Source organism: Vicugna pacos, chromosome 5 (genome assembly GCF_048564905.1).
Source record: "Vicugna pacos chromosome 5, VicPac4, whole genome shotgun sequence".
Taxonomy (NCBI): Eukaryota; Metazoa; Chordata; class Mammalia; order Artiodactyla; family Camelidae; genus Vicugna; species Vicugna pacos.
In genome coordinates, this window is record NC_132991.1 from 35,773,432 (window position 1) to 35,845,520 (window position 72,089).

Below are 72,089 nucleotides of genomic sequence, written 5' to 3' on the forward strand. Positions count from 1 at the left end.
AATTAAGAGGTGTCTGCTAGATATCCCTATTATTAAGTTACTTTTCTTTCCTTTGTAATTAGTAAATATTTTGTGAGGAGACACTTTGAGAGCATGTAAATATTCCATTCCTTCTTCTTTTTTCTGCAGAAGTCTTTACTGTTTCCATTTGGTACAAGGCTTGGGAGAGGGCTCCAGGGTAGTCAAAAAGCTGTCTAGCGGCTGCAGAGAGAGGCTTCCGGCAGAAACCCTGACACCAGAAGGGGCTCCTCAAAGGCCGCTGCGTTCCAGAGGCTCCTAGTTGTGCCTGACGGTGAGCGTGGGGAAGAGAGCCTTCCGCCGCCCAGCCTGGGCGCCCGCCGGCCTGCGGAGTTTGGTCAGGTGGTCGCCGTCTTCTCGCGGAGTTTCACCTGCTCATCCGGGGAAGCGGCTATCCGGGGAGTCACAGAGCTCGGGGTCCGAGGGCACGCAACCCAGGGCATGCAGTTCCAGAAGGCCTGGTTCAGGTGCTTTTCCAGGAGCCCGGCGGCTTCCCTAGCGTCCTGGGTTTTACCCGACACACCTTGGGGCGGCTTCTGCACTTTCTGGAAAGTGGCGCGGCTGCATCGCTGGTTTTCCATTTTCGAGAGACGCTTGGCGCCCTCGTGCTTTTCCTCAGCCAATTTGTGGGAAAAGTGGCCCCTGCCCTCCAGAGCCACGTCGTCACCGTCGCTGTGGAAATAGAAGCCCAGAGCAAGGTAGGTGTCCGAGGCCCACAGAGGCGCGGTGACGAGGCGGTTGACGGCGGCCTCCACCTCAGTGGAATAATTCTGAGGAAACTGGGAGCGGGTTGCTTGGGTAATAAGGAGCTAAGCTCAGAAAATGGTGTTGGCCAGTTGGGCTGCCAAGGGTAGAGTGACAGGTTCCGAGGGTTGTGACTGGAAAAAAGCCTGAAGTGTGGTCAGAAGCTTGAGGAAGGGCTGTCCCTGGGTCCGTTCTGTCCAAACACTGCTGAAGCAAGAGACAAAACCCCGCGACCACCGAGCGCACCGCCCCAAATTCCATTTTTCTTTCTACTTTGACCTACTAGTTTTAGCACCCATTGATATTTCTTACCTGAATTATTGCTCTGAGGACTACCAAATGATTTTCTGATTTCATCATTTCTTCTACATTTATTATTATTATTATTATTATTTTACTTTCTAAGGTAAGAAAGCTCTTTCTCTTCTCCCTATTTATTAACTTATGTCAGTATGGATTCAAGGAGTCTTATTTTACTCAGCAGCTTGTAATCCATTACTATCTATTAATTTTGATGCTCAAATTGTCCCACATTTGCATGTAGAAAGCTCCTTCAAGCTGCCTTCTGTGTCTTTTTAACATGTCCCATTACTCTTGAACATTTTCTAACTTCCTGGCATAGGAGCGTGGTCTAGCCTTCCCTTGTACCTTTCCTTCCCTACCCTGAAGTTAGCCGTTCTCCAAATCCTGGTTCCAGTTAGTGAAAACTGTGATTTGGAAACCAGGATTTGGGTACAAAATGTGCCCAGACCTTCTCAGTGGTAGCAGCAGGAGGTATAGAGGTAAATCCTTATGCATATACACATCCTTGAGTTCACATAGCTCTGGTTTCGATTCACTAACAAAGGATTCAGTCTATTTTCATGTTTTCCATATTTGTATTCCCTCTGCCCATCTGGTGAGAGCCCTGTCTCTCATTATCCTAAGAATACTTATTTGTCCAGTCACCTGTATGTAACAGATTTCTTGATCCTGCCAGGCTGTCCAGGCTGCCTGATTAAACATTGCCCTTGAGTGGAACACAGGTACTGGCCGGCACTGAAATGTCCTTCTTCATATTCTGATACTGTTCTCATTATTACCAGCTGCCACTGGGCATCACCTGATGTCTCACACCAAACCTGTTCTTGTATAGACTGTCATTATCCCTCTTGTTTCTTATGGTAATGGAAAGAATTATAAAGATTCTTCATTATATATGATGCTAGATTTTAGTTATGTGTGTATATATATGTATATATGCAATACTTGTTTATATACACATACGTGAACACATACATAAATGTATGTGAATACATATGAGTTTTAAAATATACATGTGTGGAAGGATATATATGAAGAAAATCAAAGATATATATACATACACACATTTTTAACCAGGGAAGGATGTTCAGCTTTGCAAAATACCTTATCATTTACTGAGATGATTAAATAGGATTTCTCCTTTAACCGATTGACATATTAATGTGATAATAATAGCTTAACACATTTTCTAATTTTGTACTATCCCTTCACCCAAAGAATGAACTTATTTGATAATTGTGTATTAATCTATTAATTTGCTTATATTTTATAGAATTAGTGCACTGTTTATAAATTATATATTGGTCTGTAGTTTCCTTTCTTGTACTTTATTTGTCAAATTCAATGTCAATGTCATTCGTTCCCTCTCTTCCCATGCTCAGGGGCCACTTAGGATGAAATAATCTGTTCCTAGATGTTTTCAGTGAAGTCATTAGTGAGATTGATGGAGCCTGGTGCGTTTGTGAGGGGTTAATCCTTGATAAGCTTCTCAATTTCGTTGCTAGTATTTGGCCTGTTTGTTTTAAAAAATCTTTTCTTGGGTCAGTTTCAGTAGTTTCTGTATCTTAGAGACTGATTTATCTTATCTAGATTTTCAAGCATATTTGCATACTTTTGTGCAAAGTATTTTCTTATAATTATTTTAGTTTCCTTTTAACTCATTCTAACTACCAATTTTGTGTTTATGCTTTCCTTACCCATCCTTTAAAAAATAAGACAAGCTATCATTTTATCCATTTTGTTATTTTTCAAGTGACAAGTTCTTTTATCTGTTATTTCAATATTTTTGTTTCAAAATCATTAATATATGATTTTGTCTTTAATTTCTTCTTTCTGCTTTTCTCACATTTATTTTCTTATTCTTTTATCTTACCTCTTGCTTTAAAAATGAACTCATTTATTTTCTTTTTCCTTATTTGATAATTTGGTTAAGGCTCTGAATTGTTCCTCAAGGCATTGCTTTTAGTTGTAACACATGGATTCCAATGCATATTTTAATTAATATTGTTTTCTAAACACCCTTCAATTCAATTTGATTTTTTATTGCCTTTAAGTCAACTTTTAAAATAGTCTTAATTTTTAGACATTTGGGGATTTTATTTTCTATTAAAATTCAATTCTATAGTCTTTGCATTATAATTTGAGAATATGATCTGTACTATTTTTATTTGTTGTAATATATTGAGAGTATTTTGTGGTCCAACATAAACTGAGTTTTTGTGAATGTTCTTTGGGTATTTAAAGATGGAATATTTGTTTTCAAGGTGAAGAGTGATACAAATTACAGAGATTAAAATTTTAGGGAGACTTTATGAATTATAGAATTTGATCTTATATCTTTGCATTTTACTGTTTACTTGATCTGTCATGGATCAAGAGAATGAGGGAACTTTTCTTGTTACTTCGGTATTTCTATTTCTCCCTGTATCTTATGCGGTTTTTGCTTTAAAATTTTTAAAAATTTTGCTAGGATATTTGGTATTAATTGTTCACAACAGATCTTCATTTAGATTGGCTCTTTTGTCATTATAAAGTGAACTTATTTGCCTTATTTAACACTTTTTGCTGTGAATTCAACTTTGATATTAATAGTGTAATTACTGATATACATGCCCAGTATTTAATCTTGCTTTAAATATACCTCTTGCATGCAACAAATAGTTGAGTTTGGTTTTCTAAACCTACCTGAGAATTTTTTTCTTTCAATAGGTGGGTTTATCTTATTTACATATATTGTTATACAGATATGTTTGGTCTTAGTTCTCTTATCTTTTATAATTTCTGCTGTTGCTATTGTATGTTCTATTTTACTAAATTATCTATACTTTTAAAATTAAATACATATGTTTATTTTCCTTCTGATAGTTCAGAATATTTATAATGTGTTTTAAGCCTTTTAGTGCTGACTTTACAACTTTTAATAATATACTTAAGCTTACATTTTTTGATTTGTCAACTTTTGACACTACCTATTGCCTCCCTATTGTGAATAAGAAAACTAGTTTATGTCCACTTCCACACACCTCTTATCCAATTCCTAGTTTAAATTAATTATATGATTTTCTTTAATTTTTCTTTATACCTAGAATTTACATAGTTATATAAATCATTTTCTTTTTGAACATCAGATTTATTGACCTATAATTTATATACAGCAAAATTTACCCTTTTTAGGTGTATAGTTCTATGGGTTTCGACTAATGTGTACAGTAATGTATAACCACCACACCCATCAATACATAGAATATTTCTATCACACCATAAAGTTCTGCTGCAGCCCTTGTAATACACCCCCTACTCCATCCCCAGAGTCTGGCAACCACTAATCTGATTTTTATCCCTATGGTTTTGCTTTTCAGGAATGTCATATAAATTGAGCTATCCATTATGTAATCTTTAGTGTCTGTCTTCTTTCACTTAGCTCAAAGATGTTGAGATTCATTAATGTTGTTGCATGTGTTAGCAGTTTCTTCTTTCATGTTGCTAAGTATGCATATGTCACAATTTGTTTATCCATTCCCAGGTCAATAGATATTTGGGTTGTTTCTAGTTTTTAGGGATTATGAATAAAGCTGCCTTAAACATTTGCACACAGGCATTTGTGTGGACATATGTTTTCATTTTTCTTGGATAAATACCTAGTAGTGAATTGCTGAGTATATGTTTAACCTTGTAAGAAACTGTCAAACTGTTGTCCAGAGTGACCATACTGTTTTACATTTCCAAAAGAAACATATAAGGATCCAATTGCTTTGCTTGTTTGTCAGCACTTGGTATTGTTACCTTCTGAAATTTTATCTATTCTAATAGGTGTGTAATGATGTATTATCGAGGCTTTAATTTGAATTTTCCTAATGGCTAATAATGTTGAACATATATGTTCACATATTTTATTGCCATTTAAATCTTTCTTTGCAGTATCTGCTCAAATTTTCTCATAAAAATTGGATTGTTTTTCTTATTAATGCATTTTGAGAGTCTTTGTGTATTCTGGGTACTAGTCCATATTTTGTGTGTGTGTGTGTTTGTGACTTGACTTTTGGTGTCTTATTTAAGAAATCTTTGCTAGCTTGATGTCACAAAGATTTTTTTCCTTAAAGTTTTATAATTGACTACACATCTTTTTCATGAAAGCTGATTACATCTTTACCCATCAACTTGTAGATTGAGTAATATTGTCATTTCTATATTGCCTTGGCTCATAAAATTTGCATTTTATTTTGTAACTTCATTATTTAGTCTTAGATCTACATTTAAGTTAATTTAAAGAGTGCTGCCAGTGCTTTCGCAACATTTTCTCTACTTATCTCTTGGTTAGTGAAGTTCTTTTCAAAACTGTATTTAGGAAGATTCAGATGAATTATAGTCAAATTCTTTCATGTTTGAAAATAGCTGCTGTTCTTATATCTGAATGAAGGTTTGTCTATTTTTCTATGGTCTTTGTAGACATTCCTCCATTGTTTTCTTCAGTTGAGTGTTGCAGTAGGGAAATCCAAAGGGATCCTTTAAAATGTTTTTAACGCTTCTAGGTGATTTTATTATTATTATTATTACTGCCTGGACTGTCACAGGACTATCGTTTTAATCATTCAAGTATAAATAGTTCACTTAGTGCCTGGAATTTAATCACTTAGTAAATGTTAGCTCTCTGCTTTGACGTCTTGTTGCATAAACACCACTGTTTTCTTCTAAGTTCTTTCATTTAGTGGAGAACTCTTTTGCCTAGTCTATGATAAAAATCTGTGTGTGTTCTTCATCTGCTTTTTGTTAGCTCTTTTACTTGAATTATTTTTGTACAAATTCTAAGTCGATTCTGTTTTTGAAAATTACTCATTCCTAAATGAGGGGAATTCTTCCTGAATAAACTATTTTTTTTTTTGTAGGAGAAATGTGGGGAAAGAGCCAGGGCACTAAGCTGAGATGGCAGTAATTTGAGAAATCTTAGAATCTCTGGAAACCCTTTTCTCAGCACACTGACCTATGGGCATCAATTGTCTCTAGTGTAGTGTGATTTAGAGTTCCTTTTCCTCCATAGCCTTAATCCTATTGAGCACTGTTAAGTGTCCATATTTTTCTCTGCTTATTTTCTGTATTGAATGTATTTTCTTTCACCTGCTCACTTTACATGTCTTTCTGCAGTCTAATCAGTTATCTTTGTTTTGTTCCTTTTCCCCTCATTGGTTTCACAGTTCTGTTATTACTCATCTTCGAAGGAGGGTAGTCTGGTCATAACTAGCTATGGCCTCAGTAGTTTGGAAGAAAGGGACCCAGAGGGTGAGTGGAAGCAGCAGATGGTTTCAACCTGGGGGACTAAGCTGAGGAAACAGTACTTTGAGTAATGTTAGTTTGTGGAACCTCTGAGAGCCTCAGAGCACCTTCTAGCACTTTCTGCTAGGGGCACTGCCTAGGAACATGTCTCTTCTCAGTGTTTTCAGCATTCTCTGGACCCTCCTTGTGTGAGCAGGATGGCTTTCTTCTTAATAATGACAAAGATTTTTGTGTGTAATGACATTTCCTTCCTTCCTTCCTTCCTTCCTTCCTTCCTTCCTTCCTTCCTTCCTTCCTTCCTTCATATCTCTTTTCAAAAAGGCACCATAATGTAGTGGTTATGAACATGAACTCTGGTGGTATTCTGCTTATGTTTGAATTCAGTCTCTGCCACTTACAAGCTGTGGCTCTGGGCAAATCACTTAACCTCTTGGTGCCTCAGTGTCCTCACTTGTAACATGGGGACGGTGATAATAATAGTACCTACCTCAAAAGCCTCTCAGGATTATGTGGGTTAAAATTTGTAAGCTACCTTGAACAGTTCCTGTCAAAGCGTAAGAACTAAGTGTTTATAAAAAATAAATAAAACTATCTGTGATCACCAGCTGCAAAATCCAGTTGCTTATTATCATTATTCTCCATCCAATCACATAGGCAGACATCTTGTATAAAAGTCATGTCTGGGTGTTTATCACTCAGCTTCACATCCCCTACTGCTAGCATGTCAGGAATACTCCAGGGCAGACTGCAAGAATTTGCTGTTGTACCCAAAGGATCACTGATTGAGCCCCTCAGGGCCACATTCTGCTTTGGGGGAACTTGGTCTCCTGCACAAGATCTGTCAATTTGATGTCTTTCCTCCCAGCCCCTTTCAGTTTGGTCCAGAGTCTGCCATCATTTGGCAGCTGGTTTTCATAGTTTGTGGTCTGAGGTTGTGATTGTTTTGCAGCTTCATAGTAGATGAAGTTTTTGTCCCAGTTTTTACCATTCTTCTTGTTTAGGTTTCAAGGAGGGGAGCAGGGATAGAAATGTCTTTACTAGGTCATCTAAAACTAGCAGTTGAGTCAATTAGGCTTAAATTGATTTTATTAAATCAAATTTTAAATTGCTATTCAGGAACTACAAAATTGTATATTTATTCTCTATCAGTTAAGCACTTGTTTTTTACAACTCATAGAGACATGTTTCTTTTTAAGTTTCTACATTTTAGAGCAGCGATTAGAAGTCTATATAACCCCCAGTTATAAATCAAGTAAGACAGAAAAGCCTAAATAAAAATCCCTCTGCCTCTTCCCCAAGCTCCTTCAGTCCCATTTCCCAAGAGCAATCATTTTATATGTTTCTTTTTTGAGTTCTTCTGGCAGTTAGCTTGATATATTTAAATCATCCGGAATGTATTTATATATATGTATATTTTTTCTGGTTGTGTATTGCAATACATACAAAAACAAAATAACAAATTGGCATGTTAGGACATGTGTTCCAAAGACTGCTGTCCTGATTCCTCTGATAGAGTTTCACTGTCTGAATTTTAAATGCAACTTCATTAACTTAGTCTCAAATATAGACTCCTTACGGTTTGCTGTAAGAGTAGATTTTCCCTTTCACCATAGAACTGATTCATTGGCTCTCAGGTAAATGGGAACAATATCTTCCTGAAGACTACCAGAATAATCTGTTTGAAAGCTTTCTCTTCACTTCTCTTTTTAAGTTCAAGTCAAACATCACTTCCCTACCCAGATTTATTCTGAGTTTTCCTGAAAACACTTTAATTCAATGTTAGTTTTTTTTTTTAAATTGGTCCTTTGATTTGTCCTTTGGTGGTTTTACATAATACAAGTTTAGAATAGTTTATCCACAGTTCCAAGTTAAAAAGTTCTGAAAAGTGCAAGTTGTTGTTGTATTGTTGTTGTTTTGTAACTCATTTGGTTGAGAAATCTGACCTTAAATGATTTGAGGAATATTTATTCCTGCAAGTGTTTAATTATGAAGTATTCCACACCCCAATGGAGTTCTTACACAGTTTAAAATGTATACACTATTACCATTCTAAAATCTGAAATATTCTGAATTCTGAAACATTTCTAGCCCTGAAAACTTTGAATAAGGGCTTGTTGATCTGTATTATAAAAGTAGAATATTATTAGTATTGGAATTCTCAGCTTAATTAGGTAGGTGAACCCTGTTTGCTAAATACCATCTTAAGCCAACAGTGCTGTTCATATTTGTATCTTGTAGTGTTCAGTCAGGAAAAAGAAACCATACTAGTTGTTTTAACAGAGAGAATTTAATCTAGCACCTTGGTTAAATGGTTGCTGGAGACTCAAAAAGCAAAAGGAAGACACTGCATTGAGACAGAGGTGGTAATGGTAGGAAGAGCTACTACTTCTGGGCTAGAAGAAAAAGGGAAGAGTTTGGAATTATTAGAACCTAGAAAATTGGATAGAGACCCTGAGGGATTGGAATTTAAGCCTAAAGAGGTGGCACTGCTTGTCTGGAGCTGCTGTGTTTGAGGGGGTTTAACGAGATTGGTTCTGGAGGTGCCACAAAATGACAGATAGAACCAATTGCTGCTGACTGGAAGAAGGGCAGTTGTCGGGGTGAAACGGAGAGTAAGGGCAAGCAGACAGAAGGAAATAAGTCCTTTCCTTCTCCTCAAGCCTTTCTGTCTCCCTCTAGTGCCCTCTATCAGTAGAGCCTACCAAAGAGCTGGCTGGCAAAGGAGGACTACAGTTTGCAAATTTTTATCAGTAGGATTCTAGAGCAGAGTATAGAAGGGTGGGTTTGGAGCTGAGAAGCAATAGCTGAAAAATAGGCACAGTCTGAATTTGGGTCTATTCGGTATCCATATAAAACCTCCTAAACCTGTTTGGATTTCCATACAGCAACAGTAACAAATACATGCAGCTACCCCTTATACAAAAGAAGTTGTTGTCACTTTCTCCTCAAAAGGGGATATAAATTCACAATAGTCAAATGAATCAATATCCTAACGTATTTAAAATTTAACATGGAGAAAATCAAGGTGTCCATCTCTAGGTGATATTGATTACTCCTTAAATTTATTCCCAGTCCCATACCAATATTCTGTAATCTAATGACTAAGTTATAAAGCTAATCACTACCAGTAATCTTTTCAAAATAAAAAAGAGGAGAAAGGAAAAAAGAAATTTGTTGATATGTGTAAGTATATATATTAGAATACATTATATTATATATATAAGATAAAAGATAATAATAAAATAATACATTATAATGTATCATGTAATATATATTTATTTGTATTTATGTAACAAGCAAGGAAGAAAATACACATAGTTTTTGTAGTCCTAGTTTCACAAGGCTGTAGTGATATTATAACTTCCTTTTCCCACTAAACATTTCATGTTTTCTCTGCTCTCAGACAGTGCTTCAACTGTCCCAAATCCTTTACCTGGTAGGATGACCAAATCTTCATTATTAAAGTGTCTGAATCTCTAATGGTCATGCTTTTATTTAGTTGTTAGTTTTCCAAAAACTTTCGCTGTTGAAAATGAAATACTAGGAGGCACCTGGGTTCCATACATTGCCCTTGCTGCCTTGTTTTGTAGCAGCAACCCTTGGTAATGAGGATCAATCACTCCAGTCAGTGAGTGACCTTTTTTTCTTTTGCTGTTGATACAGTAGCATGTGGAACTCAAAACGGGCATGCATCATTCTCAAACTTCCAATTCAGTGGAATCATTGTTGTGCCCCTTGGTGGAGCAATTCTTTAAACTCTCCAGTCCTGCAGAATTCAAAATTGAGAGAACAGGGATCAAGTAGTATCCAAGTAGGTATATTAGTGAAAGAAGCCACTCCCACTTCTACTACCCCTTGATGATTCCGGGACCCATCTACTCTGGCTATGGGAGAAACAGCACCATATTGGTCACTGAAGCAAAGCTTATACTTTAGGCTATAAAGGAGAAATCAAACATTTCAGGAACTGTTATTGTAACTAAACCTTCAGTAGGTCATTCTGCTATTCTGTCAGGTCAGCCATTTCTGGGTGATGGGGTCATATCCCACTAGATCACCAGAAACCCAAAGTTATGTTTATTGGCTTGTTGCTGCAAGGGTGAATGCACACACAGGGGATCATGGAATGTGTCATAAATCAAGGAAGTTTTATCGGATCTAGGGAGCTGTAGTTAGCCATAGAATGGTCTTGTCAGGGATTGGTCAGAATTTGTACACCAGTCAAATTTCTGGGACAGTCAGTGGTCATATCTAGGAACACAGGGATCTAAATGAGGCGTATTAAAATAGTATGAGCTTAGATTGCTTGTCTTACATTTTATGGTTTAGGATAGTTTATCTGTTTTCGAGTCCTGGTACAGTTTTGCAAATTGTGGTGTTAGCTTCAATTTTTAGAAACTTTTTCACAGCTACCATCTGGGCTCTTATTTTTCCACTTCATCAGACACCCTTTCTGAAAGATGGACTCTTATCTTCTGGAGATGTGATTAGTCCAGATCTGCACTGTTCTTTGAGAGGTTATTATCATATATTGAGTTTTCAGTTGTAGCTATGTTCATTTCTTTAATCATCAGGCCTTCGTGTTCTCTTTGTTGGATGACCGCTTGTTGAATTACATGTCATGACAGCAACTGTACAGCAACAATTAAGAATCTGGAGATCATACATTTGGCTTCTGCAACATAGATCAATATTTTAAAAAGGAGTATTATTAAAGTTTGCATGCTGCTTCAAAAACAAAATAATAGTCTTCCAAATCTGAGCCATGAAATCATGTCTCCTAACTTGGTTGGATCTTCTTTAAAGAATGAAGTAGCGTTTGCCCTTAATTTGGATATGGGTCATGCAACTTTGCCAGTGTCTGAATAATCAGTCCTGTATCTGGTGACTGTCATGGGTAAGGATCTTAGGAGTACTGTGATTAAAGGCCAGAGATGCCTGTGAACTATTTAGAACTTTAAACCAACTAAGAAGGAATAAAATAACCAAAAATTAGAGCCAAAAATATGCAAACAAGTGAGAGACAACCAGAAGTTTTTGGCATTTAGAGAGTCTTGTTCTGTCGATGTTGGGTGAAATGAATCTTCTTCTATTAGTCTTTCCTTCTAAAGTACAGAGACAGAGAAGTTTGCATGGCTGACTGGACTTGCTGCAGAACCTTTACTTACCCTGAACCCTTTCACAATTTGTGGCCTTACAAGTTATTTGGTAAATGGGTCAGAGAAGCACCCACAAATGTGGTATACATTTCCCTCTGATTCCAGAGATCCCCAGGTTTGGAACTGAGAGACAAAAACCTAAAACCATCACAGTATTTAACCTTCTTGAACCTTACTACTTTTAGAGAGAGAAGAGAGCTGGACTTTAAATACACCAAAATGATTAAGGCTGTTGTCTTTCAGTTCCATCGTAATAAGCCTGTAAAAATAATTGCTCTCAGCACACACTAACTATGTGAAGTCATTTATATGCATCATGTCATTTAATGCTGACCAGACCATAAGGAAATAACATTGGAAAATTTTTCAGGTTTATCCTTAAGGATCCTTCACTGTCTTTGGAGACACAGATCCATAGTTTATAAACTTAAACTAACATCTTCGCTAAAATTCAATGAGAGCTTCATAACTTCCTCAAGGCTCCTCTGAAACTACTTACATCAAAATCACCTCAAGAACTTAGTGAAGACTTAGGCTTCTGGATTTCACGCCCAAACCCAACTGGTATTTTTGAGGATGGGACCCAGAATCTTCAATCCATCAAGCTTCCTTGGTGATTCTTAGGCATATTAAAATTTGAGGGCCAGTGTTTTACCTGCATTCTTTAATTTCAGATTTCCATTTGATATGTTAATTAAAAAAAGAAATTTTGTAAATAATCTAGTGCAATACTTAGGGAGTTCTGTAATACTAAGTTCTTAATAAAGTCTTTACCTTTTGTACTTGTTAATAATATCTTAAAAAAACAACTGTATGAATAAATATATAATATAACTATATGATAGTCTACCTGATCTGTGAGGCTTAGTTTCCTAAAAACACCATGGAAGGAAAATTCACAGGCAAGAAATTTTAGAACTGAAAGGAATAAAGGTTGGAGGATTAAAGTATTTTTTAATACATTTCTTTCTATGAATGCAAAGTTAAAAGAGTAAAGATACCTGATGAAGTAGAGAGACTATCACTGGGCATTTTACATGCTCATATTAGTGTTTTAGTTTGGATTCTGTCTGCTGTAAGTGGCAGAAGGCCAAATCAAACTGACTTAAAAATATGTTATGGATTGGCCTACATATTTGAAAAGTCAAGTTGGTAGGTTCTGTTGGCTCCAGGTGCACACATGAGACCTTCAGGAATCTGTGTCCCTTCCCATTTGTCTTCCTTGCTGTCCCCTGCATTGTCTTCACTTCAGAGAGGCCTTGCCCAGTCATGCAAAAAAGTGGCCTCCAAGTCTTCCATGTACAGGGCACATCAGTTTTGCAATTCCTGGTAAGAATCCTTCTCTTTCCCAGTAATAACAATGAAAATCGTGTGGCTGATAAACTCCCCATATACACTCATCAAGGGGATGGAGAATTTTTAATGACTGGGTCATGGGTCCATGCTGGGTGTGGAGTCAGTCCCACCAGAATTTGCCCTGAGAAGGGAGGAGGGTGATCTCTCAAAGGAACAGCAGAAGGTTCTTTACAGAAGAGAAGTGTGGATCATGGTCAGAGGAAAACGGTATCTCCAGGTGTAAACTGAGTAGTGTGCAATTGGTTTCCATTTACTGCCTTAAGATAGTTCAGGGAAACTTTACAATCTTTCTCCTTTAATGTTTCAATAAGATTCTTATTATGTCTGTTTGTCTTTGCTGTGAACAAACTTGATAGAGAGAATCTTCCTCTTCTTTTTTGTCTTTCCTGTTCTTCATCTGTCTTTCAAATAATCATTGCCTTTTTAATGTTTGACTCAGTTTTGGTTTTCTCCTCATTCTGGGCCCAGAGATGAAGAAAAACTAGAAATGTTGGGGTGCAAAAGACTTTACTTTTATTTAACCTTTCAGCATAGTCTACTAAGTATATTTCATACCCTGCCCCAGTACAGAGAATTATATAGATTTAGTCACCAGGACAGTGTCATACAATGTTTAAGCCCACAGTCCCTGAAGTCAAACTGCCTGGGTTCAGATCCAATCTTGACTGCAAGCTGTGACCTCAGCAAATTTTAAACCTTTCTATGACTCAGCATCTTCCTTATAGAATGAGGCTAGCAGTGCGTCTTCAGTAGCATTGCCAAGAAGATGGATTAAATGATCTGATCTGTGTGGTGCATAATGAGGCTCAGTGAGTGTTGACAAGAATTTCTATTCATGCCAAAGCTCATGAAGTCTTCTATTGCCTTTATTGGTATCTCATTCTTGCTTTTCTTTCAGACATGCATGTGCAGCCCCAAGCATGGGGTCTACTTTCTCTCAACACTCTTTTCCTCTTCTCTGCAAAAGATTTCGTTGCAAAACTCTCTGCTCCAGTTCTGCCACATACTTTACCTTCCTCTTCTGTTTCTAGCTCTAAGATTCCCCTTTTCTCATTACTGCCAAGAAGACTTACTCATCATTTTCCTACATGGAACTGAAATTCTGGAAGTGGTTGAAAAAGGTATATAAAAGTAAATCCACATGAAAATTCACATAAGTTGGTTAGGTCAACTCAAGACAGGGGAGAATTTGTTCTGTTAAATATTGATTCTTTCCTATATTTCACAAACAGATTTTGACTGACCTGTGACTATGTGAGACTCTGTAAGATGCAACTGGAAGTAAAAAGCTAAATGCTGCATAGACTCTGCCCTTAAGGAAAGGAAAATTTTACATCCTTTTCCCATTAGTATGCACTTGAGTTTAACACAAATTAATTCTATTTTTTACAAAATATCTAATTTTAAAAATCTTTTGAAAGTAATTCATTATTACCTTCTCTGTGTCTAATGAATCTGTTGAAGATGATGAAGATAATAATCACAATTTTAACTAAGAATTATTATATGCTTACTGTATGCCAGACCTAGTTCTAACTGATTTATGAATAAGAATTATTTATCTTCACTACACTTACCATTCCCACTTTGCAGATGAAGAGGTTGAGTCTTCAAGAGATTTTCTTTTCTAAGCTTATGCAACTTGTAATTATGGATTTGCATAATAACTATACACGTGGGAGTATTTACTTGTTAGACATATACTTAAAGGTAAATCAGAAAACCTATTAAATAAATAATGTGGGATTATGATAGCTGTTTGCCTTTGTTAATCATTACAGTTCATCTACAAGATTCTTCATTTGAAAAGTTCAGTTCTTTTTAAGCCTCTCACAATGTAGTTTTTTCACTTTTCTCCCATCTATTCTTTTATTAATTTATTTTTCATTGATTTGTTCTATAAACATTTATTGAGTGTCCACTCTTGCAAATTACACAGAACCAAGGCAAATAAGGGCCCTTATTTCCTCTAGACAAGTAGACTGTTTTAAACCTATGGATGGTCACCTTTGGGAATTATAAGTTGTTCTCTATTAAATATTAAAACAATTGTGGGGGTGATATTGACAGGGAAACCCAGGGTTAAGAAGGCAAAATTCACTAGAACTTTACTGGTAAGGTTTTCTGGGGATAGAAAAATGTGCTTTGGGGGGACTTTTCTGCATTGTGCTCCACACTTTGTCCACATCCATAATTTGCTGTCAGAGAAACCTGCTGATAAACTAATAGATAAAGCGAAGTCTGAAGTTGCTAACCACTCATTTCAGAATTATAAAACATATTTTCCTCAGCGTTACTGCCTTAAGGTTTAAGCTGAGTCTCAAAGAGGTAGTAAGAGTTTTCAAGGTGGCCTCTAAAATTTTCAGTGTTATTACATACACTTGATAAAAATAATTTAGATTAATTGACTTATTGTTGTTCACTTAGCTGTTTTCAAACATTTCCCTATTTAAAATAATGCCATCAAGAAATTACTTACTGTAATAAATTTTGGCCAATACTTACATCATAGAATTGTGTACAATATTATTCAGAAAAACAAACATTTGAAGAAGTAGATCTACTTGGTGACATAAACTATCTTATTTCTACTAATACTGCTGTGTTCTTGCTCTTTACCCTTTCAATCTCACCTTTGGTGGAATTCCTAGTGAAACAAAATAAAACAAAACATCCTATATCCTTAATATGTTAAAAGAGGGAGCATTTCTCAATTACTTATAAAGGCAGGTGGACCTGAAGGCATAGACCCTTTCTAATCAGGAATCTGAGATATCTGGTCCAGGACGTGGTGAACTAAAAAATTTTGGATTTAGAGATGAAAAATGTGAGCCCTGCATCCAAATTCTTATGAGAGGACATTGTATTTTAAACTACTACAAGACAAAGTTTGGCTGGTTGTCAATTTCATTTATTATTGGTTTCTGGAAGCTATGTTAAATCAGTCTGTGCCTTAAAATTTGAAAAGAATAGTCTGATTAAACTTCAAATTAAAAAATATCCCCTCCCCTCAAGATAACCCTTTAAAATATATATTTAACTTCTTTTTTTTTTTCCTGTGAGTAAAACATAAAATCTAACCCAGAGTAAAGATATAACATGTTCAAATGAAGTTTCATGCTTCCATTTTCATCTTTGGTTGGAGGCCATTGATTCTGAACGTACTTTTTGTTTATTGAGTGAGACCCGCAAACCTGGGTGCAGTTGTGTAGGACCAACTTGAAAAACTCATCCTGTTTGTTGTAAACCTCTCAGCTGCACTGACGGAGTTGAAATATGTTCCCCTGGCCAAGCAGCAGAGCCAGTTATTGAGAAAGAAATGAGGCACTGGTCCACACAATGTGTGAATGCTACTTCTCAGGCTTAAAAAGAGTGCTTATCGACTGAAAACTGAGGCCATGTGGGATATGAGCAATCAGCTTATGCAAGTAAAGGTGCAAGAACTAGCAGGATTTTTCTTTTTTTCCCGTCTCCCATTGCGATTAATGGAGTCAAATCCAGTCAGTAATTTGGGCATCTTTGGAATTCAAATTTCTGAATTTCTGTCGAGGACCTAGTAGAGAAAACTTTGGTTCTTTATCCAGCTTTTGTTGGCTTTTAGCCCAACATATTTATGCCCCAAGTGAGCAAAGCATTTTAAAGATTTCATCAAGGTTTTGAGGACAGGAAAGACAGAGTGCCTTTTAGCATTAAAGTTATCTGTAAGTTTCTCATTTCCTGTCCCTGCTGTATTCACCTTCAATATTTCTTTCCTATCAACAGATTTCTAAACAGCTCTCCAATAGCATTCCATTTGAAATGGAATTGATTTTGTCTTGAGGCAGCTAACATTAGGAGCTAAGTGCATATTTCCTGTTTAATCATTGCAACTTCATTTCCTAAAAATGAGCACACTAAGTATTTAACCCATTTGGTGGTGGGGGGAAAAAATACAGATTTTTGGCCTGCAGCCTAAAAAAATCCAACAAGAATTTAAGAGGCAGCAGTTTGGGAAGCAGATAAGTATGTAATTAAAAACAAATCTAAAATCCTCAGATTGCAATGGATAAAAATCTTAGGATTTCTGGGGGTCAGTCTCACAGGATACCTAATCTCACCCATCTGAGATTTGAGTCCCATTATAACCCTTACCAAGTGGTCACCCTGATACATACTGCCTTATCATTTCAGAGACAGGGAACTTAGCATATCCCAAAGCATCTTCCCCCAACTCTGATCACGTGGTTTTCGTTATGTGGACTCAGATTCTGTGTCATGGTAATTTTAGTCATCAGTTCTGGAGAAATCAATGAGGAACACAAAAACAAGTTCAAAATTCTGTTCCACAGCTCATTAAATTTCTGAAGGCAGATTGACACTTTCAGTTCTGTCAACAGTTCCTGCATTCTAGCTCTGTGTTGAGCAGACACCAGTTTGCTTATTATAACTTGTGTCTGTGGCACTTGATCTCAACCCTTTGCTCCAGTTGCTGTCTGAACAGAGCAGAGTCAATCTGGACTTTCATCAACCTCATTTCAGGCAGTGGGACTCTAATTAAATAAAGCCTTAAAAAATGACATGGAATAATTTTGGCAATGCTGTTCCATAACTAAAACCTATTGAATATAATATCAAATTACTAAATCTTTTTCATAACTATGTACTAGGTAATATTGCTACCAGCACTCCCACACACATATCACTAATAACAGCTAACATCGTTTCTTTTACTCTGTGCCAAGGAGTATTCAACAGCGTTACATATAGTAACTCATTTAAGCTACTATGAGTTAAGTATTACTCTTCCCATTTACTGATGCAGAAACTGAGGTAGTTCAGGAGAGAGAATCTAACTTGCTTGAGTTTCTACAGGTCATTAGTGACAGCACCAGAGAATGAACTCAAACTCTGCAATTATATATAGAAAGCATCTTATAGTTAGTTGCTTTTCTGGCTTCAAGTAAAAGGCTGGTCACATATTTCTGTTAGATGTCAGTTTGTGTTGGTTCATCACTCTGATCTAGATCTTTGTGGATCATGAGCTCTCACCCTAGGTTTTATGTCATGAGCTATTATAATCAGCGTGTTTTCCAATTCTCATCCAAGATACTGATAAAAATATAAACGGCACAGAGCCAAACTAAGACAGACCCTCAGGTGCATCATGTGGAGCCATCCTTTAGGCTGACATATATTCATTAACCAACAACTTGAGATAGAAGTGCTCAACCATGTATGTGACTTTATAATTATGCCACTTTGCTAGCTGAAGGTTTCTCAACTCTAATGTTACAACACAATAGTGTGTTGTAATCAGCTGTGAGGTGTTTCATAACTAATTTATTTCTTTAAAAAAACAGAGCATATTAAAGATTACCATCAAATTGAAGTCACTCTCATTCACTTTCACTTTATCAAACTTTCTTGAGTGTGATAAATAAGGTAAGGGGTTATAACTGGCATGGGAATAATAGTGGATGTGTCCTTGGGAGAGTGATAAATAAAAAACTCAACTCTCAAATGTGCAGTGGTGGAAAAAAATAAAAAGTGTTGCTCTGGCCCATATTTTTCCATATTGGTTACAAGGATTTAATGAGAAACTTTGTCAAATTCATTTTGAGTATTTCTTCTCTTCCTTCCCATGGCCATGACTTTGTATTCTTTCATAGAGCATTAAATGGATTTTTTAATCAACTTCTTATTATGAAAAATTTCAGAAATACAGAAAAATTGAAAGAATAGTAGAATGAACACTCATATACCTACCTGGATTCACCACTTTATTATAGTTGCTTTATTTGTATTTATATGTCCATATTTTGTTTTCTGAACTATTGGAAAATAAGTTGCAAGCACCATGAGAACTCTCTCCTGGGCCAGTCATTAGCCTATTTGATCTGTTTCCTGTTCTTCCTCTATGTTACTCTGAATCTCAGGGAGCTGGTGCCTGCAAACTACACTTCCCAGACTCTTTTGCAGTTGGTTTCTGTTTAGGTTTTGGCCAATGAGAATCACTGGCTGAAGATTGGATGATAAGAAGTGAGGAGAAGACAGGATATTTCTACCACTCTCCCTGCACTTTGGGAAGTATCTTCGGCAGTGTCTTTGTTTATTTTTGTCAAATAGGTCCTTTCTTCATGGTCCAAGCTTCCAGTGGGAAGCCCCTGCCAATTCCCACTGGGACACTCTTGGCTTCTAGGCTCTGGTAATACCACCTTCTCCCACTGAGAAGTTGCTTCCTCTTTTGTGAATCTCTTGGTTGACCCCTTGTCCTTTGTTTGCCCTTTCAACCTTCTAGCACCTTATTGAATGCCTTCTTTTGAACTCCTCTTTTTTTGAATTCTGTTTCCTGATTTTGATAACATATGCTTTAAATTCTTCGATATGCTTCTTTTAAAAATAATTTTTTCTATCAACTTAAATACCATTATCACGTAAGAAAATTACTAATAACCTCTCTAATATCATCTAATACTCCAGTCCATGTTAACATTTTCCTGATTATCCTCAAAATGCTTTTTATAGTGATTTCTTCCAACTAAATCCAATCAATTTCACTCATTACATTTGATTATTATGTCCCATCAGTGTCTCTTAAACCGGAAAAATTTCACCATTTTTTTCCCCACTATGACATTAACTTTTTGAGTTACCAGATCAGATTGTCTTCTAGAATGTTCCACATTCTAGATTTTTCTAATTTTTATCTTTTTGGTGCTGCTAAACTTATTCTTAAACTCTCTACATTACTTATAATCTGAAAGTTAGGTATAAAGTCTTGATTAAATTCAAGTTAAAAATTTTGGGCAAGAATGCTTCATAGATGCTGCCTATTTATATCATATTCTGTCATATCAGGAAGCAACATGGCAGGCTGTGATAAAATATGATAAAATCACTTAGATAAGGTTATGACTGTTAGATTTAATAATCAATGATAAGGGTATTTTTACATTTGCATTTTGATTTTGCCATTTTTCTGGCCTCCTATAATGTTAGTATTTATATTTGTATTACATTTTAAATTTATGTTTTATATTTATATATATACATGGTTTAGTGAACTTTATAATTTCTATAGAATACTACCTTGGGAATTGTATACATTCTGTGAATATTTATGAAATGTATGGGCAGCCATGAATGTTATAGCAGTGTGACTTCTTACTCTTATATCCTAGTTTCTCTTTCACTTGTCTCTTTCTTTTTTGCTCATCTCCTTTACTTTAATCTTTACATCCAGTAAAGAAACAATGAAATAGAAATGAGTTGGAACTAACATCAACTTGATCTCTGCCCATTGAAATCAGTTGACTCAACGTGTCTGAAAATGAATTCATCATCTTTCCTACCAGACTTGCTCTTTTCCCTTTATTGCTTAACTTAGTGATTTGCCTCATTCAATAGCACCAACCATCAACTGAGAACTCATTTTTGACCTACGACTGTCACTCACACCTCTCATCCAATTATTCTCCAAAGTGTGTCCATTCTGCCCTCCTGGCTGTGTCTCCCTCAGTAACTTGAATCTTATTACCATTATACAAGGTCAGTTTTTCACCCACTCTCATGTAGGCTGTTATAAAAAGTGCTTCCAGGCTCATACACTTAAATCTTCCTTCCACATTGCTTTCAGGAAGTTAGTTCTGACATGCAGATTTCTCATCTCTCTCTCCTGCTTAAATCTTTTCGTTGCTCTCATCACCTAGAGGATGCAGTACCTCCATATTAAGGTGCTATTCAGCTCTTCAGACTCACATCCCAGTTCTCTGCTTCCTACACTCTCTACACTAGCCCCACATGTTACAGTTCCACAATAGGCTCTGCTGTGCTCTCTTATCTACACGCTTGTGCCCATACTGTTCCTTCTCTCTGAATGTCCCTCCATGTCACACTCACCTGGTTACCTCTGCTTGTGCCTCAAATCTCAGCGAAAGAGCTGTCTCTATATGAATCCTTCCCTGCCTCTCTCAGTCAATGTATTCTTGAATCCTAATACCAAGCACAGTGCAGATACAAGTAGGTGATCAGAACATGTCCCCTAACCCTATTGAAGGGGGTACCCAACCATACTTCTCCCCACAACCCTCAAAAAGCTTTCTCTGGTCCTTTCTCCCATCTGAATTAGACTCCATCCCCATGAACCTCTTATTTAGCAAGGTTTTCTTTATTTCCTGGACTTAAGATGGCTAGATTTAAACACAAAGATATTAAAAATATAAAAATATGTCCCAAAAGTGAACATTTGAGGCTTCCTCAAAGATCCTCAGACCAGCATCAGGGCCCTGCCCAGGCCTGTAGAGGAAGCCTGGAGACAGAAGTTAATGAGGTCACAGAAACAATCAGGCCAGGGTATGTCATTGCCAGGAGTCCAGGGCCTAGGTCTGAATCAGGACTTGGGGGCCAAAGCAGGGCTAAAACCTAGAAGAATTTCACTGTGCCCTTCCTTCCATGTTATCTTTGGGAATATTCAAGCCAATAATGAATCTAGAAGTTTACAGTTTGTGCCAGCCTTGTAAAATCACAAAATAGGATTGAAAATAGTTGTATAAAAAGGAATACTGGGGACTGGTCTTAAGTTGAAGTACATTAAATAACCTTTTTTTTTCCTTGAATGAAGCTCTTTCTGTTTTTCTGCCTCTTTTACAGCATAGGCAAATGAAAAACAGGGACCTAAGAAAGAATAAAAATAAACCAATGATGAATTTTAACAAGGCCAATTCAGAAGAATGCAAATACTACTTCATGCATCTGGATAGGAGAAGGAAAAATGTTCAAAGAAAAGTGATTATACAAAGAATGATAAAAATAGCAGCATCAAGTACGGGAAAATGTAACACATGAAAAATAAGAAGTCCCTATTCTCTAACTTCCTTGTTTACTTAATGGTTGGTAATCATGTCACTCTTCCTAAAATCCTCCAATGCCTTCCTAATATATATGAAATAAAATCCAAAATCCTTAGCATGACCTGCAAAATCTTCGGTTCTGGCCTCTGTCCATACTTCTCAGACCTTTTTTCCTCTCTCTCACCAGGTTACAACCACACTGGCCTTCCTTCCATTTTTCAGATATACCAAGCTCCTTCTTCCCTCAAGGCCTTTGCAGACTATTTCCCCCTCTTCCTGGAATGGTCCCCATCCACTGCTATCTGATGCTTGTGCCAGCCTCCCCTGGCCATACTTCTCCCTGCAACCCTCAAAAGGCTTTGCCTTATCCCCACTTCCATCTAAATTAGTCCCCATCCCCATTAGTCTCTCTCTTAGCAAAATTTTCCTTCATTGTTCTAATCAAAAGTTGTAATTATATATTCACTTGGGTGATTATTTGTTTAATGTTTGAAAGCTTCATAAATGTAGAAATCATGCCGATCTTGCTTACTGTTAGACAGTAGGAACTCAAAAAATGTTTTTGATTGAATAAAGGCTGGAAAGGAGGATGAAAAAATGGACTTCTGCTTATCTTTGCAGAAGAGACAGCTATTTATCCCTCAATATCGTCTCTTCTTTGTTAGTAGTAGAACCTCAGTTTTGACCCAAACACATGCCTTACCAAAAAGAAATGTACATTTTCCAGACTCCCTTGCAGCAGAGTATATATCTTGGTGACTAAGTTCTGGTTAATGAGATGTAAGTGGAAGTGTCATTTGTAACTAATGAGAAAGATCTTTGGAAGGGAGTTGTGCTCCATTCTCTGACCCTCATCCTTCCTGCTGACTGGAGTAGAGACACGATGGTTAGAATTTAAGCAGCCAACTTGACATGAGGTGGTATGAGAAGAGTGACAGAGTGCAAGATAGAAAGACCGGGATCTCGATGATTTTGTGGAACAGAGCTGCCATACTAGGTCAGAATTATGGAACTGCTACTCACAGCTGTACCTAATCCTAATAGGTAAGCACAGATAAGGTGCTGTGGGACAGGGCATGGGGCTTAAGGAAACCTAAGTTGAGTCTTGAGAATACTGAGGTTAAATGGAGGAAGAACATTCCAGGGACATTTCAAACTTCATTAATATGTGGTACTACATATTGAAGTAGCATAGCATATTTAGACAAGGACAATGAAAACCCTAGGGTCATCAATATACAAGCAATAGAGCAAAAGCAGGTTATAAATAAACAGTTTACAAGAGCAGGTTATAAATATATAGAGGATTCAGACTGTGGCAGAGACTGCATCCTATCCCAGCAGTTTCTCCTTTTGGTAAGTAGTAGACTATACTTCCCTGCCCCATTGTAGTTAGATGTGACCATGTGACTTGCTTTGACCAATAAAATGTGAACTTTAAAAACCAGAGTGATACTCATGTTTCTTTCTCTTTCTTTCTATCTCTCCTGTGATGACTAGCAATGTTTCTGAGAGTGGTTCTGGGTTTCAGCATAAACATACCACAGATCAGAACCCTAATAATCCAGGATGGTCATGTAATAGGAGAGGAAAATAAGCCTTTGTTGTTTTAACCCTGAGATTTTGAGTTGTTTGGTAGATTGAAATTGCAGCATACTCTAGTTTATTCTGATAGATGGCGCCATGATTTTATTTAGAGTGGCAATGCCCTCAGATGAGATAACATCTCACAGACTCTTTTGCAGCTAGGTATTGCCAGATAAGTGCTTGCTGTAAGACATAAATAGAAGTGTTGTCTATAATTTCTGAGAAGATGCGTAAAGAAAAGTGGCATAACTGGAGAGGACCCCTTCTGGCCTTCTGCCCTTCCTCCCTTTTGCCATCTAGAATTCATGCTGTGATCACCAAGAACTATCTATGAAGCAATGCAATTTCCTATAAAACTGAACATGCAACTATCATGCAACCCAGCAATTGCATTCTTGCGCATTTATCCCAGAGAGATGAAAACCTAAGTTCACACACTTGCCTATGAATATTTATAGCTGTTTTATTCATAATAGCCAAAAAATGCAAACAATTTTGGATTTCCTTTGAGGCGAATTGTTAAACCAACTGTGCTACCCCCATACCATGGACTACTACTCAGCAATAAAACAGAAACAAACTCTTGATACACAATACATGCAACAACCTCAGTGACTCTCCAGAGAATTATGCTGAGTGATAAACCCAGTATATTACATATGTTATAATTCCATTTACATAGCATTCTTGAAATGACAAAATTATATACACAGAGAATATATTAGTGATTGCAATTGTAATTTTGATGAAAATCTTCTGTGTCTTGGCTGTTATCACTGTCAGTGTCACAGTCACTGGCCAGAACTGGGTACAGGGTACATAAGATCTTTCTGTATTATTTCTTACCATTGCGTGTAAATCTACAATTATCTCAAAAAAATTATTTTAATAATCCTGCCTCCCCCAAAAAACTTTAAAAAGAAAAAAAAATCACAAAAACCAGAGACTTACCCCAGACCAATTGAAAAAACGGTATCTAGTACCTGGACCTGGAGACATATTATTTTAAAAAATGCTGCAGGTAAATATAGTGTTCAGTTAGATTTGAAGTCTATAGAGAGCTGGTAAAAAATGGTACCATATGCTGTCCCAGGGCTTATTTTAAGGCCATGGATACAGCCTTATCCCTAACCCCCAGCCAGGTTATATACAGATCTTGACTTACAATGGGGTTTCATCCTGACAAGCCCATCATAAGTTAAAAATATCATATTTAAGTCAAAAATGCACTTAATAACACCCAACCTACCGAACATCATAGCTTAGTGTGGAGAGTACTTGTATCAGTCTACAGTTGGGCAAAATCATCTAACATGAAGCCTATTTTATAATGAAGTGTTGAATATCTCATGTAATTTATTGAATACTGTACTGAAAGTGAGAAACAGATTGGTTGTATAGGTACCAATTACTTGTAAGTGTGTCGGTTGTTCTACCCTCATGATCATGTGGCTACCTGGGAACTGCAGCTGCTACTGCCCAGCATCATGAGAGAGTATTGCTCCGCATATCGCTAGCCCAGGAAAAGATTAAAATTCACAATCTGAAGTACAGTTTCTACTGAATACATATTGCTTCTGCACCATCGTAAAGTTGAAAAATCCTAAGTTGAACCATTGTACATTCGTATGCAGAATAATGTGGAAGAGAGGAGAATGAGAGTTGGAATTACTAGGGTTTCAGTGTTCATCATCTGAGGTTTTTCTACGCCACCACCAAGAGGGGGCTGTTGGTGTTTCCTGCCCAACCTCTGCTAAGCTAAATGGGTAGGTGACAGTCTCCTACGATCTGTAGACATCACAGCGCTGTTGGAAGACCCCAGTTGGATTTACCTGTCCCCTGCGCACGTAGGGCAGAATAGAATGCGACAGTGATGGCAGAGCAATGGTGGACGGTGCAGTGGAGGAGCCTGAGCTGCCACTGTTTGGCCTGAGTTTCCCATTCTCCAAGGAAAATCACACAAGTATCATTAGGCTGGAGGCTTCAGGCTATTGCTCCACCCAAGAAAGAGGGCCCCTGGTTGAGGGAATCTGGACAGTGCAGAGGGTGGAATGCTAGTGGTGAGAGCTGAGGAGAGGCAATGTGGGTCAGTGGGAATGGATTCGCACAGCAGGGGAGTAGGGAAGCACAAGAGCATTATGAAAAGCTCACAAGGTTGCCCTCTGAGGAAGCCAGAGGATTCTGAGGTCAGTTCAGCATTAGCCAGAAAAGGAGGTGAAACAGCAGACAGAGGACCACAGCAGCAGGTAGTCACATAAGAGGTCTTCATCCCTTATCAAATCCTTCTTGTCTCAGAACAACAGAGCAGCTGATCCTCTCCCTCAGACACGTCACCTCTGGTCTGTCTGAATCTAGAACCCATGTTACATTACCTACCAAAGACACAGCACACAGCATCTTCCTCACAGAGTCCCTCTATCATCTGGGGTGCCAGTTACCCATCAAAGGTGGGCCAACTCAAGACCAAGTCACTAGCCACTAGCTCCTGTAGCTTCTCTGGGCTGAGTGTAAACATGACAGCACAGACAGAGGCAAGGTGGAGAGACTGCAAAGTAAATTTTAGAGAGTGCAAGGAAAACATGACAAATGAAAGTCATACAGTGGGAGGAGGGAAGGATTGCCTGGAGGCTTGTAGGCCCTATTTTACATGTGCACAAGGAATGAGTTATTAGTGATATGACAATAGGCCTTTCTCAGAAAAGGAATATGCCTTTTACTAAACGAGAAAGTAAACATTGCTTAGAACAAATCTCATATGGTACCTTAATGTTTACAAAGGTGACGGAGGGAGAGAGGCCAGGAAAGAACAAATTTCCCAGGGGAGGAAATTGCTATGAGAACAAGTAATCTGAATCAAGCCAGAGCATGTTTGAACAAAAGGAATACCCGAGGACAGAGGAAACTCTGAGGATAAGATAGGATTTTACACAGCAGGAACCTCTACTAGATTGATTTTGGATGGTTTTAAAGTTGTAAATGTAGTTGAATGCCAGGACAAGAAGTTCTATGAATGAATGCTATTTTCTACAGTTTTTGTTACTTGAAGGCTTCTCCCAATTTCAGAATAAATATTTTTAAATTAATTTAAAAATTTAAGCTTTAACTTCCAACAATAGGGGAGTTGTTAAATAAATCATAGCACATACCATGGGATAGAATAGTATGCAGCCTTTAAAAATGATGCAGATGACATAAACCCAGGATAATACTGATGAATTTGGTGAGAAAAAAGTTAGAAAATATGTATATATATGAATATATATTTTCTTTTATACTTTCTTTGCTGTTCATTTCTAAATTTTCTTCAATGAGTATGTATTATTTTAATAATCAGAATGAAAAAGATAAATGTTATTTACAATCTTGTAGTCTTCCTTCATGTTTTATATCCATTTTTTTCCTCCCATGTACTCAAAGAAGGTATTTTGACACCTCTGCTAGATACCTAGCCACTTCTCTCTTCCCTAGGCTATAAACACTGCTGTTTGTTTCTTAGGCTTCTTTCTGACAATGCTGGCTTTGCCAAACTTTTATTTCTCTTTTCTGAACAATGTTTTTTTTTTTTCCCCTGAAGACACCCATGCCAACCTCAAGAAAGTCTCCTAGAATACCTTGACTACCAGGTTGGCATCCTCTAATATTTAGCATATACGGTCTTCTATAAAGTTTGTATTTGTTTGCTATTGCTGCATAACAAACTTAGCACAAACTTGGATTAGAATAAATTCATTTACTATCTCACAGTTTCTGTGGGTCAGGATCCAGGTATGGGTTAATTGGGTCCTCTGCTCAGGGACTTTCAAGGCTAAAATCAAGGTGTTGGCTGGTGCTGTGATCTCATCTGAGGCTCAGGGTTCTCGTCTAAGTCTAATTCAGTATTTTTTGTTTTTTGTGTTTTTGTGTCTTTTTTTTTTTTGCCCGAATTCACTTTTTTGTGTGATTTTGGGACTTATATCCCCATTTTCTTACAGTTTATTGGCTGGGAATTGCTCTCAGCTTCTAGAGGCCACCCTTAGGTCTTAGCCATGTAGTGCTCTCACATGTCAGCTTACTTTTTCAAGGCCAGTGGAGAATTGCTACTTTGAGTTTCTTTTAAGGGGCTCACCTGATTAGGTCAGGGCCACCTAAGGCGACCTCCTTTTGATTAACTCATAGTCAAATGAATGAGAACCTTATTTACACTGACAAAGTCCTTTTGCCTTTGCCACATAATTTAACCTAATTATTAGAGTGTTATTCCATAACAGTCACAGATCCTGCCCACACTTTAAGGGGAGAAGATTATGTTACATAGGGTGTGTACAACAGGGGATGGAAATCTTGGAGGTGGTGTTGGAGTTTTGCCTACTCTAAGGTTATAGAGCTAAATTAAGGGAACTGCAAATATTGGATTAGATTTATTTAAGATATATTTTAACTGAAATTCATAATAATAAATACTTTCTCAAGTATATACCATTTTTGTGCAGATTTCCACATAAAACTTCTTTTGCTATTTCTGTTTACTTAAAGAGTTTCCCAAGATGCAAAGCAAGCTACTTTTTAAGAAGAAGTACAGTTTGCAATTGTTATCCCTGGTAGTCTGGATTTTCTTGATATTATAAAACCAATGAATGAATAAAATAATCAGCCAACCAACCAAACACAGCCTGGAAGTAAATTGGATGCTGAGGAAAATAAAAGACTTAATGTTTTTTATACTGGAGGGAAATTACACTTCAGATTTCCTTTGAAACAAAAAAGTCCTGCTGTGAAAAGTTTGAAACTCTTTTCGGAAATATCACCTTAGCTAGGGCAGGGGTGTGTGACATGTATTAAGGTGGGAGGAGCAGGCAATGAGAAGACCTGTCTGATATTTCCCAGCTCTGTCTCGGGTTAAACTGTTCTCTTAACAGATTGTTCCATAAGAAGCTGCTTCTGGGAAAGAATTTTAAAATCTAGCCTGTTCTTTTACCTCATGGCCAAGTCACACTCCAGTATTTCCAACCCAACAGGGATGATAACAATAGTGGCTGGCACTTTTACAGCGCTTACTATGTATCAGGTATTGTTCCAAGCTCTTTTTATAGAGTAACTCATTGCGTCCTTCCAATAGCTCTGTGACGTGTGTGTACTGTGACTGTTATTATTATAGGTGAAACCCATAGCTGGTTTTTATCTTCTTCTTTTTGGCTTGGCTGCGCTATCCTACTTTACCTTGCAAAGCTCTGGCTCCTACCTCTCATTCTCTCTTTTCCTTTTTTTTTTTTTTTTTTTTTTGCATCAGCCATTTAGTGCAGTCACTGGTCTTGTGGTTAACTCCCTCACCTGGAAGCCTTTGGTATGTTTGAAACAAACATTTCCACGTCTCCACTAGTACTCAACCTATTCCATGCTCACCTTAATTAGATGAGAGCTGCATTCTTTTGTGTTTTTTTTTTTTTAGAATAGCCTTGTGGACAACACAGCCCCTAGAATATTTCCACAGCCCATGAGAGAAGAGGTTTTATTTAGTTAGAGCATTTTTGGCTGCAAGTGGCTGAAACCAAATGATCTTAAGCATGAAATAAAATATTAGTTCTCACAGATCTTCAGGACCTGGAGGCTCACAGAAGTGAGCTCACAGAAGAGGCCCAAGAAGACACAGTAGCTCTCAGAAGAACTTGAATCACAAGAGCCTCATGGACCAGCACTGTGAACTCATCTTCTGACTCTTGTCTTTTCTTGGCCTCATTTTGCAGCTTGGTCCTCCCCACGTGGCAGAGAAGATGGTGTCACTAGCTTCAGTGCTGCATTATCCCATTGTATTCAAACCTTGCATCAAGAAGGTTTCTTTCACTCAGCATCCGGTTATTACTTCCAGGAAACAGTTCTGATTTACCGAGTTTGGGGGACAGGCACCCTGTGATGAGCCCAGCCCATACGAGCTTCCACCTGTGTTCCAGGAGTAGTGGTGAAGCTCTGCCTCCAGTCTCATGGGAGAGAATAGGAGCTCTTCAAAGGAAAGGGAGTTGTGTTTCAAAGTGGATGGGGAATCATGCTATGGGACAAAAACCCTGGCTGCCACTGCCCAGTGTCATCGGGAGATCTTCAAACATACCTTCCAATGAAGTGTCTAAGTAATTCTCTCCCTAATGTTCAGTCTTCCTTTATGTGACATGATTTAAGAGATGATTTGTGCTGAATGTAAACTGTAGAACACGATTTAGCAAGAAAATCACAGTGCTGCCCAAGCCATATGGGGCTTTATGACTATGCAAGCCCATAAATTAAAAATCACAAGTAGTGGGAATTTTCTGTATAGGTACATGAAAATCTCATCCCCAGGAGGGAGAAAGCTGAAGGAGCTGGCACAAGGAGCCAAAGGAAGGCCATCTTGACCCTGAGGAAGCACTGAATGTACTACTGTTCAACATGGCCACATGCAAGCTGATAGAGCGCCATTTCCTTGAAGCTGTATCAGGGCTCAATGGGAGATGTCAGAGGCCACTTGAGTAGTAAATTAAAAGTGTCTCAACAAGTGACAATGGTGCTTTCACCTTGCTCAGGAATCAGCAAAAAGAATCAGTAAATTTCCTGTTCCAGTACTGGCTTTTGTTACAATCAAGAGTCTGGAGGTAATTTGAGAATGAGATGTGGGTAGGGAAGGGGGAAGAGGCATTTAGGAAATATTTAACAACTCTGAATTTGTGGAGAGGGTTCTGGGATTTTCTCATAGGAACACACCTGTAAAGCCTCATCTGGGTAAAGTCAGGATGCAATGCTAGCAGACTGCTTATACCCTAAGGGTGGGATGTTCTTTCTAAGAGCTTCTGAAAGCTTTTCAAGGAAGTGCTTGTCATAAGACAATAGGATGTTTGCAGTTTTCTTCCCCTCCCCCCTTTCTGTGGTAAATTCTGGCAGATAGTAATTTAGAATGATACTTTTCCATGTTTAGTTTTCTTTTATGCAGGCAGTGCAACGCTTGGACATGTCATAAACTTAGCAAAGAAAAAGAATATGCCTTTTAAAAAATTCAGGACCCGAAATTTGGAACCCAGAGAATTGGAATCTATGAAGAATGCACATCTAAATTTTTAACATGGCACCTCGAGGGGGTTGAGGGTGGGAGCCGGGTTGGGGGATGTAATTCAAATAACCAGCCTGGAGGAATCATTTCGATTACGATGTGTAAGAAGAAATGTAAGAAGTTATTGTAATGAGGTCAGTTCTGGTCCTTATGTTATTAGCCAACCAGTGAGGACACAGATGAGGTAGAACAGAAATTAATTAGAGTATTATGGGGGCTTTACAATCTGAGGTATTCAGAAACTTAGCAAAACTAGGTCTGAGTTCTTAAAAAAAAAGATTATAGAGAGACCTTATTAAAGCACAGAAGGCTCAGCTATTTAAGATGGTGACATACATAGAGGCAGGAATGTGCAGAGAGAAGCTGAAAGGCAGCCAGGCCCTGAAGGAATTTCAGTGGAATTTCTTCACCGGAGGAGTAGTTAATAAATAGAGCAGATTTCTAAGGGCAGAAACTAGAGCAGCTACTACAAATAGTTTTTTTTTTTTTAAAGAAGGGAGTGATAGGAAGTCAGAGAGGAAAATGTTGAAACAAAGAAAAACAAGCGTCTTAGCTAGCAGTCCCAGCCACCTCCCATGCAAAAATGTCTGTTCCCAGACATTGAGAATGTCATATCATTTAATAATCATAAAACACACTGTGAAGTTGGCCTTGGGTGTTAGTTTTAGATTAATACTAGATATCATGAAGAACTGCATGTAATACAATACTTTTCTAAAGTCTGAAAGACCATTTGCTTTGTCCTGCTGCCAGCATTTCTGGTATTTTCCATTGCATGGAAGGACAGAAACAAGGGCTGGAAGGGCTCTGTGCTCTGCAGTGGTCCCTCCTCCCGCCTTTGATGGGGGCTCTTCCTTACAGTCTGATATACAAAGTCCTGTCTGGGCAGTTTTAATACACTAAGTGCTTGTGAATCTGAGCCTTCAAGTTTTCATTTCTATCCCCCTTGGTCAGGTAGATTGGGATGGCTACTAGCTCATTGTGCATGTAAGTTTTTATTCTTTGAATAGTCAAATGAGGACAAAAAAATAAATGGGTGTAAGTGTGTATATCTTTTGACCAGCAGATCTGTGACTATCAATGCACAGATTTCCTCCCACCTCACTACTCAAAAATTTTTTTATCAGGTTTTAACTTGGCAGAAACTAACTTTAAAATTTGCCAGTTGATCCATGGGAATGGAACTGTTACCTGTTATTCCTGTTACCACTTCTCGATTTGTGTCCATCTCACTATCCATGAAAAGTAAAGGAAATATTTATTGAAAATCTTGAGATTTCATGGCAGAAGGATGCTGCCAGCGTAGCAGCTGGAGCAGCCCCTGTGAATGGCAAAGCTGACAGGTGTGTCAAATGATGGGAGTTACAGCACAGCAGCATTTCCCGGACCATGGGCCTCACTATCACCTGGGCTGGTTGTAGAGATGCAGATTCTTAGAGATGCTTCACAGTAGACCTACTAAAAAGAATTCCTGGGTTTGGGGCCTGTGGATCTGCATTTTATTCAGTCACACAGGAAATTCTGAGACGTGGGCCTGGAGGACTGGGATATGTATTTGGAAGGGGAAGACGTTAAGGAGGGCTAAGGCAGCAACCTTATGGATATCTGCTTTCATTTTAGCCGAAGCCTTCTTGGGAAGAGCAATGGTAGTGGTTATAATGGGCTCTCAGCGGCAGCAATTTGGGGGTACAGGCAAGCAGGGCACATATGGAATTGCAGGAGCCTGTGAGGCATGAACTGGGGCCAAATGACAAGCAAACATCAAACATTCAGAGAGTGTGTTGGAAAGTATAAAATAAGTGATGAACAGAACGCTCTGTTATCCTGCCTGTACTGGAGATTGTTGGTTGCAGAGATGGCTGACTCAAGCATAAAGCAATTCACTGAAAGGCTAGGGAGGCTCTTGCAGATTGAATGTGAGGCTGAATAGTGAGCTAGATCCAGAAGAACTGAAGGTACAAGTAATCTCTCTTGTGGTTTTCTTGGCTAGGGGAGGACACGGCACCTTGATCTCCAATCCCCTAGTCTGTATCAACGGAAGAGAGGGATTCCCGTAAAGGAGCTCACTTACTGAAAGTAAGGATGTGCAATGGAATGGATGTGGGGCAGTCAAAACAAATGACTCACTCAACCAAAAAGCAAGCAAACCAAGGAAAGTCAATCTCCCTATGTGAACAGCCAGTAATCAGGGGCCATCCAATAAGCAGGATGAGGTGAATGGCAAAAGGGCCAGAGAAGAATTCATAGGATCAGGGGCAGAGACAGAGTTAGCTGGAGAGTAGACACTCCAAAGTTAAGGGGAGACCTGCTGCAATGTTTTTCTGGTTATGATCTAGAGGGCTGGCCCTTGCTTCCCTGCCACCAGACTTTTCCCAGGCAGAGATAATTCCATTCTGTGAGCCCTCTCTGGGAAGGGGTGCCTTCTGCTCTGCAAACTTCACCTCTACTTGGTTGCCCTCTGAGATACTGTTCAACCTCTTCTTTGCCTCCTCTGTCACTGGACTCTCCCCCTCCATGTTTCCATGGGAACTCTTAAATTGCCAAGGCCTTCTACTGTCTTGCCTAGTTCCTTCCCCCACCCCTACCCTGGTCAACCTCATTTGACTTAGGGGACCCCATGGCTTAGGACAGCTATGCCAGCACTGTGTTTGGTTAAATAGGCCTTTGTGGGTTGGCCTGGGAACCATACCACTATTTATAACAATTTTTTTCCTATGGGGAAATTCTTTGAGTTCTAAACACCCCATTGACTGGTGACCTTTTAGAACACAACAGTCCTATCTAGGCTTTGCAGTGGGGTGGGATCACTAGAAGTTTTCAGAGCCAAACTGGGAAGAGCAAATCAAGGCTGGGGCAGGCTGGGGTCAGAAGCCAGTAGCAGGGAGGCATCTTGAAGGGACAGCAGGGTCGGGGCAACTGGGAGTTAGACAGTGAGTTCATTGCAGAGAGAGATCAAAGTCAAGTGGCGGTTTGAATGTGGATGAATCTAAGCTCAAACCTGCTGGAGTAGGATTGGGCAGAGAGAGGGTTGGATGATGTGACAAGCAGACAGGAAAACCAGGATGAGTAAAATGTGGTCAGACTGTCATGAGGCTAGAGACATATTGTGGCAGTGCCTTTATTATTTCTCCCCTCTCTTGGAGCTTGACTGCTTAGAGTTGGGGAACTTGGCCACCTTGTATTTATATCATCTATTCTTGCACTGAGTGCAGCACAACCCCTAGAGCTTTGAGGGCAGGGAGGGCTTACCAAGAGCAATGATCTTGGGTTGTTTGTACATCCCTGTCGGTACCATTTCCTCCACCCTGATCCTTGAGGTTCTTTGCCCAGATTCTCTGTTGTTGCTTCTTTAATTCTCCTGGTTTCTTTCTTTCTTCCCCTTCACAAAGAATTTTCTCATGCCCACCGTACCAGTCTTCCAACCTCTGTGCATCTATGACCATACTCTCTGCCTGCCCCACTACAATAGATCAGCTGAATGCACTGCAAGGTTGTGCTTTGACTTCAGACCAACTCCTCTACTTCTGCAATGGATCTCATTACCCACTGCCTATTTGCAAATGTGCTCTCTTTCTCTCTCTCCTGCATTACCACCCACTGAGACATTAATTAAAATACAAACATATGTAATACCTTCCACTTAGAAATTAGGCATAATTTGACCCCACATTTTCTCTCCAGCTTTAGTCTCATTTCTCTACCCTTTTATGGCAAACTCCGTGAAAGAGCTATTCTTAGGTCCTCTAATTCTCCTCTCATTTTCTCTCTTCCTTCTGTCAGTTGCAGCTTTACTGAGATATAATTTACTTACCTTATCATTAGATACAAATATTTAAAACATTAAGTGATTTTTAGTATGTCCTTCAAGTTGTAGACCATCACCACAATCGATTTTAGAACATTCTCATCACTTTGAAAAGAAATCTTTCACCCATTAGCAGTTACTCCTCATATTCCGCAAGTCCACCCATGCCCTAGGTAACCACTAATCCACTTTCTATTTCTATAGTTTTGCCTATTGTAGTGGTTATTCTTTTATTCCTGACTTTAGTCATTTGAATATTCTCTCTTTTGGCGTGGTTAGTCTAGATAATCTGCCAATTTTATTCTTTTGAAAGAACTAACTTTTGGTATCATTGATTGTTTCTATGGTTTTTCTATTATTTCACTAATCTTTGCTCTAATTTTTATTATTTCTTTCCTTTTGCTCACTTGGAGTTTAGTTTGCTCTTTTGCCTCTCAATGTTTTAAACTAGAAGGTTAAGTTATTGCTTCAATATCTTTTTTCTTTAATAATGTAGGTATTTACAGGGATAAATTTTCCTGTAAGCACTGCTTTATTTGCATCCCATAAGTGTTGATATGTAGTATCTTCATTTTATTCATCTCAAGGTACTTTTTATGTGATTTCCTATCGAATTTTCTTTGTGATTTTTTCCTTTTGACCTATTGGTTATTTTGGAGTATATTGTTTAATTTCCACATATTTTTGGATTTTCCAAAGTTCTTTGTTAGTGATTTCTAATTTCACTTCATAGTGGTCTGAGAACATACTTTGAATGATTTTAATCCTTTGAAATATATTGATACTGTTTGATAGCCCAATATATGGTCTACCTGGAGAAAGTTCCTTGTGCACTTGAGAAGAATGTTTATACTCCTGTGGTTGGATGTAGTGTTCTATAGATGTTTCTTAGGTTTAGTTGGTTTGTAGTGTCATTCAAATCTTCTGTTTCCTTGTTAAATCATCTGTCTATCTGTTTTATCCATTATGAAAGTAGGGTATTGGAGTCTCCAGCTATTATTGTTCAATTTGTAATAGGGACGAACAACTCTGACTCTATATTAGCTGTTTCTTTTACTTTAAACTTTTAATTCTATTGCTTGTTAATCACTAAAGGGATGTTACCTATAAGCTTAAATTATACATAATGGCCCATCTTTGGGAATCCTGCCTCCCAAGTAATGAGCAGTAAGCTAAAATTCTTTGTTTAGCTCACAGGAAACATCCTGACCAGGCCTGCCTGTGAATGGCTGCAGGAAGGTAGAAATTAACACATCTCCTCTGGTGGCTGATGGGAACCAGGAAATGTTTGACTTTACTCCCTCCCCTTTTAGTATCAAAGAGGCTTGAATTCTAACTCAGGCAAGATGGTTCTTTGGGGACACTAGTCTACCATCTTCTTAGTCTATTGGCTTTTTTAATAAAGTCACTATTCCTTGCCCCAACAGTTCATCCCTTGATTTATTGGCCTATCATGCAGTGAGCAGTATAAGCTTGGACTTAGTAATAAATTGTCTATTTCTCCCTTCAATTCTGCCAATTATTACCTCAAGTATTTGGGGACACCTTTTGTACATAATATGTTTATAATTGTTATATCTTCTTGATGACTTGACTCTTTTTAAAAAATAAAAGCTTCCCCTTTATATCTAGCAATTTTTCAATCCATTTTTTTTCTAATATTAGTATTGCCAGCCTTCTAATGGTTGCTATTTGCATGGTAGATGTTTTTTCATCCTTTTACTTTCAATCTATCTATATCTTTGAACATAATGTATATCTTCTGCCAACCGCATATTGTGGGATCTTTTTATTTTTCTGATCCAATCTGATATCTCTGCCTTTTGATTGGACTGTATCATCATTTAATGTTACTGTTGATATAATTGGATTTACATCTACCATCTTTTTATTTTCTATATGTCTCATATCTTGTTTTGTTCTGTTCCTCCTTTGCTGCTTTCTTTTGCCCTAAGTGAATTTCTAGAGTAACATTTAAATTCCTTTAATGACTTCCCCAGAATATATTTTTTAGTTATTTTATTGGTGGTTGCCCTAGGGCTTACCATATACATGTTAACACTCCCATTCTGTCTTTAACCTACTCCAGTTGGGCTTGCATTCTCATTCCATGACTGAAAATGCTCATCAAAGAAACATTTTTATGCACAGTAGTGAATTTTCATCTTACTCAGAGGGAGTAAATCTCTCCCTCTATTTTGAATCTTTATCCATGTGGTTTCTGGGACACCTTTCCCTCAGGCTCTCCTCCTACATCACTCATTACTTCTTTTCAGTTTCCTTTGATAATTCCTTCTCATTCTCCAGACATCAAAATGTAGCAATGGCCCAGTGCTTGCAGCTGATCCTCTTCTCTTTCTCAACTTCACTCATTAGCTAATTCAGCTTACCCAAGTCTATGACTCTTATTTCCCTCTAAATGCCAAGGATTTCAAAGTTTATATCCTTAAAACCAACCTCTCCCTGAACTTGAAATGCCATATCCAGATGTCTTCTGAACATCTCCCTTTGATGGTTAGTAGTCATCGAAATTTTCACATGTTCAAAACCTAGGTGCCAAACTTGTTATACCCCTAGTTTGTTCTTCCCAGTAAGTTCAGCTTCATTTTTTCTGGATGCTCAAAAATGTTGGACTCACATGATTCTTTTTTTTTTTTATCTTACACACCACGTTAACAAATCCTGCCAGCTTTCTACTTTCAAGTTTATCTGAAATGTAAACACCTCTCCTGAATTGCTGCTGTTCTAATGTAAACCAACATATTCCTTAACTAGACTCCTGGAATTATCTCCTTCCACCATTTCCCTCTACAGTGTATTCACAGAGCATCCAGGGTGATGTTTTTAAAAAATCAGATCATGCACATTTTAAACTCTCTAGTGCCTTCATATCTCATTTAGAATAAGAATGATAGTCCTTACTATTGTTTTCTAGGACCTATATTACCTGTGTATTATTTTTATTATTGTATAACAAAATATGTCCAAACTTAATGACTTCAAAAAATTATTATCTCCTTGTTTCTGTAGGTCAGGAAATTGAGAGCATTGTGGTTCTGACTTAGAGCCTTTCTTGAGGTTGTAGTTAAGATGTTGGGAGGTGTTAAATGGGGCTGCTGTCATCTGAGGGCTTGACTGAGGATGGAAGATCTGCTTCTGAGAAGGTTCACTTGCATGCCTGGCATGTTAGGCTGGTTCTTGGTGGGAGGCCTCTGTTCCTCCCTGTGTATGCTTCTCTTTAAGCTGCTTGAATGTCTTCACAACACTCCAGAATGAATGATACAAGAGAGAGGTTGGGCGCCAGGTGTCCTTTTTTATGACCTAGCCTCAAGGTCACATAACATCCCTTTTGTGGCTTTCTATTCATTAGAACCAAGTAACTAGGTCTGGCTCATGTTTAAAGGGAGAGTACCATAGAATTTTCAGACAAATTTAAAAGCACCGCAATTTGCTCCTCACTTCTCTGATCTCATTTTCGTCACTCTTCCCCTCGCGTGCTCAATCACAGCCGCGTTTGCCTTTACTATTCCTAAAACATGACAGGAATGTTTCCACCTCAGGGCCTGTGCATTTGCTGCTCACTCTGCCTGAAAGAGTTTTCCTCCAGACTGCCACATGATTTATTTACTCACCTCTCACATCTCTGTTCAAATGGTACCTCATCACGAATGGCTTTCCTGACCAATATAGCAAAAATAGTATTTTTTCCTTCCACATCTCTAGCTGATGCTTTTCTCTGCCTTGTTTTCTTCATAGTTTATACCATTACTTGACTTATTTATGTGTTCTTTTATTAGTTTATTTGTATTGATTATTACCCTTTTTTTTTGACATATCTGCTCCCCATGTCTTCTTCCTTGAAAACAAAGATTTTGTGTCTTTTGTTTATTTCTATAACCCAGTGCCTTGAAAAATTTCCTGGCACATTGTAAATACTTGATAATTTTAAAAAATTGAATGAGCACATTAAATTAATCTGTTCATAATTATCTTGGTGGGCATAACTACCACAGGATACAGTGAACATTTTGGAGAAAGACATGTGTAGGAAAGCAGTTGAAAAGGAGTGATTGTGAGGGTGGCTTTGCTAACAACTGTTTTCTTGAATTTGGGCAGTGTCTCTTCTTATATATTTACATGGCATTTTATCCAAAATTATAGTAATAGACCTTCTAATAACTTTTCAAAATATAACTTGGATCCTTAACCAAAATTATTACTATTAATTCTCAAACTCCCAAAAGGCTTTTGGGATTGATATAAATTGTTGTATTCCAACAAAGCATCTATTATACAAGAATTAAAGCCATGATGAATGAAAATATCCCTTCTTTCCACGTGCTCCCCTTAATGAGCACTCTACTATGAACAAGATAAAGTGAATTAGCTCCCAAATTTTAGAAGTGTATAGATGTATGCCCAGTTAGAAATAATTTCATCCCAGGAATCTTGAAATCAGTAACTTTTTGATGCTGTTTTGCTTTTTGTCTGTATTATGTATTTAGTGAAAAATACGAATTCTGTATTCTTGATATTTGCCTCCCTTGAAGAATTACCATTCTGCTTTTGCCTCCCTTCAAAGAATTACCATTCTTTGAAGAAACATAAAACTTTGTTCCTGGCCTCAATGACTACTCATTAGATGTTAATATTCTCTAACCATTTTCAAAAGTTTTATTAGTAGACTTCACTCTACCATATTAAGCACTGGCATTTTTATCTTTCTTAGTGATTAAGTGATGTCTTGTATCTTAGAACATCTTTCTATATCTTGGCTCTTTTTCTATGTCACATAAAAACTATCCATTTTTTAATGAAAATTTGTGTTAATTTAACCACTTTTTGAAATAAACATATTAGCTTATATCATCTTTATTTTCTGACTCTTTGCTACAATGGTCTCAAGGACATTTACTGCTGTATTTGGTTATAAGTAACAGGAACCATGAAACAAAAAGAGTGCATTATTATAAGGATTCAGTGACATCTCATGGACCCTAATGTGCATGGAGAGAATAGAAACAAAAAAGTAGAAATTGGAAAATTACAAAGTCTTCTTCATCTCTAGTCTTTGTTTGTTTCAGGAGATTTGCCTTATTCTTCCACTTCTGTAGAGTAGTTTTAGCTCTTACTCTAAATATATGGCAGAAGATGGCTGACGCAGAGTTCCTGAGTTAAAACATCATCTCTATCCATCAGAATAGCCCAGAACAGCCTGGAACCCCAGTTTCACAGAGAGAGAATCTGCTCTCTAGTCAATAAGCTGTGGCCAGGTTTATGAAGTACAGTCACGCTTGCTGGGGGTCCCAACCAGTGAACAGGTCAGGCAGATTTCAGAGAAGAGAAAACCGACTACTGTCCACAGGTGCTCACTACCAATTTTCTTTAAATCTCTATGTTTTAAAAATTTGAGATGCAGGAATATGTAGTCTAATATTGTGGAATTAATTTAAAAACTAAGCGCTTGACTTAAGCAAGCAGATTATTTTAAGGGTTAATATTGATTAGAGGGTGTCTTTCTACCCACATCCAATCAATCATCAAATGTCACTGATTTAAAAACAAATTCTGATTTACTATGTAATACTCTACTGTGACTGACCTCTAATACTAGCTAATATTTGTTGAGTTTGAGCTAGAAAACTAGGGCTCACTAAAGTTAAGTATCTTACCTAAAGATACATCCCAATACGTCCTGGATTGGAATTCCAACTCTTATTACCATGTCTTATCTCTCATACATGGCTAGCAAGGGATAAAGGAACAAGTTAAACGACACCATGAGACAAATCGAGAAGATGGAATATTTTATAGGACAACTGGTCTAGTCTCTTCAACAAATCAGTGTTATTATTTTTTTTTAAAGGACTGTGCTATATTTAAAGAATTTTGAGACATATAAACAGCTGCAATATGTGGTCCTGGGATGGATATTCATTTAAACAAATCATCTGTAAAAAAACATTTTTGAGTCATTGGGAAAACTTGAATATGGTCTCAGACTTAGATAAGAAGAAAATTTACTGAAATGCTTTTTGACTCAAAAAGCAGGTTTTTGAACTAGATGACAGTATGATCTCATTTGATAAAAATATGTGTATATAGAGTGGGATCTTGAAGTATTTGCTCAAAGTGTTATAGTGATGACTTCTAAATAATAGGAGTTTAAATCTTTTCATTTGTGCTTCTCTGTATTTAAAACAGTTTACATCATACGTGTACTGCTTATGTATTAATGAAATGTTACTTTTTGAAAAAGAGTGCAAGTGCTGGATTTAGAATGCTTTGGTTCCAATCTGCCCTCTTAGTGCAGCAGGCAGCACATCAATTTCATAGAATGCTTTGGTTCCAGTTCACAGTTCTGGTCCTAACTTAATACTCTGAACTTGGACAAGTTATTTACCTTTGTAAGCCTTGCTTTTCTCAACTCTCAAGTGAAAATGATTGCAGGACACCTTTACACAGTTACTGTGAGGATTAGTAAGATAATGAATGGGAAGTGCTTAACACAAAGTCTGTTATCTAGTCATAGTCTAATAAATGTTAATTATTATTACTATGCTTAAGTGTTGCCAGCAGACATTTGAATACAGGCTTCATCCAAGACACTGAGCCTACTCAGTGTTTAAAATCATGGCTTTAGCTCATACTGAGGCAAATTATAGACTGAGATGTTCATGAATGAGTTTTTTAAGATTCATATGCTAAGGGCCATTCTTTATGGCTTAACTGTAAACTAAATAAGGGCTGTGAACCAAAGCATACTCTGTTCCTAATGATCTGTGGGATCTAGACACATGCCAATGCATGTAAGGCATCTGATGAACTTGGGAATTTATCCAAAGCATGCTTCTCTCCAGTACCCTTAATCATCATTCAGAGGTTTAAATTTCACCATGACAAGGGCACTACTACATATTACTTACATTACAGAGTGGTGCCATCTGTCTTAAAACCACAATTTTATAAATTGTTTTTGATGACATATTGTAGGATTAGTCTGTATATGAAGTTCAAGATGAAACTCTTTAGTGAGGCCTCTTTGATTGAATCAAAATCAACACATTAATGACTTTAAAAAAAGGCCAAGATCCACATTCTGCTTGATGAATCAAAGATGCAGATTGCAGATTTCATGAGATAAAGATTTGTTTTCATCAGACTGACATCCAGAAACTGTGCAAGTATTTCAGGTACCTTGAGTCAGATAATCTTAACTGCCCACATGCCCCTGAAGGCCCTCAGGAGTTGAATCAATGGAATCATTGGCTTCATATCTTAGCCTTAACTCACCTTACATTCCTTAAGAGGCCCTGGTAAACATCAAGAAAATATAATATGGGAATACGTAGAATAAAGGCAAAGTGGACCAACTAAAGGTTAAAAAATGGTGATGAAGAAACTTTGTCAATCAACCAATCAATCAATATAATCAATACCATAAAAGACAGCAAAAGTCTAGAAGAAATGGAATACTCCAACTGTAAAGAGAAAATAGGGACAGCACTCGTCTTTGTTTTATTAACACCAGTTGCTGTAACAAACTCTGAAATTCTAGTAGTTTAAACCAATAAAAGTCTATTTATCCTATCACAGTCCATTGAAAGGTTTCCTGGTCCACAGTCTTCCTTGGGATTATTCAGGGACCCAGGCTCTTTCCATGTTGTTTGTTCCTCACTATCACTTGGTAACCACCTTGGTCTGAAAGAGGCTTCCACCACTTCAGCTCACATTCTTTGGGGAAGAACTGTACATTAACCACAGGAGGAGGGCTGGGAAATTCAGTTCCTGACTTGGAAGCCATTTAACAGCAACAACTGTATGCCGTACATGTGGGGCCAGCTGAACATCTCCGCTTCCGTTTCCTTCTTTGTCACCTTTTAGGAGCAGACACCCCAAGTGTGGGGGTGATAGTGATGGTAATACCTTTTATGATGCATCAATAACATAGTTTCACAATGCCTAGTTAATAATATGATTACTGACATCATCAAGCTTTACCCAGTTCAGTAAACATTTATTGAAAATCTGGTATGTGCCATGAAAAAGATGCTCAATACTGCTAATTATCAGAGAAATGCAAATCAAAACTACAACTTGATATCACTTCATACCAGTCAGAATAGCCATCATTAAAAAGTCTACAAATAATAAGTCCTGGAGAGGGTGTGGAGAAAAGGGAACCCTGTTGGTGTGAATATAAATTGGTGGAAAACAGTATGGAGATTTCTTAAAAAACTAAAAATAGACTTAACATATGATCCAGCAATCCCACTTCTGCATATACATCTGGAGAAAACTCTAACTCAAAAAGATACATGCACCCCAATGTTGATAGCAGCACTATTTGCAATAGCCAAGATGTGGAAGTAACCTAAATGTCTAGCAACAGATGAATGGATAAAGAAGATGTGATATACATAAATGAATATTACTCAGCCATAAAAAGAATGAAATAATGTCATTTGCAGCAACATGGATAGACCTAGATATTATCATATTAAGTGTAGTAAGCCAGAAAGAGAAAGACAGGTATCATATGATATCACTTATTTGTGGAATCTAAAAAAATGATAAAATGAACTTATTTACAGACCAGAAATAGACTCACAGACATAGAAAACCAACTTATGGTTACCAAAGGGTAAAAGGGTGGGGATAAATTAGGAGTTTGGGATTAACAGATATACATTACTGTATATAGAATAGGCAGGGGGAGGTTATAGCTCAGTGGTAGAGTGTGGGCTTAGCATGCAAGGGGTCCTGGGTTCAATCCCTAGTACCTCCATTAAAAAAAGATCAGATAAACCTAATTATCCCTCCCTGTAAAAAGCTTAAAAATAAATAAATAAAATAGATAAATAACAAGGACCTACTGTATAGCACAGGGAACTATATTGAATACCTTGTAATAACCTATGATGGAAAAGAATCTGAAAAAGAATATATATATGTGTATATGTATAACTGAATCAGTTTGCTGTACATCTGAAATTAACACAACATTGTAACTCAGGTATATTTCAATTAAAAAAGTTTTTAAAAAATCTAGTATGTGCCAGATTCTGCTGGGTGCTAAGGGAGAGAAAGATGAATGAATCTAGTCTGGAGAAAAAGGGAGAAGAAGTATGCATAATCAGCATTAATTGAAGGTGGGATTATGCCAAAATTGAAGTATAAATAAAAAAAGTTAATGAATGTCAACTAGGAAGATTTTAAATTTTAAGTAGCAGTGAGCAGAGAAACCTGATCTGTAGGCAGGGCTCTTTGTTTTCCAAGAGAAGAGACCTACTCAAGCTAACTCAGATAAAGAGGAATTATTGAGAGAATATGAAGATCACATGAAATGAAAATACAGCACAGGCTTCATGGGAAATGGGACCTGAGGCAGATGAACTGTGGCAGAAGCAATCTCCAGTCCCTCTTATCTGTGTTTTTCTTTGTTCCCTCTCTGTTTCTACTAGGCTCCTCTGCTTTCAGTTGACCCTACAGTGTTGCTAGCCCTAGTCTGACAGGATGTTTTTGGTCTGATATTCAGTATCATTTGACTCCATATTTAGGAAGGAATCTGATTGGTTGCTAATCAGCTGATAGACAGGCAGGTGTTGGCTCAGCCATTGCTGGGAGGCAAGAATGTGCAGAACAGTGGGATCCCATGGTCCATTGAGTTGCCCTTTACAAGGACTGTAAGCATATAAACTGCCTACTGTAGAAGGCAACTTTTAATTCACTGTTAAAAGGGGTACTGGATTTCAACTAGGGGTCAAGTTTGGAGGACATTTCTAACTTGGGCAGAACATGACCAAAGGCAAGAAAGGAGGAAAGTCTAAATATATTTGGGGGATATTTAAGCACCTAGAATGATTGGAGTACGAGATCCATGAGACAAATGGAGTTCACAGTAGATGATAAAGTTGTGAGGCCAGAGCCAAGGAGTTTAGAGTCTATAGAAAATGGAGAGAGCTTGAAAATATTCTTCAAGGAAGTAATATATGAAAGATAAAAAACAATGCTCACACAGATGGTGTCATGAGTGAGGTCATCCAGCTTCTTAATGGTCACAAAAAGCCTCTGGATATGGAACTGGTCACTCTAACAGGAAGAAGCATGGTATAGTAAAAAGAAAAGGATCTCAAGCTTGGAATCAGGCAGATCTGTATTCAAGTCCTGACTTTGCCATTTTCTGGCTGTATGCCTTGGGGAGGTTACTTAGTTTCTCTAAGCCTCTGTTTTCTCACCTGTACAATGTGATTTAATTTTCACCTAGTTTACTCTGGTATGGCATAGTAACTGGAGGGGATATGGTTAGGTTATGTGTCCATTAAATTAATTTGTCAGTGCCAGTGCTGTATTATTGTGGTGTGTTAGGAATGTCATCACTATTCTTAGGTTTGCAGTAAGGATTAAATGGCATAATGTTTGTAAAAAGCTTAGCAAATTGCCTGGCACATGGCAAATAGTCATTACACACTGGTTTTTTTTTTTAATCTTCTGTCCATCTTCTCTTTGAAAATTACAAATCTCTAATATAATGAGAGCTTGAACCAATAAGAAGTCTTTGAATTGGCTAGTTGTGTGATTATCTGAGGCATCTACATAGCCCCCAGCCCAGCACAGGGAGGTAAAGAACCTCCTCCCTGTTCAATCAGAGGAATTAGTCTTTTCAATAATGGCTCTTGCTCAATACTACGGATGTCTAGTCATCACTCCTGGACCCTTTAACACCTCAACCAGGTACTTATTTCTAAAACTCAGATATGTTACCTGATTTCAGTAATTCCTTATTTTGCAGTTCATAGAGGACATACTCATGGATAGACTTTACATGGTTCATGTCATTATGATAATTAGCTGTTGGAAAAAAAAGTGATCACCTTCAGAAGCAACTAGTTTTAATTCCAGTCAAGAAAGAGAAAATCAAGATAGGACCAGGCTACAAATAAAGCAAGAATGTGGTCATCCTAGAGCTACTCAATTGTACAGATCAAAAGGAATCTAATAACTTTGGATGTCCAAGCATGAGGATACTTTCTGAAATATTAAAGAAGAAAAAAACTCTGTAGGCTTTTGAGTCTGTAGCATTGTAATTCTCATGGTTTTGGATGAGAAGTGATCCACTGGGAATTCCTGTGGTCTGTTATTGTAGGGGGATATTTATTAGTATTACATAGAAAGTGTCATGGTGTCCTTTTTTTTTTTTAAACTCTAGAGGTTTGAATATTCTCATTGCTGTGACTTAAAGAAGACTGCTACCTTTTCACAGAGAAGACAGATTCCACAGCATTTGGCAAGAACGAGATACAAATTTGGAAAGATGCTGCAAAAATATAAGCCCCCTTTCTTGTCACTGTGACTCTGCTGCCCTTAGGACAGAGATGAATGGTGTGAGAGAGCCAAGTTCAAGGTCAGTGATCTACAAGCCTGGTGACTCCTTGAGTCCCATGAGAAAATGACTTCTCTCTGCCTCTTTTTGTTTCACCTACATTTCTATGAGTTTCTATTTAAGTCAGAGCACTTTTTATACTGCTTGCCCCAGGCACGGTGCTCTCAGGATGACAAAGAGCGGCAGCTCAAGGACTGACTAGACAGGCAAGTTAGCACGTATCAGAAAATGTAGGACGAGAGCAATGCATGCCTCTAAAGAGGATCTAAGCTGGACCAGAACTATTCTCTTAATCGCTCTGGCTAAAGATTATCATCAGCTCAGTTATAGATTGATTCCAGAATTACTATTTATTTTTTATAATTTATTGTATACAAGTGTTTGAAGTACATGGAATCTAATTCTCATACTGCATGTGCTTTAGTCATTTTCAGTAATTCTGTCTTCTTCATGCAATCCTAAGCTAGAAATCAAAACACTTCAGGGATTGTTCCTTGTGATTCCTGGGTTGTATCTGGCCGGCCATGTAATTCAACGTGTTGGTGTCCACAGCAAGGAAGCAATGAGACACCGATTGCCTAATACTCAGCAACAATGTAATTTGTAAAGCAGAACAACCCAGAATTGATTACAAAGCCCATGCTCTTGAGAAGTTCTAAAGGTGCCTCTAAAATTTGTGTTGATGTTAACTCTTTTATCTTCTCTTCTAGAAAGAAACTAAACTATTTAATTATGCCCCTCTAAAGAAGTTTAGAATCTTTTGTCCAGTTTTATTACTGCAAAGTTGTTTGTAAATCGGGAAGAATGTCATCAAATGCTTTGCCCTCAGCTGTTCTGTCTACAGATTCCAGACCATATTGTACTCCCTTTACTGGAAATGCTAGTGTTAGACGACTTCTCTGATCCATGTGCTAGAGCTGATCAAACCTTGTGACTAGTTAACTGTATAGAATACCACATATCAAATATTAAAATAGATGTAGGTGAGGTAGAAAACCATCCTGGGGAATTCAAGTCAGTCAACATGCCTTGTCATTCATAAAGGATCCCTTTTATGGTAACTTGACAGTTATTCTGGAAAATAATCATTACTATTTTTTTTTCACCGTGCTACTTACAACACATTCAGGAATTATTTGTATGGAGGAGGAAACTTTACTTATTAACAATGAATTCTGATTTTTATATCATTGTAAGGGAAAGTATATATAACACATCCTAAATTGATTGGCGAAATATGCCAAAGACATGATTTTTCCATTAAAAAGTGAGCCTAAATTCTTGATACATGATTGATTATTGCTTGTTGCATAACAACAAGAATTTGAATGATTATCCAAATTTGGAAAAATTTGTTGATTATGGTATCCTGTGTTTTGAAACAAGTAACATTTTGAATTATGTAATTCCAGGTATCTGTATAACAAATTGTCATTTGTAACACACATTGCAAAACATTGTACTATCTGTTAAAAGTTCTGCCCTTACTTCATGAGGCCCTATAGAGAGATATTATAGAATTCTTACAAGGGTTTCGGTGGCCATTGGTGGGGACTGCTGGGAAGACAGTTCTGCCCTTTCTGGAACAGGATTGCCTGACAGATAGTGGAGGACCAGGCTCTGTTATTACAGGTAGTAAAGCAGCAGCAGCTGTGGGAACCACCATGAAATCAAGGGATAGCCCCTTTCCCTGTTTTGAAGCATTACATAAGCACCTTGGTTCTGTAATGCTCAAAGGAGAGGCTCCTAAAATATGACACCTCACCCTGGTAAGAGGAACTTGGTAATAGAATTAATTTAACTTAAAGATCTACAGATTATTGGGATACTTCTTGCTTCCAAGTACTATTGCGAAAATTCATACTCTCTATACAAGGTGAAGTTTCTTTTCTAGAGAATTTACACGTACAGTCTCTCTTTTTAGTCTCAATATGACTGGGCATTCTCTTCCTTCCACAAAGTTGTAAATTTTGTGTTGAAGATTTCTTTATAAAGAATCATTATTTTACATATGTCTGTTTTTATAATTCACAAACACACTTCCATTAATTATTATTATAGTTTTCTAAGTTTGCTAGCTCTCTCTTTGGACTTCCCTTTCAAAGCCAGCTTTAAACAGCCCAAATTTTTGTGTTAGTCTTTGTCTATTGTTCAGTAACTGGGGTCATTAATTCAATAATAGCATTGGAGAGGTGCTAAAGTTTTTCAAAACTGCAGATTGACCTAATTAATGTCTTTTCTGAGTTGTGCTAATTCCCCCATTAACCACTCTGGGGCCTCTTAAAGCTCCCCAGTCTCTGCCGCCATCTATTCAGAAGTGTTATGTGCTTAGAATAGGTTGTGATTACTTTGATTATGCATAGAATGGCAGTGTTTTAAAAATGTTTGCAAAGTGTTTTGCTTCTTGCCATTTATTTCTTGGATTAATCATAACTCTCGCTTATTACTTTGCCAACTTTTAATTGTCCTCCATTCTGCTTTCTTGTACTCACCAAGGTCTGCTCTACCAGCATCACCCTGGAGCTACTATTTCTTGGTGATCTACAGTCAAGAGGATTAAGCATAGACCTAGATCAGGACTATTCTCTTAACCACACTGATTAAAGATAATTATTTCACAGTGAGGAAAGACTAGAGATTGGTGCCAGAATCATTGTATAGCCTTCATTGTTCATTATTTAAGACTGTATAGCAAACTGTAAAAATAATGTATTCTGTCATCTCTCTGCTATATCTTCATAGAGCTGTAGTTACATGTGGATCTTAAGGTAGGGGTGCTGACCTGACCATGAGATTAGTGTTTGCATGCAGAGAATGTAAGTATTAAGTAAGCAGCTGTTCTGGCAGAATGAGGACTTAAGCTTATGTCTGGCTGGATGGCTTCAGTGCTACACAAGTACATAGATAACAGAAATCACCATCTATTGTTTTATCTTATAGTGTTGTGCTTAGTCAAAAAATGTGTTTGAATTTTCATATGCAAAATGTTTTTTTTTTTCGTGTATGGGAAAAGTTAATTCTACATGGATAGCCAAGAACCAAAATTAAAATACAAAAGGGAACATATAAACCTACTCCAATAAAAATTCAGATGTCCATTTGGTGATTTGTTTGATAAATACACTAAATTTATTGATGGTTTTAGCTTGTCATCTTTATTTCATATCCACTGCCATCTTTGTTTTTCAGAGCACTGTGTTAATCATATGTTTTGAATGCTTTGACATCTGGTGCTCGTTGACCCTGGAGAGGCTATCCCCATCAGATATAGTGATTTCTAAACATAGTAACTGATTGGCCTGTGAAAGTATTTTTTTATCTGCAAGGCAGCCAATCTAGAGCCCATATGCCAACTGTTTTATATAGCTCCTACATTCTGGGACAATATTCCATACCCTCATCATCTCAGGGCCAGGTATTTACATTCTAGGACCTGCTGAAATCATACAAAATAGTCAATCATAAAATTGCTTAACCTGCCTCACCTGTTATTTCTTGTGGAAACCACAATGAAGGCTCTTGCCCACATTCCCCCCCCCCCCCCGCTTCTTCTGCCTCCTGATTAACCCTGGGGCTTCCCCTTGTGTCCTATCCTCCCTGCAACATGATGGGTGTCCCCCTCCTCTTGGGACTTGTGAGTGTCACAGCTGTTTTTTCAATGACAGTCATCCCCTGGGCTGTTGGCCTCACCGTATCTGAATAACAGTAAAACCTGTGTTTTGCAACAAGAACCTATTACCTTCAAAAACAATATATATTGTTTAATTGTGTTAATTTTAACTGTCCAACTCCTTCCCTCTCTGCCCTCTATCTACTAGAATAAATTGGAAGACAGACATTTTGTCTCTCTTTTCTCCATACCCTCTCCAGCATTTATTGTTTATGGACTTTTGAATGATGGCCATTCTGACTGGTGTGAGGTGATACCTCATTGTAGTTTTGATTTGCATTTCTCTGATAATTGGCAATACTGAGCATTTTTTCATGGGCCTATTGGCCATTGGTATGTCTTCATTGGAGAATTGCTTGTTTAAGTCTTCTGCCCATTTTTGGCTTGGGTATTATTATTATTATTATTATTAAGCTGTATGAGCCATTCATATATTCTGGAAATTAAGCTCTTTTCAGACTCATCTTTTGCAAATATTTTGTCCCATTCCATAGGTTTTTGTTTTGTTTTGCTTATGATTTCCTTTGCTGTGCAAAAGCTTGTAAGTTTAATTAGGTCTCATTTGTTTACTTTTGCTTGTATTTCTATTGCCTGGGTAGACTGCCCTTGGAGAACATTGCTAAGATGTATGTCAGAAAATATTTTGCCTATGTTTTCTTCTAAGAGGCTTATAGTGTTTTATCTTGTGTTTAAGTCTTAAAGCCATTTTGAGTTTATTTTTGTGTATGGTGTGAGGAAGTGTTCTGACTTCATTGATTTAAATTCAGCTGTCCAGTTTTCCCAACACCATTGTCTACTCTATTGTATATTCTTGCTAAAGAGACTGTCTTTACTCCATATGTTCTTACCTCCTTTGTCAAAGATTAATTGATCAAAAGTCTGTAAATTTATTTCTGGGCTCACTATTCTGTTCCATTGATCCGTATGTCTGTTTTATACCAATATCATGCTGTTTTGATTACTGTACCTCTGTAGTATTGTCTGAAGTCTGGGAGACTTTTTCCTCCAGCTTCGTTCTTTTTCTTCAGTATTGTTTTGGCAATTCTGGGTCTTTTGTGATTCCATATAAAATTTAGGATTATTTGTTCTAGTTCTAGAAAAATGTCCTGGGTAATTTGATAGGGATTGCATTAAATCTGTAGATTGCATTGGGTAGTATGGCCATTTTAACAATATTAATTCTTTCAATCCAAGAACATGGCATATCTTTCCATTTCTTTAAGTCATCTTTAATTTCCTTAATTAATGTTTTGTACTTCTCTGTGTATAAGTCTTTTACTTCCTTGGTCAGATTTATTCCTAAGCATTTTATTTTTTTGGATGCTATTTTAAAAGGGATTGTTTCTTTACTTTCCTTTTCTGCTATTTCACTGTTATTGTAAAGAAATACAGCTGATTTCTGTGTGTTAATCTTGTACCCTGCTACCTTGCCAAATTATTTTTATCAGCTCTTGTAGTTTTTGTGTGGAGCCTTTAGGGTTTCCTATACATAGTATCATGTCATCTGCATATAGTGACAGTTTTACTTCTTCTCTTTCAATTTGGATCCATTTTATTTCTTTTTCTTGCCTGATTGCTGTGACTAGGACTTCCAATATTATATTGAATAGAAGTGGTGAGAGTGGGCATCCTTGTCTTGTTCTGGACTTTAGTAGGAAGGCTTTCACCTTCCAATGTTGAGTATTATATTGGCTGTAGGTTTGTCATAAATAGCTTTTATTATGTTGAGATATGTTCCCTCTATACCCACTTTGGTTAGAATTTTTATCATAAATGGGTGTTGAATTTCATCAAATGCTTTTTCTGCATCTATTGAGATGATCATGTGATTTTTTGTCCTTTTTCTTGTTGATGTGGTGTATCACATTGATTGATTTGCATATGTTGAACCATCCTTATGTCCCTGGGATGAATCCAACTTGATCAAGTGTGTTATGTGTTGTTGGATTCTGTATGCTAATATTTTGTTGAGGATTTTTGCATCTATATTCATCAACGATATTGACCTATAGTTTTCTTTTCTAGTGGTGTCTTTGTCTGGCTTTGGTATCAGGGTGGTATCAGGCTTCATAGAATGAGTTTGGGAGTCTCCTCTTCAGTCTTTTGGAAGCGTTTGAGAAGGATTGGTATGAGCTCTTCTTTGTATGTTTGATAGAATTCCCCAGTGAAGCCATTTGGTCCTGGACTTTTGTTTGCAGGGAGGTTTTTTATTGCTGATTCTATTTCACTTCTAGTAATTGGTCTCTTCAAAAGATCTATTTCTTCTTGGCTCAGTTCTGATGGACTGTATGTTTCTAGAAACTTGTCCATTTCTTCTAGGTTGCCATATAGTTGTTCATAGTATATTCTCCTATGATTTTTTGTATTTCTGTGGTGTTGGTTGTAATTTCTCCATTTTCATTTCTTATTTTGTTTATTTGTGTCCTCTCTCTTTTCTTCTTAGTGAGGCTGGCCAGAGGTTTGTCAATTTTGTTTATTACTCTTTCAAAAAAACCAGCTCTTGGTTTGATTGATTTTTCTATTGTTTTTTAAATCTCTATTTTAATTATTTCCTCCCTAATCTTTATTATTTCTTTTCTTCTGCTGACTTTAGGTTTTGTTTATTCTTCTTTTTCTAATTCTTTTAGGTGGTAGGTTAGGTTGTTTTTTGGTATTGTTCTTGTTTTTGGAGGAAGGCCTGTATTGCTATGAACTTCCTTCTTAGGACTGCTTTTGCTGCATCCCATAGATTTTGTGTGTTTGTGTTTTCATTGTTATTTGTCTCAAAGTATTTTTTAATTTCTTTTTTGATTTTATCATTGATCCATTGGGTTTTTAGTAGCATGTTGTTTAGTCTCCATGTAGTCATTTTTTCACTCATTTGTTTTTCTGTGGTTGATTTCTAGTGTCAGGTCATTGTGATCAGAAAAGATGCTTGAAATAATTTCTGTCCTCTTAAATTTGTTGAGGCTGGTATTATCAACCTTTTACCATTTTTGTCTTCTAGTGGATAGTGGTATTTAATTAGATCTGAATTTGCATTTTCAGTGACTAATGAGATTGTTTTTTATATTTATTGGCTATTGGATATCTTCTTTTTGAAGTGTGTCTTCAAGTATCTTCTCCATTTTTCCATTAAGTTGGCAGTGTTTTTCTTATTGACTTGTAGAAATCTTGGTAAACTCTGGATAGATTTGGTTTTATGTATTGTAAATATCTTTTCCCACTGCAACAGTGTTGCTCTGTCACTTGACTGGTGGCATCAATAGTGGAACTAATAATAGTACTCCAATGTTGGGCAGACACAAAGTGACTTAGTATTTACCACTTTATCTTTTTTTTTTTTTTTTGGTAAAGATCTCTTTACATGTATATGGACTTTACAGAGACTAAACACCACTTCTTGGAATTAAAATTTTGGTAAGAGGCCTGAGGGGAAAGTTTGTGGATTCAGTGATCTTGAAATCAAAAGTCTTTAGTCAGAAATACCAATCCCTTGTTTTCCCTCATTTCACCCCTGAGCCTATTCTTCATCCCAACCCTCTCTCTGTCTCCCTTGATCTTCATTTATGATAGTTGGGGATAGCCTTTGTCTAAGGTAAAGATTACAGTATCAAGGATGAAGTGAATGTCAGGGATAGACATAAGGGTTTTAAAGTATATTACATGATAATTTTATAGGTTGAAAGAGTATTTTTAGGTGTGATGTCAAATGTTTTGTTTTGGGGTTTCAAGATGGTGGAAGCAAGAACTCCAGAGCATAGACCAGCACAGATCCTATATGGAAATGGAAGGTGGTGCAGTGTAGCACTGTCCTATTACATCCAGGGTCTCTATGCATTATTGAATGCAACCTGCCTGCACTTACGTCCTTTAAAGTTCTGATCTATTCACATAGGTAGGCGCTGGATTATTCATGGTGGTACAGATTGGTATTTGATATACTAGAATATGTATTAATTTAAAGCAAAACCTCTCCTTTTGCATGCTGTGCAGAGGCAGCTGACATGAAGAAGGAGGAAAATATCCATCTTGATCAGTCAAGAATAGAGCCTGGGAATGCACCTAAGTCAAATGTCTATAGCCCAGTATCTCCACGTAGAAACTGATCAGAAACCTAGAATCATAGGTTTTAAAGCTCAGATTACCCTAAATTGTCTGGTTCAGGGGCTTCAAGATCTAGGATTCTGGAATAGATTTCTGTTGTTTTATTCCTAATATTGTATGCCACATATCCTCTGCGTGTGTGTACATACATTTTTCTGGGGAGAGGATCAGTGCTTTCATAAGACACTCATGGGGGTTGCATGCTCAACAGTTGCATCAAACTGATCTAGTCCAACACCTTCCTTTGGGCAGATGAGGAAACTGCCTTACCAGAACCAGAGATCACTGTTTCTGACTCCTTGACAGGCACTTCAGCCAGAACTAAAGATTTGAAGGTTAAAAGTGGAAAACTGAATATGGAGATATTTCTCAGTCCCTATTAATGGGATTAGACTTTTTATTTTTATTTAAACTCACTTTTAGTTATAATAAGAGGATTCAGTAGAAATACAGGATTCAATATACAAAAAAAATGCTTTATTGCCAAGGCATCCGTTTATTTTGTAACTCTATAATTAGAGTTAACAGTAGCTCTGATTAATAAGTTCTAGCTGCTTTCACACTGTGCTAGGGTTCCTTCGAGTGCTGGGACATATTTTATTAACATGGAAGGGCTGTTGCAGCTCACCTCTTGTCACTTGAATCAGTTGCCTGCTGGCCTGGCACTCAGTTTTGTGTGGCAGAACCTTACTGAGTCTGCATGATAATGGACCTTTTAAATCCTAAACAATAAACATTCATTTTACCACTCCACCCAGCACAGAAATGCTCTCTAACCTCAAATCAGCCACAAATGAGACTTGGAAATCAATTCATTGTGCATCGGCTTCCTGCCTGGTTCATGCTTTGCAGCAAATAATTTTAGTAAAATATCTGCCAAGCATTTGTGTTTTGAATATGCACAAGTTGAGATACTGCATGTAATGGGGTCTTCAACCTTTTTGCGGCATTTCTTTTTTTATCCATAGGACAAATTCTATTGAGCCAAGCTGATTTTTATGCATTAGTGACTAGAATCACGAAGTCTTGAGATGGGTTTCAGGGGAGAAAAAAATTTCTTTGGTAATTTCCCCAAAGTTTAGGGAGAATCTTCAGCATCCCCAAATTCTCTGGTTGTTTGAAAAAATGTTTCATAGAAAACCAATTTATTATATTTATGCTTGTCGGATTCATTAGAATATTCTCACGCATAAACTGTCTGTTGTTGAAGAAGCCAGGATGAGTGCCTTTGGCCCTGAAGAGAAATATCTTGTCAGGTTGAGACAAAAGATCAAACAGTTATGTCTCAAATTCCCTCCTGCTGGGGTGTGAAGGTTGAGCCAGACCTTCTTCCTCATATCTCCTAGGCCACAGTTCCATTATTTCATCATGCTCTGGTGCTCCTGGGAGCTTCCAATTTCTTAAAATTCATGAGAACACAAGGCCAGGAGGGGGCAAGTCTCAAATGTCTTCAGTTAGAGGACCACTCAGGGAGGAAAAGAGCCCTGTCCCAAGTCTTGCTATTGTAATCACTCCCCTTCTCTCTCCACTGCCCCAGCGGTGCTGCAGTTAGTGGCAAAACTGATGCTTCTTTTGGGAATTTCAAGGAGCTGATGTGTGTTTTTCATTAGCATAAGAAAATTAGTAACTTATGCCAGAAACTGAAGCATTGGCTCCATTAAACTATAATATAAACCTCAATATTCGGGAGACCAACCCGAAACAACATGGGGTACTCTTGGCCCTGCTAGGATGGATGTCTTAAAAAAGGGCCTTGTGGTACAGCCATAGAAGATCAGCTAACCCTTTCATGATATTCATCCATTCTCTTCTCTCTAGCTTTCTCTCTCTCTCTCGCCACATGTTTACTTTCAGGCAAGCCTTTCCCCTAGTTCTAATCATACATTCTAATTAAAAATGGGGGCCTCTCCAGGTTTATTGCATGCTTTTTATTTTATGTTTCAAGAGCGTCTTGAAAAAAAGAGAGACAGAGGGGGCCCGTGCCAAAGCTATTGTAAGGTATGAATTCTATTTTAAAATCATTGCAATGTGTTTGAGATAGAGGCATGATAAGAAGATCTTCCTTATTGCAGTAATGATTAAATATAATGAGTAGGATCAGTCTGCAAGCTTATCACTATTCTGTGTTGTAAAATTGCCCAAGAGTAAAATGCAAATACAAACAAGGAGTTCTAATGAGCCGATATAATAAAAGATCCAGGCAACAGAAAGCTGGTGGCTGTGCTTGGGTCCCTTCCCAATGGGTAGCTTGAGTCTGACTCCTTTAGAGCAAGTCTGAGTTAGGTCAAGTCAGTTTCCAAATATAAAAATATTGCAGATTAGCTCTAAGCAATGTTATTCATTTAGAAGGATTTTTTTTTCATTTTCATTCATTTGAGAAGTAACATTGAACAAACCTGCAAGATACAAAAAGAAGTAAAGCCAATTTCCTTATTTTTTTCCTTTGTGAGTTATTATAAATGTTTTGGGCATTTTAATTGACTATAACTGATAATGCTGGGTTAAGAAAAAGTCTTTTTTGAACCCTTAGGACTAGAATTTTTTCTCTACCACCCAGACAACAAAGCTCTAAATGAGATTTATACTATCATCGTAAATTAAAGTTTTGTTTTGTAAATTTGCGGTGAGAGCACTTAAATCTACCTTCTTAGCAAATTTCAATCTGTCACTAATCTATACATTAGATCTACAAAAGTTATTCATCTTGCATAACTGATACTTTGTACCCTTTGACCAACATCTCCCCTTCCCTGCCTACTGCCCTACAACCACCCTGCCCCGGCAACCACCATTCTGCTCTCTGCTTCTATGAAATTAAAGTTTTAATACAATATAAATAGTATCTTAATAGACTGAAATATATTTCAGTCATCTCTTTGTAAAACAGCAAAAGCCCTTTTGCTTTCTTCTTGAATTTACATGTTTTTGCCTGCATATAAATATTCTAAAAGTGCCAAAGATGGACTTCCATAAGTGGAGCATTCAGATTGATTCTAGCATATGAGAAGTTTTCTTTTCTAATTTTTTTTTCCACAGGAACTAGTTGTGATTCTAGACTTTGGCAAAATGGAAGGAGGTGATGATGTGAACCTGTTCACCTGAAGTTGTATCCCCAAGGGACTATAATGATAAAGTTCCAAAATGGGTAAGGATGGACATTCAGTCACTGACATGGGAACGTGCTTTGTATGGCTCAAGGCCATTCTGGATATTCTGTGTTTGTAAGAGCTTTGGAGTACAGCGTTGAACATCCCTAATAGTGGGAGAGATATCGTATGGCTTTTTCTGGTGGGCTTGTCAAAGAATGCTCACATATTAGAGATTTGGATTCCAGTGAGAAACTCTCAGGGAAGCCGGGACATAAGCTATCTTGCTTTATGGTGACATTTTAACTTTTGGAAAAGAACGTTGCTCTCTAATAATGTCCATCTTTTTTTTTTTTTTTAACCTGGGTGCACATCCTGACTTTGGGATTTTAACTATATCCTGTCTTTTTCTAAACTTTCTCTAGACAGAAACATTTATTTCAGTGAAGATACATTTTTCTTTGTGATTGCAGAGTCTCTGTCTAGGCTGACCAAGAGCTCTTACCAAAAATAGATTCCAAAATGTGAAGGCAGTAAATAAAGTCACCATTTTAAGAGGTGCAACTCATCTCACTACCACACTTGGGGAACAAATATGTTGTTAAGGCAGATTTTCTACTTGTTTTGAAGCCCAAAATATAATTATCACTTGATAATTTTTGGGGTGCCAACTCTTTAATGGCATCTAGTAAGCACTAAATTGCTATAAGGGACAGAGACATTGTGTCACCTGCAATTCATTAGAAGGTCACAGGCCGTCGTAAAAAAAATAGCATATTTGAGCTTCTGCAGTTATTTGATAATATTATGTTCCATCTGTCATGATTTCAAATTTTAAGGTTTTTCTGGAGTCCTCATTTCCTGGGAACATGATGCTGAAGATCTACTATGAATTGAGATGTTTGAAAAGAACCAAAGTGTGGCTTTTGTTTCAGAGAGATGCCCTTTAAGGCTCTAGAGGACCCAAAACAACTGGCTTTCAATACATGTTGATCTGACCTTACTGCTCGCACAATTCTGATGAACTAGCTCCTATTTATAACTCGAATTTAAAAAGTCCTTTTGTATTATGAACTTTCAATCTTATGAATATGCCAGAAATCTCAAAAATGTTAAAGGAATATTTTACCTGCTGAAAAAGTATGTATTTTGTGGAGAGTTAAAGGATTTCTAATACACATGAAAAGAGAAAAAAGTCTTTGTAATACTAAAACAATCAGGTATCTGCCAAAACAAACAAAAAAACCCACCTAAATTTAGATTGGAATATATTTTCACAGGGCTTAGGTACAGATATAAAGTGTCAGAGAAAATTTTATACACCCATAAGAGTGGCAGCTGTTACTCTTTTAGCTTCTTTAACCTTCTCTTTTGATTCAGGTTTCCCTGGTGGCCCTTTTATTCTCCAAAAATCTTCCAGTTGTTCCCTCAAATGCACCACTGAAAGTTGTAAGGTACACACACACAGCATATGTAGAGTCACACATTTCCTAAAATGTTGACGGGTGTCTGCAGTGCTCATCATTGGAGATGCTTCCTGCTGAAGTTAAAGTACAATATTGAGATTGATAGAGATTGAAAGAGATGGGGGGAAAAGAGACAGAGCTTAGTTCATGTAACAGCTGCAACCATTCCCAAATGTTTTTCTGCATAATCATGCAAGAAATTCATCATGCATTTCCTATTAAATATTTATGCAACTTGCTCCATAGGAGGGCTGTGGTATTTATTAATTCCCTGGTGTTGGTACATTTTGGTACATCTACTGACAGCAATAAATGTGTCATGCCTAGCAAATTCAATTCTTGGCAGAAAATATTAGAAGATAATACTTATTACAGGATATTGCAAACTTTAATTATGCCTAAATGATTTTCAATACTATTTTGAAATAAGCAACTGATTCCCTTTGCTTCTAGATGAAAGGAAGGGTCAGTGGAGTGGGAAATGGATGGGTAGATAGAAGCATTTCACTGTAAGTGCCTCATCTTTGTAAGAGGTGATCCATTTCTACCGTATACTAATAACGACCACAAAAAATGTTTTGGTCTAATGATTATCAGCAAGTGAAGTCATCTGCTCTCCTACGCAACTGAAAGTTCCTTATCCTAAGATTTTATTAACTGAAAGGATGCAATAGGAAAAGCTAATTATCAAAACTTGCTCCCTAAATTAGTCAGCACAGAACATTAAAATCTCTAAGCTGAGATTTTACCAACATAGATTGATAAAAATCAAAATGAGACTTGTCACCTGCACTTCAGAATACTTTAACGTGGTGGACAGACACAGGGTAAAGTGGCATTTTTTTCAGTAACACATCTAAACAATGCTAATTTTGTGAATCACACTAAGCTGGAACCTGCAGGAAATAAAGTGGAAGTAGAGGACATAGGTCTTATCCTTGAAATGTCAACAGTTTAGCTGGGGCAGAAAGACATTCATCTAAAACAGCTAGAGCAAAAACAAATATTTGATCATGTAGAACTGACTCCTAACTGTATTCCTAATGTGCATTATGTTTACCTTTCCAAAACACTTAAAAAATACTTTTTCTTATGACAACTCCATCAAATTAGAAGAGCAGTTAATGTCCTCATTTGTTAAGTTGGGAAAGTTGAGAGGCTGGCCTATGTTTATTCAACAGGTTATTGAAGAGTTGTGTAACCACGACTCTTCAATAAGTATGTATTACTCTTAGATACATAGTAAAACATCACCCAGGGAACTCCCAGAGGATGTATCTTCTAGTAACTCCACTTCTGTTCCACAGCAAAAGTTCCATAGAATCAATTTTAAAAACAATACGAATTTTGGCTTCTGTTTATGATGAAGTAGTTTGCAGCAAACCACTCTCCAGCTGGAAACAACTAGAAAAGCTAGATAAAAGAAAACAAAGTAAAACAATTCGTTTCAAGGCATAGGAGAAACTTGAAACAGTCAGGAATGAGGAGGGAGGAAATTTTCCAAAAATGGGGGAAACCTCAGAGATTTCAACCAATAGTCTGCCTTTTTCCCCCTGGGGGCACTTGCTTATTCTAGGTGTGGGAGACAAGACTGAGAATCAGGAATTTGCCTTCCGTAGGGAGGGCTGCTGCTGGGGGACAGAAAAACCAGGAGAGATTTTTTTCAGGAGGGGAGGAGTAACTAAGAAAAGAATGGGGTGGAAAACTGAGATTGACATAAGGCCAGTTTTCTCCTCAATACATTTGTTGAAAATATAAACTTGTAGCTCAGAAAGCTAAGAAGCTGACCAGAAAGCCTGCAAAAGCACAGAAAAGTTCTCAGCAGTCTTGCCATGCTGAGACATAAGAATTAGAATTCAGGACCCATCAAGAAGAGGACTGTGTCTTAGGAACTGAAGTAAACCAGAGAGACAGGCTCTACAAAACTGCAGCCTCCGTTCACTTCCTGATTGGATTAGGTTGATGAGTTCCATTCCATCTGCCTAGCAGAGGAAAGTCAAACTCTCTCTTAGCAAAGTTAACATTATATGGAGTCTCTCCTTCTCTCTCTTTGTGTGTATGTATGTGTGTGTGTGTGTGTGTGTGTGTGTATATATTCCTCATATATTTATTTTTCTAGCATTCCATAAAAAATTACTGAATATGTGCTGAAACAAAATCATATGACCAGGTAACAGAAAGAGACCCACAGGTGATGCAGTATGGGTGTTAGCACACAAGGATCTTAAGTATCATTAGGATATTAAAGAACAAGAGAATAGGTAGAGAAAAATAGAAAATGATGAAAATTTTTATCAAAGAGTTGGACTCTATAAGAAAGACTTAAGTGGAAATTCTGGAACTGAAAAACAATTAACTCAATAGATGGGTTTCACAGCAGAGTAGATTCAACAGAAGACATGATTCCATGTTGACTGGAAGATACATCAACAGACATGTATCTAAACTGCAGCATAGAGAGAAATAAGGATGGAAAATATAGGGAAGAAAATTATAGACACATGCAAAATAGTAACAAATTCTATCATGTATGTCAATTGAATATATAAAGAAAGGTAAGAGCATAAGCAATATTTCAAGATACATTGGGCAAAAATTCTCCTAAACTGATAAACGTATAGATTTAAGAAGTACCTAAAATCCAAACAGAATGAATAAAAGAAAAATAAACCAAGGTACATCACAGATAATGAAAACCAAAGATGATAAGAAAAATGTTTAAAGCACCAAAAATAGGTTCATTATCTTCAAAGAAATGACAAAAAGAATTATACTTGAATTTTCATAGAAATGATGGAGGACAGAAGACAACAGAATGACATTTTTAAAGTCATGAAAAATATATATTTGCCAACTAAGGATTCTATGCTCAACAAAGATATTCTTCAAAAATAAGCTTAAATAAATATATTTTTTGGACAACTCATGAAGAGAATATTTTTGTAGATATCCACTAAAAAGTTTAAGGGAGTTTTTATGAATGAAATTTTAACTTAAAATCACTCCATATGGAAAAACAGAAATGCAAGGAGGAATGAAGAATACAGAAAAGTAAATATATGAGTAAAAATAAATAAATCTTGACTGTAAAAGCCATTAATACTAATAACTACTAGGTTTATAATATATATAAAAATAAAATGCATGATAAAAATGCAAAAGGTGAGAGGGGCTGGGCTGTATAGACAAAGTATTGTAAGTTCTAGTGTTGTAAATGGAAGTGGTAAAATAAATAATTTGATCCTATTGTACTAAGTCAGTGATGCATGTTATAATCTCTAGGGTAACTACTGAAAGGATATTAAAAGAGAGTAACATAGACAATATAAATATATTGTAATATAGAGAAAAATGAAATAACAACAAATAGACTTGATTAATTAAAAAGAAGACAGGAAAGGAGAGAAAAAGGAGAATAAAACAGGTAGGGCAAATAGAAAACAAGCAGAAATATGGTAACTATAAACCCCAATGTATCATAATTACACTAAATTTAAAAAAGGTTAAATACTACCGCAAAAAAACTTAAGAATTTCTGATGGTAAAAAACAAAACTCAACAGTATTTTTTAAAATATTAATTTTAAAACACATGCCTTAAATGCAATGACACAGAAAGATTAAAATTAAAAGGATATAAAAAGGATATACCAACACTAGCCAAAAGAAAGTTACAAGTTTTAGACAAACTAGTTTTTAATGTATACAGTGTTAACAGATTGAAAGAGATAATTCATAATGAAAAAGGGGTAAATGCACCAGAAGCTATCACAATTCTAAATCTGTAGCCACCTAGTAACATAGTTGTAAAATGTATAAGGCAAAAATTGATATAAGTAAAAGAAACACAAATCCACAACTCACCTTTCTTAATAGGTGATTGGACAGACAAAATAATCAGTAAGGTTATAGAAATTCTGAATAATAAAATTAACCAACTTGAGCTAATTTGTATTTATAGAACAATGCACCAAACAATGTCAGAACACTCTTTTTTTTCTAAGTGCAAATGGAACGTTTGCCAAAATTATTCATTTGCCATATCATTAAACAAGCCTCAATAGATTTTAAAGATTCAATCATCCAGAATATGTTCTCTGACCATGGTGGAATTAATCTAGAAATCAATTTACTAGAAAATTCCCAACTTTTTGAGAGTTAAACAATATACTTCTAAGTTGTCATACATAAAAATTAGAAAATATTGTGTACTGAATAAGACAATTTATCAAAACTTTTATGATACACTTAAAGTATTTACAGTCCCATATTAGGAAAGAAGACAGACAAAGAATGATCTATACAATCATTTTAAGAAACTGAAAAAAGAACAACCATCAAATAAAATAGAAGAAAGATAAAACAAGTGATCAATGGAATAGAAAACAAACTTATAATAGAAAACAATTCTAGCGAAGCTAAAAATTAGTTCTTTAAAAAGGCTGATTAAATTGTTAAACCCTAGCAAGACTGTTCATGAAAACAAGAAGATACAAATGATCAAAATTAGGAATGAAAGGGGGGTGTCATTAAGGATCATGGAGATATTAAAGAAATAAAACTAGGATGGTGTAAACAACTTTATGCCATAAGTTTAATAATTTACAGGAAATCAATAAATTCCTCAAAAGTCTTAACTATTAAATCTGTTACTAAGGACCTTTTTATTTTATTAAAGAAATCAAAGCCATTATTGAAAGTCTTTCCACAAAGAAAACTCTAGCCCTGCATCACTTCACTGATGAATTATTTTAAATACTTAAGGAAGAAATAATACTACTCTTTTATAAACTCTTCCAAATACAGAAGAAAAGAGAGCATTTTCCAACTTGTTTCGTGAGGCTACTAAAACATTTTGCTATTAAAACCTGAAAAGCTCACAATAATAGAAATTATAAGCCAATTACTTCCATGAATTTAGAAGCAAAAATCCTAAACAAAACAGCAGATAAAGTTTAGTAATATACAACCTGGAAAATTCCATAAAGCCAAGTAGGGTTTATTACAAGAATGTAGGTGTTTTTTAAGAAAAATGCAGGCAGCCTAAAAAAATGGACAAAAGAATTTTATAGGTGTTTCATAAAAGTTGATACATGAATTTCCATAAGTACATAGCAATGTGATCAACTTCCCTGAACTTCAGGGAAATGCAAATTAAAACCATAATGATATATACTATATACTCAAATGAGGTTTTGAAGTAATTGGTGGTGGGAGTGTAAATTGGTTTAAATATCTTGGAAAGTCCTTTGGCAACATCTACTAAAGTTGGTCCAACTATTCCAGTCCTGGGTATTTATATAGCAGAAGTGCACGTACATGTTCACCAAAACATATGTACAAGATTGTTCACAGCACACAATTCATAATAGCTCCAAACTAGAAATAAACCAAACGTTGTTTAAGAATAGACTAGATAAATACACTGTGGTGTTTGTAAAAAGATGTGAGGTATAGCAGTGAAAATGAACAAACTACTGCCACACAAACATGAATGAATCCCACAGACATATTGAGCTAAAGAAGGCAATCAGAGCAAAGTATACAGTGCACAAATTCATTTATATAGATTTCAGAAATGAGTAAAATTAATATATGGTATTGGAAGTAATGAGAGTGGTTTTCTCTCCAAGTTTGTGACTTAAAGTGGACACAAGGGATACTTTCAGGGCAGTGCTGATGTTCTATTTCTTTGGGTGCATTTTTCCTCTGTGTACTTAGGGTTTGCTCACTTTTTGGTATTTATTGTTTTGACACAAAGTTTACTTTAAAAGACTATAAGGAAGCTCTTAGATAAATTGGCGAATGCCCTTCCACCAAAGAACAATTCTCTCAATTGACTTAAGAGAATATTTTCCAATGAAGAGAACAAGGGACGATGAGTAGCGAAGCTTTTCTTCCTTTACTCACAGATCCTGTGCATGCACAGGTATAAAAGGATAATGTCAGCGTGAGGCAGATGAGAAAGAGAATTCTAGATAAATGGAAGATTGGTGTCATAGAGAAGAAAAGATTTGAAACAGAGGCCTTCTAGGTGAGATGAGGGCTCTGCTTGAAGCAATTTATCTTGTTCACTGTTCGTTGGAACTATGTGACAGTAGAGAGTTGTCCCTGAGTTGTGGCGGATGGGGACATTTCCTCAAAGTAGTCATGGGGTTGGTTGAAATCATCTGCCATGGGGTGAATGGAAGGTGGGCAGATGACTCACATCTTAACAGATCTATCTCCTGTCCACCTAACACCAGGGAGATTGTGTCTACCCTAGGAGATGAAGGGCTAATTTACTTGTTTTATTTTGGTTTTCCAAGTACTCTTGTTTTAGCCATAACGGGAAGTGTTAGATTGTAAGAGAAAGCCCAAATTCCACTTTGAAAAATAATAAGCTTTTGTAAATTTTAAACATCAATTGAGTTTTCATCATTAGCTTATTTTGTCCACTAATTAGAGTTCTGATTTTTTTTAATGTGTGTGATTGTAGAGTGTGTGTGTGTGTGTGTTGACAAATACTCCAACAGAGTGGGATATTGATTTTCTCCTCCTTTGATCATAAAAACAGTTCTTAGTGTATATAAGGTACAATATCCAAGTTTTCTTGATCTCTTGGGCAATTTAAATCTTGTTTCTACTTGTGCAAGTCCCTTGAAAGTCATTGTTAGCTTTTTACAGAAACAAAGAATGACATGAATAAACTTGTTTTACTATAGGCAGCAAATAAAAGCTTACCAGGGTCTAAGACTAATAATGTTTTTATGTTGCTCGCTCCTATACAGTTAAATGACCTGAATGGCTGTATTAGAAGAATCACTTTAAAAATATAAGCAAAGATGAAAGGCAAACCCACACAAGACAGTTTATAATTTTAGCTCTCAGAAAATTGTAAATGCTCAGCTGCATTAGATTTCAAAAAAAATTCCTTCCATAATACTAGCTGAGAAAATGGTACATTGTAATAACGTATATACCAATTTACCACTCAGAAGTCTTACGTAAGTAAAACAATAAATTGGAGCTCAACAATATACAACCTGGAAGCCTTTCAGAAAGGTCCTCTGAAATAACAGTACATTATTTTCAGGAGCTATTAAATGCTGTACCAATGCCGGTTTGTTAATCCTTTCCTGAAAGGAAAGAGGTAACAAAGGAAATAGTAACAAATGAAATCCCCATGGATGCCCATGACAAGAGAACTAGCAGGCAGCTGAACCGAGGCTTCTGGGCCCTGAGCACAGGGCCACATGGGATACCCAGTGGTGGGTGGTTAAAGCTGGCAGAGACCTCCAAGCAGAGTCTCTCGAGCTGTGGTCTGCACTTGCACTGAGATCACCTGGAATGCTGTAAAATAGAGCCACACCACCAACAGCAGAAACCTGGAACTCATTTGAGCAGGTTTTGGATTTTGATTCAGAATCTCTGGGTTTGGGGTCTTGGAATCTGCATTTTTATTTATTTATTTTTGCCAGACTTTCCCCAGTGACACAGGTGCTTGCTGAAGCTTGAGACCTGCTCCCTCAGAGGCCATCTAGTCATCCTCCTTATTTTTGGATGATGAAGTTGAGGTTCAGAGAGGGGAAATGACCTTCAGACAGTCACCCCACCGTCTAGTGGCATAGCTTGAGTTGATCCAGGTTGCTTCTTACTCCCAGACCAGGCTCCTTTCCACCATCACACCTAGTTGCTTCTGAAGTAGTTTGTTTCCTCCTTCAGCAAATGTTATAAGCATCCTAAGAACCAATGCATCTACTCAGAAATACGACTCCAGATAATTCTCAACATCTCTAAACTCATATTTCATTTGGTTTTTAAAAACATTGTTAAAGGAAAGTCCAAAGTATATGGAATAATTAAAATTAACTCTTTCCTTTCTGCTCTTTAGAAAGTGGTAAGGGTGGGAAAACAGGAAATTCTTCCTTCTACCACTCATGGAAGTGTGGTAGAGATATAAACAATTTTCATCCAATGACAAAAGATAATTCCAAAGGTTACAGTTTATTAACCTGTAAGACATTAACCAGTTTGTTTTTAACCAGAAAATCTTATCCTAATATTCATGTATTAAATTGCCTAAAGCACTTAGTCGTTCAGGTCTTATTTGAACCAGGTTTAATATCTCACTGGTTCCTCCATTGATCAATGCGTTAAACACAATCTTTGACATATATTCTAACGTAGTTGAAGTGTTGTCTAAACTTTTTAAAATTACACTTTAACATCAGAAATAAATCATCATAGAAGTCATGGAGGAGTGAGCAGCAACCTATGAAGTCTTCCCTGACTTCACTAGACTGCATGGCGTTTCCTCTTCTACACTTCACACATGCAAAACTTGCCTTTATCACATTGCTGTAAACACTTCCTCAAGGCAGGGACTGTTAATGGGCTTTGCATTTTATTTTTTTGTGTTTGCTTATTGGTGGCCACTTTTTGTTTCAAGAATGATTAAGTTGATTGGTTCTGTTAGTGATTGACGATCCCTTACAGGAGTGAGTGCTGAAAGAGAGTCAGGACCTATCATACACATTTTTGCACTTCTGCGTCTACACTGTTCCAAATAACCTTGCTGAAGCAGGGCCAGTATGGGGAAAATTGTGAAGAAGTTACTTTGTTTTTGGAGACCTCTGCTTTATTGGAAATAGTAATAACGCCATATACTACTACTATTTAACATGTATTAAATACTATGCAAAGATAAGAACCTCTGGTCATATATATATATATATAAACACATTTCAACTTCACAATATCCTAGAAACTAAATAAATCTTATCCCTATTTCCAGAGGATGAAACAGAAACATAGAGAGGGAACTCACTTGATTAAAATTTTTTACCTCTAGTAAGAAAGAGACAGAGGATTTTAACTTGGGTCTCTAATTCCATAGCCCAGGAGTATATCCAGAGATCATCAATTGCTGGTTTTAGACACCTAGGCAAGTCACCTAACCTCCCTGAGCTTCCTTATCCTATCTGCAAAAAGTTATTGTGGAGATCAGAAACAATGCATGAAAATCACGACCATAGTACCTGCCGTTGTCAGTGTCTAATTAAAGCTAGCATCGCCATGATTGTCATTGTTACCCTGTTCCCACCCTCTTCCCTCACTGGAGGTTGGCATTCCATTCACCTAACCTCTCCCTCACTTTCAGCATTTACCCCTCATCCCTCTTTCCCCTCCTGCTGGGCTCAAAGAGCCTGCACTCTACTTCTTTGGAGATACTGCTTCATGCCCTAGAGCAGTGCTTCTCAGTTTTAAACACGTACAGGGATTGCCGGAGGGTCTTATTAAAATGCAAGTCCTGATTCTGTGGGTCTGGGATGGAGCCCAAGATTCTACATCTCTAACAAGCTCTCAAACCAGTGCTCATGTTCTTTGTCCCAGCTCCTCACTTGAAGAACCAAGGCCCCATCTTTCTGCTGCTTTCCCTTACCTCACTCCCCCTCTTTCCCACCCCAACCCAGTCTTATTCACTCAGAGGCTTTTTTTTTGATATGATAACAGAAAACTATAGGTATTCATGATTTTCCCAGGTTACAAATTTGCATTTTTAACCATTTTCTGTAGTTTGTAGTTTATCTACATATGAGAAAGAGTTTACTGATAATTTTAAATACCTGTGAAGAGGGAGTAATACTGGTGAGTGGGGGTGGGATAAGGGGGAATGTTGGGGATGGAGAGGAAGCTCTTTGGATTGTCAAGTCACATGTCCTAGTGGCCATTAAATTGTGTAGGTCTGTTTATCAATTAAATAAAATAATTCACAGTAGCTTCAAAATTCATAAAACAAGTTAATGAATTGTCTTTTCTTCTGAGCCTGTCTTTCATCTTAAAAAGTGGGTTATGGATGCCAGGACAATCTTCCTGTTGAAAATGTTGATTAACTTTTTGTGCAGTGGAGCTGTTAATAGGCAGTACTGTAGCTTTGGGAAATCCAACAAATATTTACAGAGCCCAGTGAAATTGTGTGGTGATTATTATACCCTTCTCCCAAGACCAGCTGGGGCCCTCCCAAGGCAACCCGCAGCTAAACTCTGCCTGATAATTGACATAATCAATTCTTCTTTATCCAAGTTCAGATATAATTATCAGAAAAGAATTCATTAAGTATATATATATATATATTTTCATCTTCAAATGTTACCCATTTTTAGAGGTGGGGACATTAAATCATAGGGTTTAAATTTCTGAATAAGATCCTGAAGGAATTAATTGATATCTAAGAACCCCACCCAAAACAACAACAACAACAATCATTCAGAAATTCCCAGTTTTACTGACCATTAGTTAGAAATGTACTTTCCATTTTTTATTGAGGTATAGTTGATGTATAATATTATATATATTTCAGGTGTACAACGTAGTGATTCATAATTTTTAAAGGCTATATTGCATTTATGTTTATTATAAAATATTACCTATATTCCCTGTGCTGTTCACTGTATCCTTATAGCTTATTTATTTTATATGCAGTAGTTTGTACCTCTTAATACCCTATCCCTACCTTGCCCCTCCCCCCCTTTGCTCTCCCCACTGGTAAATAGTAGTTTATTCTCTATATCTGTGAGTCTGTTTCTTTTTGCTATATTCACTAGTTTGTTTTATTTTTTAGATTACACATATAAGTGGTATCATATAGTATTTATCTTTCTCTGTCTGACTTATTTCACTAAGCATAATACTTTCCAAATGCCAGTCAGAATTTTGTGCATTTATAGTCATCATCATCATCATCATCATCATCTGGAAGGTGGCCATGCCTCTCTCATTTATTACGTAAGTGTGCATACATAGCAATGCATGCTGGTAAGAGATGTTATTGTAAGTACAAAGGAGCATACTTTATATTTAAACAGAGCTGCCATTAAAAGCAGTTAACTTTCTGCCAGTGACACTGTTGGTTGTCCACCCAATTGCACCCTGCAGCTGCTCCTGCTGCCTGCTCAGCCACCGCATCTATCTTGCTGTCAGACTTTGACAGGCAAGAATGAAAGACAAGAAAATGACCAATATTGCTTTCCTCCCCTGTAGCTAGGACTTGAGCATACCCAAATCCAGTGTTAAGGGACCTGAAGGTCATTCAACAGGGAGCTTCTGGGAGACATCTTCCTTCAAAATAAAAAGAGATGCGTGGAAAATCTGTCTTCCTTCTGCATTTTGGAGTGACTGTGTGAAGACTGAATACACTAGAACTGCAGCAGCTTTTTTTGTGTGTAATCACTGCAGAAAAAGGCTGAGGACACAATCTCATGTCTGAGTAAAAGGAGCAGAAAGATAAAAAGAACCTGGGGCCTCCGTGGCATTGTGGAGCTTTTGCTTCAATTGTGGAACTGTCCCTCCTTTTAGACTGCTTGCTTGGTGAAATGTTAAATGCCCTTTTTGTTTCCATCACTATTAGGTATCTTCTGTTCCTTGCAGCCCAGAGCATCCAGCTGGTGTTCTGGTTCTTGAGAAGGGAGCCCCTGGGGTTGTGGCTGGGTAATTCAAGGTGGAGTAAACTGCTGTTTGAGCTCCTCCTGAGGTGGCAGAGAGCACAGTTGTGGTCAGCTGCACTTGGAAACAAGCTCTAGATATTTAGTGAAAGCCATAGGAATTTTCTCTGCCTCCCCTGCTCAGGCAGCCTGACCCTGCTTTCTTTCTGTGCCAAATTCTTGGTGTTATTTGTAACAAAAACCTCAGTTTGGAGGCCAATGGTGGCTTTTAAGAGCTTTCAGTTTCATGGATAGACAGATGTTAGAGGAAGTTTATTTCTCTGAATATAGCCTATATAAATTATAGTCTCCAGTCATATTAGTGGAATAGAATTTAAAAGCAGACTATTAACAGATAGAGGCCATTTATATCCTTTGCAAATGATGTCATATATAAAGGTCTTTTCCTTAATAAGGTTAACTGTTTTCACTATTATAAGAATTATCTGAAATTGAGCCCATAACCTCAGACTACACTGTGATGTGTTTATATGTGTTTACGAACAAGGAAGTAACTATGAAGTGATCTCGTACTATTTTTGGAAACTTATAGAAGTTGTTCTTGAAAAATAAATTAGAAGATATGTTGATTTTGCCTGTCTACTTTCCTTTTGATTTTTATTACACCCAAAGTTGCTTTTTGATTTAGACTGATCCCATTTTACACAGATAACTTTTGACTTTCTGTAATCATATGTTATTGCAGTTACTGTTTGGGTTGATATTTAACATTCCCCCCAAAAGTAAAGATTTTAGAATTAGTAATTCCTTACCATTTTGGATTTAAAGCCTTATTGGTTCAGGATTTTAAATGCTTGCATAGATCTAAGATCTTGCATTTCTCTCTACTCCACCTAAATGTGATCTTCAAGCCCAGGACCTGACTTGACTATCCAGCCAAATGCTGGAAATGCTTATCCAGCCCCAACTATGTGATCTGACAGCTACACCCTCAGCCACCCTTGCTGCCAATGCAATGTGAACACCTTGCAATCTCCAGGCACCCCATCCTCAGCACCTTTGCTGTGCCCTCCCTCTGAAGGTCCCTCTGCATTGTGGGGGCTAAATCATATCTTGAGGACCTGCTTGAGTGTCATCTCCTCTATAGACCTGCTGTAACACCTCTTGAGAGCAGAGCTGACCTTCTTTTCCTTGGAACTCTTCTGCATCTTGTCTGAATTTGGATTTGACACTCAATATACTGAATTTTACTTACCTGTAAACTCTTTCCTAATATCCACAGTGCTGGCCCATAGTATGTAGTTGGTAAATATTTATTTAATAGTTAAATTCTGATAATCAAAAATTTTGTTTTAATCTCGGGCTCCCTCCTCCTTGCTGTATAACACAGTTCTCATAAATGACTTTAAGAGGAGATGATGAGTTCAGTTTTGGATGTATACAGGGGTGATATTAAAATACTTAATGGGGTGTGACATCATCCAGTCAGCCCAGAGGGTGGCGTCAGGCTATATAGTTGCCTGTCAGCCTGGGATATATTATGCTGGGTGGAGGGAGCAGGTAGAAAAACTTACCACAAGTTCAGAGGGGTTGTCAGCCTGGGCCAGGGGTCAATAAATTCCAGATAAATGTCCCATTTGAACTTCAACCCTCTTTTCCCTTCCTCTCTTGCTAAGGGTTAGACAGTACCTATATGCCAGTGGATAGTAGTCTTAACCATTTTTTACCCTTTTACCAACCCTTAAGAAGTTTGTCTTAAAGTTACCCCCTGGCTCCTATTTAAAGCACTCTATTTCATACAACCTCATACCATTTTTTCAGGACTTTGTAACAGCATGGTCACCCCTTTCCCCTTCAGCATGTAAAGACCTTTTTTTATCCTCACAAACAAAGGAAGGCTGACTGCTCTGAGTTTATGTAAATTCAGTTTTTAATCTGCCAGCCAAAGAATAGGGCATAGAGATTAATTCTTAAGATGCTTTTCAGCTTTTGAATTGTGTGTTCCAGGGAAGATGTTTTTTATTTTTCTTTTTGGCAGATTTGATGTAGACATAAAGATGGAAAGTTAATTGTTAGCTCTGGGCGTTCAAAGAAGGTTAGGATTTTTACCAACTCTGCTTAGAAAGGACTTATTGCCTAAGGATTTAACTCTGGATTAGTAGCGTCTGATTCAAATTGAAAATGTAGTAAATGTCAAATAACCAAATTGGTTGCATTGAGGGGGCCACTCATTAGAGAGAGAAGAGAGTTAGCATAACTGATGAGGAGTATCTCTAGCAAGGAAGGTGAGAATGCTGGATTCTCATCTCACTTTTGTTAGTGTCATAATGGGAACTCTGGAGTATGAGATTTTGACTTCCCCAAATTCCTTCACTTCTAGCACTGATCAAGGAGAAATACAAAAGTATTTCTCCTCTTACCTCACAGCTGTGTGGGAGGTTCGGGTATCTGGAAAACATTAGCTTGTGTGTCTACTGGCTGGCTCCTCAGGCTGATTCCAAGCTTTTGTCCTTTTGTTTCAACTGCTATATGGGTGTAAGGGGCACTGATAGCAGGGCTGTTTGTCAGCAAGGCAGTCGCTTGCCTATTCAGTGGAGACAGACTGCCACTTGGGTCTTGACTCTGCTATGAGATTTGCCAAGTGATGACACGAACCCACTCAAATGTCTGGGAAGTGTCTGCCTCTTGAGTGTTCCATTTGATTCATTCCCCACCCTACCCCCGACACTCAGTTCCTCACTGACCTTGCTCCAGTCCCAGGAGTGAGCTTCCTGGCCTTGATCCTGCCCTGGCAGAATCAGCTACCTCCTCTGAATGTTCAAAAGGCACCTCTTGGCAAGCATTTCTCTCCCAGCTGAGT

The 72,089-nt window shown here is 37.3% G+C and overlaps 1 pseudogene; it reads right to left on the minus strand.

The window, feature by feature from the left end:
• Positions 1 to 276: 276 nt before the first annotated feature.
• On the minus strand, positions 277 to 33,754 carry LOC140696283 (ferritin light chain pseudogene; annotated as a pseudogene).
• Between the last annotated feature and the right edge of the window lie 38,335 nt (positions 33,755 to 72,089).